The following is a 72,089-nucleotide window of genomic DNA, read 5'->3' as shown; positions in this document are numbered from 1 at the left end:
TTTATGAAATCTAATTTTAAGTTCCTTATAAAACTTAATTAGGTTTCATAAATTATAAAAGAGCACTTACGTACCATAGTATGTACAATCGAATAAAAAAGGTTTCCATTGAAGATTTTTATTTCTTTGCTGAAAAAATATAATAAATCATATTCAAATGTGTGTGTATGTGATTTATGATTATTTATCCAATTTTGATTTTTTTTTCTTGTACTTTCGATGCTGAAGAAACTTTCTAATGAGCAGGGACGAGGTCCTATACTTCAAAACTTCAAGTCTTCTTACAATGAGTTTCATCAGTGAATCCGCAAAAAATATATAATATTTTTAATAGTGATAAAAAAAAAGTAAATATTATAATTAATTTAATCTATTGTATTTGTTTAATCTATTACAAATACTTTCTGCTACGTAATGGTAAAATTTTAATAACTAGCATTCGTTTTATATTACATTAAATAATTATTATTATGTTTCATGAAAACGTGAATAAACTGCTCAAAAAGAAAAGAAAAGAACTGTTGAAAGAAACGTTCGTTAAAAAGTTAAATTAATCTGGAAAGAAAGTAAGTCTAGAATACATGATGGTTTAACGTCTGCAAGAAAAGTCTCACGTACAGTAAAGTCGACTATATCTCCGATACAATCTCAGCAAGAGTATTAAATTAGCGATCGATACTTCCTATCTTGCGGCTATCTAATATACCGGCGAGACATGGAAGATGCATGTAAAATAAATGTGACATCGTCGCGATGAGACTGCTTCCAGATCCGCTCGACGAACAAAAAAGCTATCACAGTACATCAATTTCTGCTAGGTGTCTACTCATGCGAGACAATACCGCGGCGACGGAAACGTTGTTTAAATATTGGGACACGCTAGCGTGGGTTATTGAAGTTTCCGTATAGATCTTTTTTTTCTCGGCCGGGAGAGGAAAAAAAGAGTTTTCTTGCCATATCACGCTTGCGGGCGTAGCTTTCGCGAACGACTTTTTGAACAAGACCTCCTGACCTGTTTAAAAGTTTCGTGGATTTTCCTTTTCCTTCTCGCTACCCTTCCTCTCCAATCCACTCCCTTTGGCCGTTTTTTCACATCCTTGTCACAAGTGTCTAACTTTCGCGAAATGTTTCCCCTTTTCTTCCACTCGGTTTTTCCAGGGAAATTATTATTAGAACGGACAATTTAAGGCGTTTCCGTTGCACATTGTAATCACGTCTAAGTTTGATCGTGTATAAAATCCTCGTAATTTTACAGGATGAATAATTTATTTATCAGCTTAACAAATATCGATGATATTTCTGTTTGTTTTGAACGTGACGAAATAGGTAGTAATTATATTAATAATTTATTAATCAGATAAGCGTGTTATTGACGAGCAAACAAATATCTCACACGCAAATAAACATTGAAAATATTCACATTATTATCACATATTATTATAGAAATACAAAAATATCTCTATATTCGCATTATTTGAATATGTAGTTATTTGTAATGTAATTAAGTATACATCACAATGAATATTAAAAAAAAAATTTTTAATATTTCTTAGTATTCTTAAAAATATATAATGAATTTAAAGAAAAAAATTTAAACTTATATAAAGAACAGAAATATCCGAATAATGAAATATTGAAGGAATAATATTTGAATTTTAAGTTGTATTTGAAGAATACATTTCAAACGTTCTGAAGTATATAAAAATACAGACAAAGTAAAAAAAAATGTATCGCTTTATTTAGAATTTTAGAGTTGTTTTACCACGAATTTCAAAACCATTGTCATTTCTTGATTCTAGAGCGCTGGAAAATAATAATTAAATTCATATATCTTTAACTCTTCAGTATAAAGTTTTGTTTTGCAAGAGAAATTTTTTTGCTTCGCCAAATCGTTTTCACGACACGCAGGAACTCGGAAACATCATTACCGCACCCGGGCCTCATTATCATAAGCACACGATTCGCGAAGCTGCGCACGGCGACTGTTAATCGTAACGTTCCCAATTCCATTCTCAATCGCATTTTCCTGCCGGCTATTAAATAATTAAGTGCTGGCACTTAATTCGGCCGGAGCGAGGCCTGGAACGCGGAAGAAGATCGATCCATCGTAACTACGGAATACTTCCAGGAAGACGCGGTGAGACTATGTTGTGCTCGATAATGAGAAGTACTCAGCGAGAGCGATGTGTAATTAGAGACGATGGCGTGCACCGAATGGTTGAACGTAGTCGACAGCTCTGTGAAACGCCGCGTACATTTTAGCGACGAAAAGAATAGTTCCGATAATGAGCGACACTTCGGTGGTGTATCCCTAGTTAGATGTTAACAAGTGATTTCCAGGATAATGAAGAGTTTCCCTGAGAGCTTTCTACTTTCAATAGAAATCATTAATTTACGAATTGAATATTAACAAATTTTTCAATAATATAAACTTGAGTGTGTTTCAAATGTTAAATTTTTTCATCAGAATCGAAGGAGATAGATGGATAAAGAAAGAGAAAGAGGGAAAAGAGGAGATTTATATTTAAAAAATTATTTTATATGATGAAAGTTTTATTTTATGGTAAAATTAATTTTTTTATAATATTATAAAAATTATATTATTTAACATATTGTTAATTTTTTAAAAACAATATTGTAGTTATATTGTATAGTTCTAACTTATAATATCTATTAGATATTAATGTAAAAGAATTTTTAGAATCGAATCAACCATCTCTCTAAGGTTTTTTCTCGTTTCGCTGAAATAATGTTAAAATAATGTTAATATGCTAGTAGTAGTATAATATAAATTACTTGTTTAATGAGAAACTTCGTAAAAACTTATAATTAATCAGATTTAACTTTTATTAACCACGTTAACTAACTCAACAGCCGTTATTACGATAGTTAGATTTTCATTTTTATAGAGTTAGCCACGAAACATTTAAACTTTGTGCAAATAATGTAGTAAATATATTATAGTAGATTGCAAGAAACGATGGTACATTGAATTCACTAAAGTGCACCGCATCCAGTTTCTGCTATTGTGTTTCGTTGCCGCAAGGATTACAAGTACGGTTCATTAAAAACGGTTGTTACAGCAGCGAGAAGCGTGCCATATGAACCTCACTAACAACAGCAGAAAAAGGAATGCTGAAGAATATACTTCTACCTCTAGAATGTAAGAATTTCCGATAAACGAGTTACACGTACGCCATTATTTCTCGTCCCGCGTAACAAACTTTACTTTTTTAACTATCGATTTGCAATCGGTAGTCAAATTGTGTGGCTACATGAGATTCGTTTGTTTCATTTACGTAATATTGCTCACCAGTGGAATGTAAAAATTACAACGAATACTTCTCCGTTCAGTTCGTCTTTTTTGGTCAAGTCGAAAGAGTGATAACGATAACAAATGATCGGTGATCTATTCGTTTGATCAAGCACACGATTGAATCAAGTGACTAGTAATTTTGCATATCGTGCAGTTCTGTGAATAGACGGATTAAAAAGCATTTAATTTTAACCCTTTCCGCAGGTTGGATTATTGAATCCGCAATGAAATTTCCACGAATTGTCCGGATCATGAATGCCATATCACGAACTTCTAATCGATTATTCGAGTCGCACGTAATTTTTGATGTAAAATTCTCGCTTATTGCGCGTGATCGCAAATCGTTATATATCATTTCAGAACATAAATGCGGATTGAGTTGTTAATCTTTTTATTGTGTATTGTTAAGTTTTACGCTAATGTATGCATCGATTTGTTTACAATTATTTTGCTACATAAATTTTAAAAACTTTTTTAAGATTTTTATAAAAAATAAAATCGTAATTATTCTTAATAAATTTTATGTGTATTGATCTTTATGTAAATAATATTAATGTAATCAGAATCTGTATAATTTCATCAAATCTTATTTTTTTAAACTTTTAAAAACTTGTTAGTTATTTGCAATTGGAACCAAAAGCTTGTAAATTAATAAATAATTTATAAAAAATTATAATTTTTTTAATTGTAAAAATTGTATAATAATTTTCTGTAATTCTTATTAATTGACGTAACGTTTTGCTAGTAACTGAGTAATATAATTTGTGAAAATTTGCTTTCTGGAACATAAAGTGAAAAAGTATATTATACATCGTTAAAAATAAAATGTTAATTTTAATTTAAAAACGTATAACGGACTTTCTGAGACATGCAAAAAAATCAATACTTTTTTATTTTTAACAGTATAAGTTTAATTTTTTCAAAAAAAATCAATTTTTTTGGAACCCAGCTTGGTGCAACATCATACGAGTACATCAAGAGTATTGCATACAACCCAATATTTATCATGCGCATTTTCGCGGACCAATTTTCAGCAGAACTCGATTGCTCCACATCATATATAGGAGCACGTACACGCGGTACAGGTTAAGGCATCGATGTAATATTCGGGCAAATCCTACGAGTGGTCTCTTTCTACATCAGATGCATGTATTTCGCGTGCTCCGAATTTAAAGATGCACTATGTGGAGTGAGTCTTCAAATTTACAAAATGTATATATTTCAATGTGCGGTCCTCAATATCAATAGTCTGGAAAAAGTATGTAAAATCTCTATTTAGAGAAATACTACTCAAAACGAAAAAACACTAACATCTTTATAAATGTCATATGACGTTTCTTCAAGAATTTTCCAGATTTGAAATTTGATTCTAATTTTACACACTGTCTCTTGTAACTTTTAATAAGTTATAAAAATAAAATTATAATATAATATTACACATTTTATTAATGAAAAATGACAAAAAAATTATTTCAATAAAATAAAAGTGCAATCACAGGATATATTATCGATATAATATTTCCTCCAGTAAAATTTTTATAATGTATGAATAAAAATATCCACAATAAATTTTGTATATGTATATGTGTGAGTATAATAATGATAACTACAATAGAGCGCCTGATATTATATGTGCATAAAATATTTAACTAAAAAATTTGAAGATATTATTCGAGATACTATACAGTATTTAAATAAAATCCACAAATAATTCTTTATTCGTATATTTTACAATCTTTTATCTGCAGTATAAATAAAAAAAATTTTGCGGAAGTAAATAGTTAACACAGGCTCAGTTTAAATCGAATTCAGCATCTATTTCTGGCGCTTCCCAGTTGTATGTACCATGGGTGGCTTGTTATTCTAGCGCGGAAGGGACGCCAACGCTGCTCTCTGCCAACTTTGCGCACGGAGTTATGTCCTCGCGGGCAAATACTGCGCATAACTTCGCCACGAGTATCTGGCCTTACTCGCAACTACTACTCGAATGCTGCGGCATATCCTGCGGTGCGGATAATATTGAGTTATACTTGACAATGCATACAGCTTCCTGTGTTATCAATAAGCGAAAATTGTTACGTTAACGCATTTGAAGGAACAATAGTTTGTTCCGTCTCTAAAATACAGCTACTGTTATTTTTATAACTATAATTTATGAAAGTTACGAATACTGTTAGTATATATCGATTATAATTCAACTTAGAAAACGTAGGAGGGATGCAAAAGAATAAAAGAAATATGTAAAAGTTATTAAATAAATATTATATATATATAATATAATACAAAAAGAGAGAATATCTTAATACGGACAAAATCAGAGATTATAATAGATATAAGAAAAATTAACGAGTTGCTTAGAGTTATCACATATAATTATTATTGCAGATAAATATTTATATATTAGGAATATATATATAAATATATAGTATATTCCTAGACATCTATCTTTTATAAATTTTCTATATAACACAAATGAGTGAAGAAGGCTATACTTGATCAATGCAGGATCTTGCTGTCTAATAATATAATTTTTTTACAATTTTAGTTCAAACAAACTAAATATTTGTGTTGAACATTTCTCGGTCTATTTTCATTTAATATTATTTTCTGTATAAATTTTAATGAAATCCTGTATCACGAAAAGTTTGCATCAACCAAGCTGTTGCTTCCATAAATAACTTTCTATACCAGTACAAAATAATGCTCTTCTTTTCTTCCAGGTAACTATCCTGGTAATAATAATACTAAAATTGAGTGCATAAATTCGTGCTGAGCAAATCCATGCAATAATATTTCACGTTTGAAAGCACCATATGCTTTTCCGATACCCAGCTGGTTTGTTTTCCTGTTTGCCTACACAAAGCTCAGCGCTATTTTCACATTTCAATCTATCCGACTGTAGAAAAGTCGTTACACGAGTGCAATCGACTGTTTTCGTAAGCAAAACATTTTTGTGTTTTCACGTTTTACCCGCGAAGAAGCATGTCCCTCATACTTCATGCTCGTGGCACTTGCGGAGTTAGACATTTCCCTATAGATCCCTAAAAAAAACTAAATTCGAAAATTTTGTGTATCAACGCAATATACGTCAATTCGTTTGTTTTAATTTTCAAATAATGTTCAACTAGTTGGGTGGTACGACTTTGAATAACTGAGATTGCCGAAAAAAATTAAACAAGTCTCGTTTTCAAATATTATTATATCGATTCTAAAAATATAAAGTTTTATTTTATTATTTAATAAAATAAAGTTTCTAGTTGGGCAAAATATTATTGTCTTTGCAGTATAAAATTATTCCAATTATATTACATGTACAATCATTGTTTGTTTTTCTTCATTAAAGCATAGCATCTGATAAATTTTAGACTAACTTTTCAAATATCGTGTGGATATTTTGTGTGTGTGTGTGTGTGTGTATGTATGTATGTATGTGATTAACTAATCTAGTAGATTTGCAAAGCGCCATTTAGCGCCAGCAACGATGCGAATAATACGATCGATCGACGAAAGTTTTTCTAAAAGATCGTATCACACTTGTTTTGCCCGGTTTCTACTGTATGCCGCAAATTTATCGGAAATCAAGTTCCCTTTAGACCTCAGGCGTTCAGCGAACTTTGGATCGCACGATTCGTGCGTCGAAGATGCGGTTTACCACCATCGATTCGAAACTCGCGTACAACTCAGGTACCGTATCAAAGTAGTTTTCGAGCCCGTCAATCCGTTACCCTTCCTACGACATAATGGTGTTAAATATCAAGCGAATGTTGTATCAGAGTTAACGTTCTGTATGCGAATTTCGCTATCATATCGCGGCGTGAGCACTTTTTTGTAGATTTCAAGTAAAAAAAGTATCTACGCTGTACCGACATTTTTAGACAGAATTTTATGGTTCCCGTATGAATATTGATTACAGAACTGTATCACTACGCAAATTGAATTCGATCGTTGCGGATAACAGATTTGAATTTTGATGTTTTTTTATGGAAAAAAAACTGTCCAAAGAAACACGTATGTAGTCGAAAACTCGTTTGACGTCGCACAAAAATACACAAAGAGATTTTATTTCACTGTATCTGAAAAGACTCAGTGAAATGTGTATGCGTTTGTGTGTATGCGTGTAAAAAGTGTACCCGCCATCGCACGTTATGGAAAACAGATCGACTTCCCGTCAATAAACCGCCATTCTAATCTACTTTCAATGCCAGTACTCACGCATAATGTGGATTTTAATTAACGTCAATTCCCAGTCAATCACATGTAAAAAGCAAATTATTATGCACATCAAGAGCAGTGTACGGCTAAAAATATTTTAATTAGTACACGTAGTACACTACGCCGAAACAGGTTCGATTATCGACTATTACTGCTGATTGTGAGAATGGAAAGAAAAAAAATCGCATAGAAACAATCGACCGATTCGAAACGGAATAAATTCGTGGCCGTAATTCGGTAATCGTTTGACTGGAAAGCGATTAAAGCTAACGCTATAGAGTTTATAACGATCGTCCGGTAACGTACGTATCTATACGTATAATGCAGTCCTGATTGTGAACAACTGCAGATACTTGTTAGCGATTAATTAACAGCGGCAAACGAGATCGGATCACCAAAAAAATTGCATAGTTATACATAGAACACGAAATATAAAAAAATATACGAGAAAGAAACAGAAAAACAGAGAAGAAAGATAAGGGGAGATAAATATCAAAAAAGAAAGGGACAAAGAGAAAGGAAGCTTTTATGATCACGCCTTTGTACCATATCGCGCGTGACAGCACGCAGTAAAACGTAGTGAGATTAGTTTAAACCGGAGCTTATATAGTAAAATGCAGCCAAAAGAAGAAAACGGCATCTACGAATCCACCACTAACCGCATGACTTCATTGAACTGTGAAGTAGGATTATTAGATAATTATTGTGGAAACTTCTTATTGTGGAAGCTTCTATGAATATTTATTAGTGACTACGTTGCGGGAGATATAATAAAATTGTTGTACGAATATAAATTATAATTTTTTAAATAATTATTATTTAATTTATTTAATACTTATTTTTCTTTGTATATTTTTAAGAATAAATGAATAAAGTAAATGTAGTATATTTGTATCTTACTACATAATCATAAAAAATATTGTTGATGGATATAAATGAATATATATTTTTAGTAATAATTAAAATTTATTTTGAATAAAACATCACTTATTTTGGTTAAATATATGTATTTTATTAATCATTCTAAAGAATATTATCAATATTAAACTTTTACTGAAAAGAATGGCTAAACGTATAACACACTGCGGTTTTACTATATAAATACTTGCATGCTGGAATAACACACCGAAATTACGAAAAGAACGAATGACAGTCAGCGAAAAAGTTTTGATCTGTTGATTTACGCAGATTCTGGTGAAGCTATCGAAAGCAAAACGCGACTTCGAACTCCAGAGTGGAGAAATAGCAACGCGCGAAATATTTCCAATCTCGAAGTTTCATGCTAGAAGTTCTCACATTGAGTTATCTTATCCCCAATGTCTGATCCTTTCCTATGTCCACCATCCTTTACACTCACGTACAAATTGCACCTTTTGCAGCCACGCTGTGCTCGTACGTATGAATCCTCTGCCAGAGAAATAACAAACTTCCTCGAGACTGAAAAGTTTGTGACATTTTTTATTATTTTTTTTTTGTCCCCGGTTCTTTGTTTCTTGGTCACGTTTCTCATTCCTCTGACCACTTCATTCCTTGCTCATCGCGTAATTCTATAAGCTACTACAAAAAAATATCTTTTGTAAGAAACTTGATATCTGTATAACTACCCTTCAATAATACAGAACTTCAATAATATTAAATATAGAACAGATATGAACAATGGAATATTCAATTAGACAACAGTAAAACTCACAAAAGCTTTACATCAGTTTGTGATATATCGTGATCAGGTATCAAAATTCACAATTAAATGTATTTGTATAAGAAACTTTTTAATCAAGATACAATACAATATAGAAATTTCAGCAATAAAAATAAAACCTTTATTTACTATTAACATTTATTTACTATTAAATTATTAAAATTTATTGGATTGTTTACGCAACATGTGATCGCTTATTTCCTTAAATATTTGTGCTTAGATGTATTATTAATTATAAATTATCTCAAAAAACTATGAAACAATTTATAATTGATAATAATAATACTTGTTATTATTTTTATACTGCCGAAAAATATAATATGTTTTCTCTTTATTATATATGATAATATAAACATTATAAAAGAAATGAGAAAACGTGATAATAACTTTAAAAGAAATATCAAAAAAGTCTCTCATAACAATTCATAACTCTGTTTCTGGGTCATATCCAGAGTACCTCAAATCTCTTTGCCCGCATGCCAGATTCCTATCTCCAGCATGTGAAAGTCTCATACATAATTTACTCCATATCATACGAGTGATCTGCAAAATTAACTTAAACACGAGCTCACTGCACCAACTCGGAAATGTGAGAGAAATATTTACGGATCCGGGGCGAGAGAGTGTCCGCCGAAACGACCGTATCGATTACGAACGCCGCAATCTAGGGAGCTGCAATTCGGCGCACATACCCGAGAATCAAAACACGTCATGGTAAAAGGAAGGGGAAAAAAAAAGGAAGCGGAGCAGAATAAAAGATTCCGTGCGGATTCCTCCATCCTTTTGTCTCGATGTTTTCTCGCAGGACTATCGCGCTTCACGGGAGTTTCCGCGGCCGATGCTTTTCCGGATTGCGCCTGAACACCATCCATTTACGCCGGTCGTTGATTTTCCTCGGCGACAGGAATAGCGCGAAAATAGCATCCGCTTTTTTTCCCAGGGAGCTAAAGATCGCTCCTACGAAAATACATGCCGTTAGTCGCCGTTAATCCACTCACCGATTTCGCCGTATTATCACGGGCGCTGCGTCGAGTAATTTATTCGCGGGTTTGCACGCCCGCTGACATTTTTCTATCATATCGGAATCGTAAAACATCCGTGTGACGGATCAACGTGACGTATTCTCGTGACAAGTGTCGCAGTTTTGACGGGAATATTGCCACTGACGCGCTTTGCTTACATGTGTAATGCCTGACCGTCGCAAATCACGCTAGCTGCGTTCGCTTGGACGCGTCGAAAAATTGCAATTGTGACAAGAACCCATTGCGCTCTAAAATATGCACCGGCAACATTTTTGACAGCGAAAGAGAACGTATATATACAGAAATCGTAGTATAACTTTTCCTCATTTAAATTGTCATATGAATATTGTAACTAGATCTAAAATTTTTATAATTAAGTAATAATACAATTAGAATTTAGGACGTAGAAGTTGACGAAGATTCGATAATTTATGCATAATAGTATAAATACATTAAATATACGTGATGCAGAAAATAATATATATTACGTGTACGTAAGCTTATTTATAAAGTCTTTTTTTTCCAGCTATAAGTTTAAGCATTATTTATAAGTGACCATACGCCCGTATTAAATTAAGCTTTTTCTCATAATGGATAATGACAGCGCTTAAAGAATATTTCCACTACTTTGCATACTTCAACAAGGTTTTACACCTAATCGCTGAATGCTCTCTGGCGAGATTCAACGTTCCAAGAGCATACGAATCATTTCTCTGACCATTGGCCGCCATCTTCACCTCGCTCTTCTATCCCTAGAGAAATTTCCATGAAATATTGCGCTCAGTCACGTAATATGAATTGCGACCGTGGAATTTCCGATTCACTTGCCTTATGTTCGCGCATTTGCCCCTGAATTTCCACTTACATGCACTCGCTCTATCTGAAAGATCGTGATTGAAAAATCTGAAAAAATCAAATATTATTTTAAAAAGAAAGATTTCTGCAAGTATTGCGAAGATGCAATATTTAATATATGTCTTATGTATACTGTGTACGCATCGCGCATATCAAATATATATTTTTTTAAGTACTTTCACTAAACGGACTCTAGTCTCGCATAAACGTAATACATAATTCTATAAGGGAGACACATGGCAGAAATTTTGCAAATTTCCGTTTCTTCCGTGCCGTATAAATTCTCAACGCGTTAAAATGCATGCCGCCGTTCGGGCGGAACGACGTCTTTGGAAGAACATCTCGAAGTAATTTTTCTTTCCACCGGCGAGTCCCAGCGAAATGGCTCCAGCGAAGCTGGTTGTGGGAAGATCGAGAGTCTCCGATTGTTTTTTTAGAATTTTTTGAGCTCACCCGCAGTGGCAGACAGAAAGAGAGAGAGAGAGAGAGAGAGAGAGAGAGAGGGAAAGAAGTAGAATTGTGCGCCGCCGCCGTACAATTTCAAACGTTACGGTGTCCCCCGGGAAGTGAAGCTACAAAGTAATTTTTCCCTCGCTTCTCTCTCGCTTCCTCGCTCACAGGATATTCCTGGTGAAACTTAAAAGTGCCGCGAAACCCAGTTTGCTTCGCATGACCCCTTTTGAAGCTCGCCTATGTAGTTCAAGCACTTGAATAACGAATGTAACGACGTTCCTCGTTCATAACGTACAACGTTCTACGACGTTGTGCATAGATACTACTCGTGTAACCTAAACCACGCTCTCAATATCATATCATACGTTACGCTCGCAATTGTTCTGAGAAATTCATGTGCAAATATCGGTGCACATTGGGAAGCTAAATCCTTCTTTAGCAAGGCCATTAGAATTCGGGTTGCAACTTATATCAGCTGCGGCACGTTGCTTTTTTATGGGCAAACGATCGATCGCCAAATTGACGCGTTAATTATGAAACGAGCAATATCGCGGCTCCGAATACGAGCATGGAATATCGAATCGACCACCCAATTTAACCCTTTGCAGCCTCTCATTCGGCGAGTTAGATACGATCGAATTATCAATTCATATACGAGATAGGAACATGAGCGACATAGTGAACTATCAAAATTATTTTTGTCACCATAATATATTAATCGAGTAGCGATAATTACAATAATAATAATACTTAATTAATTGTAATCATCAACAGAGTGTACTTATCTATTATTGATACACGTAAAAGTAACAAAATTCGCCAATAAAATAACAAAATACTATATTTTAATAAAATTCAGTTGTGCCGTCATGTAGCAATAAACAAAATTGACTGACCTAGTAAATAACTCTATAGATTAAATCCTCGAAAATATCGATGCATGCATCCGCAGTGAGCACATTCAATGGCCCACCTCGACCATACTCTTTTAATACGGTCTTTTATTACAGTTGACATTTGGATGCAAGCCAGTTTGAGACTTTCTCTGCTACTCTTGTCTCTTTTCTCAAGTTTCTTCTACACTTCCGCTTCTGTACTCAAGAATATTAACGGTTGACTATAACCTCACATGCAGAATGTATCTATACATATATTTTACAATCTTTTAATGAAAATGCAGTTGCGATAAGTGTGCTGCTTAATGCAAAATTTGGATAATGGTTTTCTGATATTGGTGATAGCTATTCAAATTCCTCTCGAACAACTGTCAATGATAAATATTCCATTAAGCTATACTGTTTTGTATTTACGAGTATACTATTAATCGTATATTATCATCTCATCAAATGTCTCCCACATTATTATGAACAAAAATACATTTCTAGGAAAAAAGTAAAATAATTTAAAATTCTTTAAATAATTTCAATAATCTTAAAACCCTTTATATTGCTATATTTTAATCTTTTCATCTACATACTTTAAAGTATAATATTAATTGAAATAAACTATTTAATCTAAATAGTAGAAATTGGATGAAATTATTTTTTTACTAATTATTCGTTATAGAAGAAGACGGATTGAGTACGAGATTATTAAAATTTATTTCAAAAGCGGAAAGCAATATCGACTCATAGTTAATGGTGAAAGCTAAGCGTGACACATGCAACGAATGTAACGCTACTATTCAGCGCAACTGAATAGATTCGGTTCAATATCAATCGACTATAGAAGCGAACGATCGTATAATCGTCGTTCGAACCGATGGGTGTAGGGTTTCAACAATATCGTTCACATGGCACTAAATCACTTCCTATTCATTAATCATCAAACGGTACGTTACGTCATAGTGAATTTATGTCTCATTTCGGTATATTTTGTCTGCTCTATTAAATTCGTATAGTATGAAAATAAAAGTGCGTCATTCTAATAATGACATTATATTACTTTACATGAACAATCAATTGATATTTAAATGGAATTTTTATAGCGAAATTGGAATTCTAAAATTATCTTTTTGTAAAAAGAGACCGTTTTAGTAATGACAAAAATTTTTTAATAAATAAACCTTAATTTGCATATAAATTTTCGATCTATGAAAAATTACATTATTTTTCTACAAAAAAAAAACAAAAATTTTATTTCAATTTATTTTCTTGCAAAAATTCTTGATTTGAAAATAATTATCGCTTTGGAAAATAATATTGTTTACATAATACGTTTCACTTTGATGAAATTATTCAGCTATCCAATAACGTCGCAAAATATTTTAAAAATACGACGTGATGAGCCGCAAATTCCGTAATGATTATTGCCAACTAAAGTTAGCTTCGTGCAAATATTTCCGTAAGACCATCGGAAGTTCAAACAACGCCGAGGCTTTCAGAACCCCAGCCGGTGCAGAAAGCGACGTGTATGGCCAGCCGAGTATGAACGAACCACATTCCCGCGGTCAACGAGTAGTGCGGGTCGTCGTTTGGTCGGGCAATGGATATAGTTAAACGACATTGCTCAGCACTCAAGTAATTCTCGTTCTTTTGTACACGGCTAGCACCGAGCTGAGCTAATCCCTCTTGTACACGAATCTCTTGGTTCTTGGCAGCGGATATTTTCCGGCACGATTGAACCCTTTATGTATGTACTTTTGATTTGAGCTATTCGATCCCGTCGCGTAAAATTCAAAAATATAAGAGCAGATGTGAACGAAAGAGCTTATAATGCGTTTATCTTCCTTAAAAATTGACAAATTCCATTCAGCCATATGATTATTTTATCAAAAATTAATGTTGCGTGGCAGATTATACATATAAATTCTCGATGTAAATAATGCATGATAAATAACTTGTTTCCACAATCAATCATCAGTTGAGAAAGAAAAAACCATCAATCATTTTTCCAAGAAATTTACGTCGGAGGCGAACGTGTTTCCTCTTTTGCTCAACAATCCCGTAAACACAATAATGCACGGAACAAAGAATATGCTTCATCTACATGACTCATATAATCATACAATGTGGCAAAGTACCACGGTTCGTTCTAGTAGAGATTATTTGCGGCGAAGATTAAACTCCGGCCATCGTGTACGATTTTCCTCCATATTCGCAAGTTACCTTGCTGGCAAAGGCAAAAGCCTTAGAAAGTGAGCAGCGAGAGCTTTGATACCTTGCTTGAGAAATAATTTACCGTTTCGTTCTCGTAAATTTCAAATCTCGACGACAGGCAAACATCCACCGGCATCGCTTGGATGAGCAAGGCTTAATAATTTATAATCTCTGTCAAAGCCGCACATCTCTTTCTCGAAAATACCACTCGTTTCTGAGGTCATCGACCTCAAAGAGTACAAGGTACGGAAACAACGGACGAGCTGTGTACACTATTATTACTATCTTCTTCTCGTGTTGCTTCCCTTTCGGTCTATCTTCATTACGTGAGGTAATCTCGCGGGAACAATTCTCTTGGTATGCTGTACTAAATACGTGTATAAAAAAAACATCTACAGCTTAGTACTAAATCGTTTCGTGTCATCATTGAAATCATTTGTTTTTCTGCTGAACAATTCATCTGACAAATTACCCAAAAAGGTCTCTTTGACTCTGATAACAATACGTGACTATGTATAGTTTTATACTCGAAAAGCTTATTTTTGCGCAACGTTTAAAGCTGATGTTACATAGTAGTTTTGAGAATAATAAAAATGCAATATTTATAATACACTTTAATACAATTTTAAAAAAAGTTAATAATTGGCATCATGTCATATTTTCTAATTAACAATTGCACTTTTAATTAATTATATTCTAATTAAAGTTTAAAATTTACATACACTTTGTCGAGGAAGAAAGCTTATACGTATACCTTGCATTTAATCTTTCTACAAATATGTGTGATTATTATCTATCCTTTTATCTTCTAAATACAACTAGAATAAGGAAGATTATCTATTACAGAGTGGCGGCCAGAGTGGTGTATGGATAGTAAGCGTGATTACACTGTCGATTGGCACCTGGGTAGGCAGAGTCGGGCCACGTCCAGCAGATGGAGAGCTCGCGCTTCTGACATCGCCGCGTGAGCGATTGGAAACCGTTCGACAGGTTCTTTCTGAGGTGCCTTTGATCGACGGCCACAATGACCTACCGTGGAACATCCGCAATTTCCTTCATAACCAGTTGGCGGAGTTCGATTTCGACAGGGATCTGCGTCAAGTCGCGCCTTGGAGCAAAAGCGCTTGGAGTCAGACCGATCTGGTCAGACTGCGGCAAGGCATGGTCGGCGGTCAGGTAATTGCAAAAGGATATCAAAATAATAAATAACAATCGAATTTAGTCTTGATAATATATTCTTCGATGAAAATTTTAGATTTAACGTTTTTTAGACAAAACTTTAAATAAAACCTTTATTCGTAATTATTATAACCAGAATTTACTCTCAAGTTTCTTACATGTTCAGTAAAATATGTATAGTCGAGTGTTGTTAATTTAGCATCTGAGACATTATCGTGTCTCCTGATATATAATCTTTCTTGATATTAAATCTAATATTAACCTGCACAAGAAACGCGTTCAAAAATCAAATAGCGTTATTATGCGTTGTAATAAGCAATCTAGATTCGAATATTTCGCCATACTAGAGATGACTAGGCGAGTTTCAGGTGTCGGCGATATTATGAGCGTGACGGATTGAATGCATCGATTATCGTCGCATGCAAGCACTCAGGAGCTCGTTAGGTCTGAATGATGCGAGCATTAAACGCGTATCATGCTTGTACACACACATACAATATATTGTAGAAATGATCTAAAAGGAAATAGATATTGTGTGCTAAGAATAATGTATAAGACTTATAATAATCTCGTTGAATCTATTTCTCGCTTGTCATGCTAATAAAATTTAAAATGAAATTGCATATGAAACATTGTATTTGTTCTAGCATACTGCTCAAGAATGATAACGAAAAAATGTCGTTTTAATAAAATGTAACAATTACGCGAAAAGTTGTACGAAATGGGAATTCGTAAGATAAAACAATGTTTTTAAACGCAAACAACATTGCGAATTCCAGCATTCTTTCCTTATAAAATGAAGAGAAGAATAGCATAACTGCAGCCGGAAATTACATTCTTTTGCATATTTTTGACGTTATTATGTATATATATGCATAATAGAGATATTTTTTCACCTTAATTAATCTATGATTTTTTTGTAAATGTACAATAAATTGAAATATACCATATATGTATATATGTATATATTAATTAAAAATATATTTTCTCATAAGAAAATAAAACGGATAAAAAAGTATGCTACATTTTTCACACTTTTCTTAGGATTTTTTCGCATTTTTCTTTAAATATATGAGAGAAATGTAGTCGTTCTCAACTGTCTGCGCAATCTTTTCCGACAATTATATATAACGATTTTTTTTTTCTAGTTTTGGGCTGCTTACGTACCGTGTGAATCTCAACATCTTAACGCGGTTCAGCTGACTCTGGAGCAGGTGGACCTCATTAAGAGGCTCATAGAAAAATACTCGCAGCACTTGCAGTTCGCTGCATCGTCGAGGGGTAAGTACAGCTAACCGTAGTGTGAGATATGAAATGCTCGGAAATAATAATATACCGCGATCAACAGAATGACAGCTGTATTCAACTATATTTCTAACTTCTAGAGATTTTGGAGGCTCACGGGAGAGGCAGAATAGCTTCTCTGATTGGAGTGGAGGGTGGGCATAGTCTAGGAAGTAGTTTAGCCGTTTTAAGAACACTTTACCAGCTGGGTGTACGGTACCTTACACTGACACACACTTGCAACACTCCATGGGCGAAAAGTTCGTCGGTGGAAGACGACGATGAAGATGGTAAATTAGATGCAAGTTTGGAATAAACATCTTCTTCAAAATGAACAGAGCTGAAACTTGCCAACTTAATCTCATAAAGATTCATGAATCCACAAGTATAGTTAAGAAAATTAGATTGCAATAAAAATTTAAAATAAATAAAATATCTCATGTATATTATATATCACCATACAATAATCTTTTAAAAGATTTATGTCGTAACCTTTTTAAAGTGAATTCCATAAAAACAAACAATAAAAACATAAACAATATTAATTTCAATGGTTTTTAGCAGGAGGCCTGACAGCATTCGGCGAGACTGTAGTTAAAGAAATGAATAGGCTTGGAATGTTGATAGACCTCAGCCACACTGCGAGGGCAACTATGAGGGATGCTCTAAGAGTTAGTAAAGCGCCGCTCATTTTTTCACACTCTTCTGCGTTCGCAATTTGTAATTCCTCCAGAAATGTACCCGACGATATTCTTAAGCAACTGGTAAGTATACAGAAGTTTCTATAGTCTGTAAAATATATCTAATATTATTTCTCTTTTTCATTAATTGTGTCTATTAGAAGGTAAAAAAGAGAACATTTTTCAATTACAATATATATCAGTTATACACATATATAATATATTTTTTCAAGAAATTTAAACAAAATTTTTACGCGTTTGTTTTTGCACAAACTATTTTAATAACTGCAACATTGACAATTGTATTAGAATATTGTTGCGAGTTAAGCAACTTTCTTGCGATAAAATTCGTGCTTTGTAAACACGAAAAGGAACAATTGGCGATACAAAAGAGCAACACGAAGATGTGTCGACGATACAAACCTTTTTCTTTTTCTCTGTCTACCTTCTCGGATGTTCTTTCAGCGAGCAAATAATTATCTGAGAACGGCGCTAAGAGTTCCAATAGCAGCTCGAAACATTTACTAGCGGCAATTCCTTCCTATTGAGTTTTGTGCTCCATTAAGAAACGCCCAGTTCACTCTAGCTCGTTAAGAGCCGAATTATCAAGGTCGAAAATTAACGGCACCGAGTCTACGGTGAATGTGGTACCGCGATAACGAGGTCTCCCTTTCCGGCGCTCGTCGATTCTATCGATCCCTCTGTCGCTCCGGGGGTTGTACGTTTCGTTTTCGAAAGGCGCGGCTAGGGTATAGTTTTCCCCGTGCACCAGTGGAAAATTACGCGTTACACCTCTCATTGAGCTGGCTTGAAATTCCCGGCGCGACGGTGCGAGGCACGTTCAAATAGCGCAACTATAGAATTACGCGCTCCATTCTCACGTGCTTGTTTCCAGGCTGATAACGGCGGACTAGTGATGGTCACGTTTTACAATTATTTTGTGAAATGTGGACCTCAAGCCAGCGTTTCGGACGTGGCCGAACACATCTACTATATTCGAAATCTGATTGGCGTGGACTATATCGGAGTCGGCGGAGATTTCGACGGCATCAACAAGTACGTTGAAGATGAGATAAGTCAGTGTGAAATTAATTAATAATATCGTTGAAAATGTATATCGCAGGAATTATGCCTTGATTCTCAAATAATTTGCATACGCGATGTTCCATCAGTGATAACTTAATTAAACCGAAATTCAATTATCACAATGTCTACAATATTATAACTATCGCAGAAGAATTGACCTCTTATCTGGACAAATTAATTCTTAAACTATATATTGTATAATTTTTTATAGTAAACATAACATGAAAATTGCGTTTCTAATTATGTGTGAAATCTCTTTTTCTCTCCGTAGAACTCCTCGTGGTCTGGAAGATGTTTCGAAGTATCCTGAACTATTCGCCGAACTTCTCCGAAGTGGCAAGTGGGACGTGCTTGAGCTAAAGAAAGTCGCCGGCTTGAATTTACTGCGAGTCCTCACACAGGTTAGAGTCGATTAAGGTCTAAGATGTAGTTGTACGTATATATATACCTTATACGGCACTCTGGCGGGCCTTAACATCGTCATATTTCTACTGTAGCAATGCGTATTGCTAGACTCGCTACGTTACACGACTACGCAACTATAGCTTTCCTTAATCGTACATATAAATCATCATTCTTATTTAACAAGCGTGAAAAACGATATATTTTTATTATATATGATTATTATTATTATTATTATTATTATTTGCTAGCAATTCACAAGCTTATAATAATCCATAAAAATGGCACCAAAAATATCATTGAAACATTTTCTTAAAATCATAAATACAAAGGACTAATATTAATAATTTTGCATCAGGTAGAGCGTGTGAGGGATGATCTGAGGACAGCTGGAATTACACCGCTTGAGGAATATCTTCCGGACTCACCGGACACGATTGGTAACTGTGCCCTGGATATTAACTCCGTGCAAAGGGTCACGGAAGTCTGATCGATCGACTGTATGCATTGCCCGACGACACGCAAATTAATCTTATGCCAGCACGACCGTTCTACGCAGATGAGCATGGCCGGAAGACAACCAGTCATGTCGAGAGCATGGATTCAAGGCGAAAATTCGATTATCTCGTTTCCTACGATCTGTACGCTCGCGAAAGTTCTTCGAACCTCGTGCGAAAGCTCAATTGAACGTCGACATTTGCAAAGGCTCAAAATAAACCTACCTCGATACCTGTTTCACAAAGGCGACGGGCAGCGGATATCGATTATGCTTTATTTAAAAGAAGCTGTATTCGCACGTCATATTAAAAAGTAATTATAAATTATGTGTTATCAGTAAGTAATCATAAAAATATCATCAAGTAAACTGTAACAATCTTTTGTACTAGAAAAATCAAACGTTAGTAATAACGAAAAATCTATTTGAAAATAATTTTTTGTAGTATGAGCTTGAACGATACTTCTTTTATAACGATTTTATTTACAAAAATTACAGATTTATATAAATTATAATTCTATTTGTTCGTCGCCGTTAATTACCCATAATGCACAAACAGACTTTTCTACTACTTCATAAAATTAGCGAATCATAACAGGCTGGCCATTACTTTAAGATCTGTATTATCTTATTGCAAATATCTTCACGATCATGTAAATATCTAAATGATAAGCGATGCGCCATCCAATATTTGCGTGAAGATAAAGCGTCATTTCGCCGATGCACGAGACTGTTTCTAAACTTCGATGTCTTCCTCTCTTGGAAACGATCGTAATATGTGTGTGAAACTGTGAACCCCGGCTGTATACCTTTGAACGTCTTCCTTTCCCTCATTGCACCGACGAAAACACGTGCTGTACAAAGCGAATGTCTGTAGAAGGAAGAATCGATATCGTGTTCCTACGAGCAATATATACGACGCTCATAATTCGCAAAATTCTAAAATCTCTTTCTTGCATTTATAGACATTTTTTATTTATTTTAGTTTGAGTCCGAAGCCTGATTCAGTCCAGTTATTATATTATGATATAATATTTTGAATTCATATTTTTACATAGAAAGAATTTTTAGTGGTATCATCGTTTCGAAATATTTTGTTGTGGTTTACATAATTTTTGTTCATGGACCATGTACATATGATTTCCTAATTAGACTTTAGAATATATAAAAATTATCTTTTAATAATATATAATATATATATATAAAATATTTCTTACAGAGAGCTGCTTTTATTATATATACTATTTAAAGAATGTGATTTAAAGTATTGTATAATCAGTGAATATAACATAAGATATCAATATATTAACATAACTTTTTTAACATTTACTGAAAATTATGACATTACTAAAAATTCTTAAATTGTAATAATTCTAAATGTTTAAAGATACTAATAAAAGGCATTATATATCTCCGGACTTCTCAATGTCAAACTTACACATATCAAAGTAAAATACACTATTAAAATTACTCATATTTTATACAGCGAAAATCATTCTAGTTTTGCACAAATTTCCCACAATAAAGCTCAGAGTTATAGAGTTCATCGGAATATCAGATCGAGAGTCACGTACAATTCGAATATGTTGCTCGCAGTGACAGGTGTCGATGTTGCAGAACATAGTTGATAACGGACGTACGTGTTTTTCGACGCATGCCGGATTGCAATCTATCGTTACAACGCACCCGGCAGTCTCTTTGATCAAAGCATCATCTAAAGTCTAAAGACGGGACATTTGAAATTGCCTGGAATAATCAATCGATTATGGACAGGATCACTTTCACGTCAGTTTTATTCCTGGTAATTTTCACATATCGCCGTCCACCTATCTGTGTCTCGTGTGCACTTATTATATAATTCGCGCAGGATGAAATTCTCGATCAAAAAGTGAGACTATGTGTGAGTTGAATCGACTCGAACAAAAAATTAATCAGTTTGCGCGAATTATACCTCACTCCATCGCGTTGGGAGTAGGTAATAAATTCTAGGATATCAAAAGTTTCGTTGTATCTCTCAAACGAATTCTATAAATAAATGTTTCTATTGTAACTTTGCTATGTTCTTTTCTCTCTAATATATACATGCACATATTTAGTTTTTATTTAAAAACATGTATACCTAAGCATTTATTTAAAGCGTTTATTTTTGATAATTTAATAATCTTCAATTCTAAATAATCTGATTCTTAATCTTAACATTTTATGCAATTTAACGGAAAAAATTACATTATTTATATTTATTCGAAAAAAAACTCATAGTTTATTAAACTTGATTCGATATATGTATATCAAAATCTAATGAAAGGTAAGCAAGAACTATGCAAAATAAACTTAACTTTTATTATCCAGTGCGATATTCTTATACAAACGACGTATTATACATAGCTTAATCGTAACATGTAATAATTACATAACGGAATGATGATCAGTGATAATATAAAAGACAATGATGTTATTTTACAAAGTGTAAATAGATGAGCACTAATCGTTAATATGGCTAAAACTTATATCTAATGTCATGAAATGGGGAAAATGTTATTTACAGACAATTCACAAGGTACATAATTTACGCTGACTGACATTTTTAACACATCAGAGACGATCTCAGCCACTGTAAAAAGAATTCGCAAATTAGTACAATTTCTAATGACTTACAACTCATAATCATAAAAATAAACAAATAGAATAATTTATTAACAAGATTTTTATATACCTCCGATAAGCTTAACTTTATCGTCCCATTTTGCAAAGGGTCCTTACTCTCGAATATTCCTGAATGAAACACTCAATTAATACAAAATATTTAGGAGTTTATAAATCAAATTATATAAACTAATTGAGCATCTCTTAAACATACCAAATGCGTCGCTCAAGTGTAGGATCGCCGAAACAAAGTCGCCGAATCGAAGAGTACCGTCTTTCCTCATGTATCGAAGGATCAAAATGGATAATACATCCGTATTTAATTGAAAACCTGAGATAAAAGATTTCATTACATGTCGACGAAATAGAATATTCATTTCAAGCACTGTATTATATTTTCTTTTTACGCACCAACTTCCAATAGAGCATCTCGCAATCTCTCCGCCTTGAGTATACCCGTCTTTTCCTTTGTGTGATTTTTAAAAGCAGCTTGCCAGTATTTTAAACTGCACATAAGATCTTTGAAATCATTAAACTTCAACCGGCCACTCCCAGAACTCTATTTAGAGACGCAAGAAATGTAAGGAAACTAATTGTTTATCATATATCTCATAAATTATCCAAATACTTGAAGTATAAAATCAGCTAAGTAAATTAAATACGAAGCTAGAGTTCTGACATTGTAAACAATTATCAAATAAAAGCTGTGGTTTGTGGTTAAATTGCAGTTATAGCGGTGAAAAAAATACTAAAAAATCAATATATTCGAAAAAACATGTTTTTGTTGTAAAAGGATACATCCATAGTGAGCACTACTTGTCGACAGACTTCCATGCAGGCGCAGCTTTTGATATAATCTAGAAAAATGCATTTATTTAAATTAACATTGCGTAAGGCGTTCTACTTTTAGCACGATATTCTATGTATTTTACGACGGAGAGAAAAGCGTCGTACCATTCGGTAAACAGGCTTCTAAAAGCTCCTGCAGCTCGAAAGCGTTTACGGTTCTGTGTTCGTCGGCAAGCTGCAGAAATACAGCCTCGTATTGAGAGAAGCCTTTTCCTTCGAGGGGAGGCGCTTTAACAATTGCCGATTTCATTAACGATGGCGGAGTGTCTAACAATCTGAAACATTAACAAATGATATATAATATACAGAGAATAGAATTTTACTACTCACTCTTTTATAATATTACAGATACAAAATATATATTTATGTGCAATAATCCAAACAGTGTAACATTTTGCGTACTTAAAATTTTAAACAAAGCAATTAGTAATAAAATAATATATTACACACTGATAAGTTACATACACGCGTAAAAAGAAGAAAAGATAATGATAAGAAATATCAATGATAAACAAAGGCAGCAGATTATTTAAGTGGAAAAAAATATTCAATATATTGCATTTTCTTGACAAAAGAATGTATGCTCAGGAGAGGCAATTACTTAATGCAGTCTTTGAAATATGGCCAAGAGAGGATTTTAAAACTGTAATTGAAGGCGGACGTATACATATCCCCACGTAAGTTAATGCATGCGGCACATTAAATGCACCGACACGGCCATTCGACGCTTTGTACCGCCTCATGTAAGCGTATATGACATCAGCAAATGCATATACCTACTTGAGTTTTAGAGGCTTACTGCTGTAGACCCGTAATGTGAAACTCGTTTCTTGAGTCGGCTCGAAGGTCGTAGGTACCAGCAGGTAACCACCCTGTTCGAGCTGACACCTGTGGCTCACCTGCCGACTATTCGTATATTGGGAATTAACTAAGGACTTATTTTTTTTAAAAAACTGTTTGTTTATCGATTCGGTACTGTTTTTCGGCAGTGTATATGCTGTGAATCCAATCACCTGAAGACAGCGAAAGTTTGAGTTAATTTAATAAAAGACACGTACGATTTAATAAAAGAATGTACGATATTTTGGAAACATTTCTTACTTTCGGCTCCATAATTGAATGCTGATTTAATGAAACAATGACTTCTTCCATTTCACTTAAAATCAGATGTAACTGTGGATTTATGTGAAAGGTTTCTATATAAGAAAAGAAAACATATTCATTAGATAATTGCTTATAATTACTTATATAACTTGATTGAATAATATAATAAGCACTAATTTTTAAATCAACTGTTTACGATCGCTTTAATATAATTGTAATCTCAATAATAATGTTTAAAATATATGTATATTGTATATATACATATAAAACATGTAAATTCATGAGCGATGGAATAATCAAACCTTGATTATTTCGACATCCTCCTGCGGTAACGCCTCTCCTCCAGCTGCCTTGATACAATTTCATTTGCCAAGTATGTTTACTATGTAACGACGGTTCATCTCTCGAAGTTTCGGCATCCAGATGCACAACTTCCAGGTGAGTAAACGTCTTAACGAAATCTGAGTATGATATCCTGCTCGTAACAATACGTAGTTGAAACATTTCGTAACTTTACCATAGTTTGGAAATCTACCTTACTACTAATTGTAGAAACTACTCAACAACATTTAATCCCAAATTGTCTTAATTTATATTTAATGAATAAATAACACAATTTTTTATCTTAGCTACAATTTAATACAATACATTTTCCGACGTTATTTTTATTTGTGATACATTATAAATTATACGCTACCGTTATATGTACCTACCAAAATTCTCCTTCGGCCATATTTCTCACAGCCAATCGTTCCCTTTCCATTGCTGGCACTTCCTCCCATTCAAGCCCACCTCTCGCCCAGGCACCGACGTACTCCCCGCCAGGCCCCAGAGGATTCCTTAATTTTACTAATTGCACTGCTTCCCCTCCAAAAGTTTCCACCTACAACGCAGAAATCGATATCGTTCTTTCAATATCTTTTATTATTCTCGCTGTTCTTATAAATACTAGCGACTAATATACTAACCCTTTCAATCGCATACAATCTGTAATTGATTCCCATTTGTATCCCATTAGCAAGTTTTTCTGTGCTGGCACGTATCTAAAGTAGAAAACACACATGTGAACAAAGTGTTTGAAAAATCAAATGCTATCTCTGATTATCTCTGTAAAATATCCTGTACCTGTTGCTGTTGATTATTATTTACTGTACAAGTAATAAGAGACGTCATGTCCAAAAGTTTTGATAGCGCTCGTCCACAAGCTGTGGGATCCTGACGAATTGCAATGCTTTCGGTAATGCCACCCGTGAGATCAGACAAGCCATCCAATAATGTACCATATTTAAGTGCCTCGTAAGAACCGTGAAGTCTGAAAATAACGACATTAAAATTATTTCATATTTATATAGACACGAAGCAAGGTTTTTCTCACTCGTTAAAGCAGTTACAATATTATCTCTTCAATAATCAGTAATGTTAACAATCCAAAAAGCATCAAGCATTTTGAATAAAGTGTAAATAATGCAGTACATAAATATTACTTAATAAGCTTAATATATATGTAAAAATGTAATAATAAATGACTCGACATGATATTTAATGACAATAATCTGATATCATTTCACCAGCCTTAATTCATATTTAATATTCTCCATCTTTTCATGCATGCCAATTTTATTAGACCACTTAAGATGTAGAAATAATAAAATAAATAAATGATTGAATACAGAAATAAATACGTAGAAAAAATAATTCTCGATCTTGAAGTAACAAATGACGTAAATTAATTATAAGAAAATTACCATCACTCATTACGATACAAGTTTATCGTGACAGCAAAGATCGATCAGTGATTTCTCATACTATGACATTGATACCTTGATAGACACAGAGAAAACGTGGTACGGACTTTCTTAATCGCTGGGTACTTGGCCGGATAAGGGAAAGCGGATGAGAGTCGGATTTTTTCCCCTTACGACCTCTTAGCGCTGACACTACATTACACTATACGCCATTACAAACGACACAAGACCTGCTTTTCATCGAAACAATTTACGAAGAATCTATCGCAATTGTAGACACGATCAGAAACATTACAAGATTGCTAATTGAATGTTGTTTCGTTTTACGCCGCGCGTATAAGAAAATTCTCAATATTTTTATGTCATTATATTATAAGCACTTTTGTTCATGTAAGTATAATTTGATTAATCTCTGTCTCATATAACTATACCTCGCAATTAATAACATTCGTGTTCAAAAAACGTAATACTTATTCAAATATTAGTAGTATACAAATTAATGTTTAAAGAATTCTTATTTATTATTACTTTTTATTTATTTATAATAAACTTGAAATAAAATTTAATAACTAGACATCAAATTCTTATGCAATTATATATTTTTTTTAGAAAATAGATTGGAAAGTAATATCAGAATAGAAATTTGTATTATATTACAAAAGCATTCTAAAAATTCATCTACAAAAAGTATCTGCATAAGAAAATCTCTCTCTCTCTCTTTCTTTCTCTCTGTCTATTTAATTATAAGCTATATATTTCATGATTTCACACGTATCTGGTCCAATATCTACATACTAAAAGGAGTATATTTCTTTTAGTAAATAGCCGAGAAAGCTCGTAGACTTTATCTCTAAAAATAAATATCGATATGTAGATATATAATAATGAAACCAAGGAGAGAGAGCGTAAAAACTTTCAGGCTAATCTTGCACATAGGACCCAACCAAAGAGGAAACATAATTTCATTAACGTTCCATGATAACTGGTATTGCAACAATTTCTAATAACGCTTTCGATATTCGCATCCGACGGAAAATGTAATTGGTATTTTATGCGGAACCATTCCTGACCTACGATGCTATGCGACGCATAAGTAAAAGGAAAGGATGATGGTAGAGGGAAGTATAGAAGAAGAAGGTCACGAAGATGCTCGACGAACCTGTCGGAACTCGAGAGTAAGATCAAGGGAGTATATACGTGTATGTGTAAACGATATTATCTTCCTTGCATGTGCCGTTCCTGCGGGAATTAACATTCCGGAGATAACGGAGCTCGCACAGTTCGCTTCGTTTCAAACGCCTTTTCTTTGTTATCGCGCGTGCGGTTTGCGCGTGTTCGGATCAATCTGAAAACCGTAACCATTCACACGCACGATCGCGGGTGTTACTTGGGTATTTTCTCAAGGAAAACATACGTAATATCCAGAGAGAAAGATTCCGAGCGTACAAATAGATCGTTGTTGCACTCAACTTGCGTTTCTTTTTATTCCCCTTCCTTCTCGCCTTTTCTCGTAAGACCATATAAGAGCAGTATGTGAAGTTTTTGTTATCCACATAATTAACACCTATGTACTAATAATTCAGAGAAAACAATTATTGTGTAATCTGAGTTACATAGAACAGAGAGAAAGATAATCATTAATCTTTCATAGAAATAATAATTGAAAAAAAACAAATTGAAAGATGAAACATAATAAAAAGATACAACCATTATTACATAATTTTCCTGTAAATATTATGAGCAACAAATTGTTAATAAAATTTTTGTGAAATACATTCAACAAATAATATAAATTAATAATGAACTTTATTTCTGATAAATGTTAATAAAACATATGGAGAAACACATGAGTTCAAGTAACGAGGTCACCGCACTTTCGACCGAAGGTGCAACCACTGTGGCTGTGTCTATCTTTGTCACTTTGTGACTCAACGGTTAACAGCACGTTTGCCTGTTGATGCACTTCCGTTTCGCGTTTGTCTAACGGAGCGATGCAGTCGCACGCATATATGCAACGTCATTGTCACGTTACCTCGCTCTATTACCAATCATCTACGTCATCATTGTCAATCGCTTTTCGCTATTACTATACGTATTCGTTACATCCTACTCAGCAGCATCCTTGAGATTATTGCATGACTAAATGTGATATAATCACAAAATTACACTTCTTTCGTTCATAAAACATATATGTACGTAAAGAGTCTAGAGGATAATCTCCTAGCCTCAATTTATTCTATTTGTCCAATTTAGTGTTTATATTTTTTCACTTTTATTTATTCCTTTTTAACGCGTTTTGTGATAATTTTCAAACAAAAACAGTTTCATTTACACAAAAGTAATATTATTCTAATCAAAATGACGCTATAAAAAAATTTAGAAGATCATCGCGTTATAGAAAAATAATACAAAACAGATTAAAAGAAGTTTTTCGTAATAATTGTATTACCATTTGAATGTAAAAAATAATATTACAAAACCTATCAGCAAAAGATTAAAAATATTAAAAACGTAACAACTAAATATTAATGTATTTATATGTATATATATATATATATATATATATATATGCATAAATAAGAAACAGAGGAATTAGAAATTCAAGGCTCTACTTATTAAAAATAATAGCAAAAATATTCAACCAATCGTGAACGGTTATTTCCGGCTTGCTGAATCGTTAATAAGTTCTGTTACACGCTTTGCGACATCGACAGCATTTTTTTATCCGCGTTTCGTTTCTCGATCAACAACTTTTCATACACGCGCACACGTCACGCGATTTGGTCTGTCAGATCTCGCTTCATTTTTTCTTGCGCATACGACTGGCATATATCTTTCTCGCGTATATAGAAAGCGGCGATCGAGAAGTAATTCGACCGCTTAGCGAATCTAGCGTGCGTGATGACTCGCATGATCTTTTACGAACATGCGAACAGCGAGATCTTAATGATACCGAAGAGCCGAACGGGGCAAGATCGACTTGTAGCTGTCCGCATCGGCGAGCATCCACCTTCAAGGGATTATCGGCATGCTTTCGCGGCCGTTTTGCGCTGGCGGATACGAGCGTGGACTGTGGTCACCAGTGCACTGACCTCCGATCCATTGCTGGCAAGCAGCGATACCGACTACTTGCCGAGTGAAAGTATCGGGGGCCCTGTGTACCCTCACCAAGCACACTCTCGTGTCAAGCGTGTGCGTGCACGCGAATCACGCACGTTCACGTACGATCGGGCAGACGAAATATCTCGGACCTGCCTGATTTCTTTTCGAGTCGAGTGTCTTCGTTCCGAAGGTAAAAAAAATGGAGAAAACACGTGCTGAGAACTGTCACGGAGAACCGCTGTTACATGTATCGCGTTTGCAAGCATATTAATACTGAGCATAAATTACTTCTTACATAAAAACATTTCTCAGTAATATACCTTCACGAGAAAGTCATTCTGTATTAAAAAGATAAACTCGGAATTTGCATAAGAAGTTCGTTCTCAACGGAATTTAATAACCGTTCATTTTTACGCAAGAAATGTCTACATTTGGTATACTAAATCGGACTTCAATTCTTATTTTAATTACTGAATAAATATAGCATTCCGCTTAAAATTATGAAGCTACAATAAAATTACATAATTATTACATGCTTTTAAATTAAAATTAGAAATGCATTTCTTATAAATTTATATAGATCAATTAATCTGGCAATAAAAATTCAATACAAATGAGATATTCAGTATTCAAAAGATTGGTTACTGCAGTAATTTATAATAGATAATACAATATGAGATAGCATTTTTAATTGGCTATTGCGATCAATTAAAAATGCTATGCCATATCCAGGCAATCTTTTTCTCTCAATGTACTTTATAATTTTATTATATATTATATGTAATTTATAAAAAGAAATACTTTTTTATTTTGAAATTTTAATTTCGTACATCGTCCATAATTACTTTCCATTCCACGGGCATGTTCGCGCAATTTGTGATATTTTCCAATATGACTTTCTACAAAACGAATGAAATATACGAACAACGATAGGGGTCTGTTCGTCCGAGCAAGATCCGAGGGGAGCCAAGCGATGTTTTCTAATGGAAATCGACAGAGAAGCATGTTGTGCATACATTCTTCTTGCACATATTGGCACGCGAAAGAGCGCAAGAACTTTCTAACCGATTCTCAATGCCGCTACTGGTTTAATAAAGCTGGCCAATCGTTCCGGATCGGCCAGATTTACAGGGTCGCGATGAAAGAGGAAAGGTCGACGAACACGTCTGTTTCTCTCTCCTTCTTTCTCTCTTACTCATTCTTTGCGATTCTCCGACCGATATCGGCATGGATGTGTGTCATCGTTGAGATATTTACCGGCTCACGTATACAACGTGACACTGTTGCAGGATTAATTCATCGCCACGATTCCACCGAAAAATATATGGCACTGATGCGAAAGTGGGTCGATCATACGTCTAAAAATTGAACAAGCTTTCGTGCTATAATATTAATCCATATTTGTTTTGCGCTGACAGTTTGCTGTGCAGCATAATCACACTTGATATCACTATACCGATCTTGTAACGTTTGCGCGAATGATTTTGTTTGGCAGTTAATAAATCTTTTCTAATGATTTAACATATATTATTACAAGACACAAAGTAGAGACTACATTATGACTGAATTATTCAACTAATCGTTTGCACGATGCATCGCGCAATTATTTCTGTAATAACTAAAATTACGTTGTACAACTTTTTACCGTGAAAACTACCTGGCGTACGTGTGATACGGTATTTCCTGACACACACGGAACCATAAACATTATCGCGCTAAACTTATTACGCGTGCATAACTTGCAACATGCAAGTATTACATTATTTGTGCAGGGTCACTTATAATATTTTCACCATCACGCAATTATTATTGCAATCGTAATTACGATCGACATTTGCAGTGGAAAATTACTTTTCCGCGAGTCGTGTTAGCAGTTTCGAACTGCGTTTTAAATCGAAGCGGCATCAATTAACAGCACTGCATATTTCAACGCTGACGAGCGGAAGTGGCTGAGAATCTGCAACGTGTGATCAATTATTAACGACCCATGACCTCGATGTGATGTTTCAAAGCAGACGCAACATAATAAAAGTACAAATAGAAGAAAAATATGTATCAATCGTTTATTTTGTGTTATATATAATTCAAAAATTAAGCTATTACTATAATAATATAATAAAATTAACTACTACTATAATAATATATGACGTCAAAATTTATGGAATTCTTATTTTTATTTTATAAAATTGAATAGACTGTACTATTATCATTAATTATAAATGTAGACGTAAAGTACCTATAAGGGATATAAATTTGATATAAAGTAATACATCGTACTTGCTGTGCATAATTTTAAATAAAAATGTTTATACAGTTGCAACATATATTATTGCGCACACACCTCTTGAAGAGATAACGCAATTTTTCCCGCTCGAAACCCGTCATCATCCTGTTCTGCTTTCACCGCGAGAGCCAAGGCGCAGCCACGCTCTCTCATTACGCACGTGTATGCAGTATTGTGACGTAAAAGTGGTGCGTTTGATGATGAAATTATAGCAAAGTACGTTCACGGTTGTTAACTGAGAACATATCACTATTTGCCAGCACGGTGTTCTGTTAGACACCGAGATTTATGCGGATTAATATTATTTAGGCAAATGACGCATTCTTAGCACAAGAAGAACTAAGTTTCTTTTTATTTTAAGCATCCGTACACGTGATCTCCTCAAGCGTAACGAATGTACATATTCATGAAACTCATCATTATTTAAATAGATATAGTTAAACAGTGTGAAAATCCTACTATTACTGGACTGAGCCTCATTTAGAACTTCTTAACAATTTCTTCAAGAACTTGTTAAAATTTAGCAACAATATGTATAAGCTTTTAAAAAAATATGTATTATATGAAAATATAATACATATTTTTTTAAACGTACAGATTTCCTATTCTTTCTCTTTCTCTATACCGAATGTCATATACTTTGATTTAATATTGTTTCCTATAACTTTAAATAAGTATTATAATCAATATTTTGTATCAATACAAAATTACTCAAAATTTAATTAAACATTAAATAGAAAATTTATCAATGAAGAAAATATTTGTATAATTATATACGTATGTGTATATATATATAAATGATAAAGTAAGAATGTCAGTTTTGTAAAATAAATTATATAATACTCTGAAGATGGTTGATTCCCACTGTGAGGATGGGAAAACTATCACTCTTTATTTCAAAGTAAGTAATCGTTTCTCTATTGTCTGAAGATAATAGATAAGTAAAGACATAATAGAGGAATAAACGCGAAACAAAATTTCACGCAAGGATCGTTAAATAATTGTTTCTCGATCGTCGTTTACTTTCTCAGATCTCTTTTGTCTGGCGAGGGACGAGATCATCTTTCTTTTTGATACCATCACCTTGCAAGCGGTTTCGAGAGCAACGCCCAGACGAGGGTTTACACTCACGATGGGGCAAGAAATCGAGAAGAAGAGAGAAAGAAAGGAAGAGAAAGAGAGATGTGTAAGACGGGGATAACGAGGAAAAGGAAATGGTAGAGAGGATGGTACGTACGGTCATCAGAGGAAGATTAAGAAGAGGAGCAAGGACCTCCGACAGAACCGGTCATCGTCGTCCATTCGTCCGCGTAAACTCATCTTCTATCTCGTGGCGAGAGATCGCGCGCCTCGATTACTCGCGTCACGGATCTCAACGGATCGCGAGATGATGTTGCGGGATGAAGTTCTATCCGTCGCCCCACAAACGGTTCAATATCATCGCCTCTCTTCGCTCTGTTTATCAAAATATATGAGGAGAAAAATTGCAATATGTTTGTTTCTTATAATAATATACATTAATTATTATATTGTGCGTTAATTATACATTTGATGCATACAAGATTCCATTTCTCTATACAGTCATGTAAAATCATGTCGATCATCTGTACAAACTCGCTATGATAGGGGTTTCAATCTCCACTCATTTGATTTTGTTCCGAGCTATATTTTTTTAAGATTATTTTTTAATTTCTTTAATTCTACACGATTAATAATAATAATGTTACAGAAACGGTAATTGTGACGTAACGGTATCTCGTTATTAAAAAGAAATATTATTCGTCATTAATTCGTTTCTTTATATGGTCCCATTTAACGCGTTTGGCCAAATTTAGAATAAATTTCAGAGCCCGGTCGAGGCACTCGCATACTATATCTACAGCGATGGTGATCGAGGTTCATCGATCGAACGCACTGAGGTCGATCTTCGCACGAGTTCACCTTGAACAGCCACCTGGTGAACGCCTACGCCGCCCACGGCAGTTCGCCGTTTGTCTCAAACTGGCTCGAAAACTACCTCTGTAGTAAGAAACATAATGTCTCGTCTTTCTACTTCTATGGTCTTATGCGAAGATTAAAGATTACGAAAATACATCGATGTGAAAATGCTTGTTAAATTAGATAGATAAAAAGTTCCTCATGTATTATATTAATTAATCTACATCCTCTTTCGTCATCAAGATTCTTTGCCATTTAAAAACATCGTTCTACAAATATATTGTAATTCGTTTGCTATATTTTATAGTTATTATTCATTTAAAAAATTTGCTAGTATGGTAATATAAAATATGGTAACCCAATAAGCAAAAAATATTTTGAAATATTTCAACGATATTGTAGCAATATTACAACGTTGCAATAATGTTGTTGCAATGTTTCAAAATGTTTCTTGCTTACTAGAAATAGAATAGTTTCATCAAGAAGATTGAAGTCAGAGCCACATAATCGCTTAACTCATCAATAAACAACTTTCTCAATTACTTGTATTATCTGGGTCAATGAAATACTATACTTCTTGTAGATAAAATCTTTCTGATTTATCTATCTACGGATTCATTTGCCCGTGAAGATTTGACGTAAAAAAAATACCGAAGAAAACTTACTTGGCATACGCTTTCTCCAGCAACGCCGGCCAGAACTGATCGCTATGGCGACTTTGCACGAAAGCTAGTCTTCCGTGAACCGCTGGTAATCTGTCGTCCACCAGAACCTCCACCCACGCACCACACCACCACAATCGAAACCTAAACACCCCGGCGTATTCTGCGGTCGGTGAGCTCGGTGGTTCTCCACCGCTGCCGAAACCCTGATCGGCTGGTACCACCCTGTAGAATAGACCCTTACTAAGGTGCAGCACTCCCAGACATGACACCAGCCATTTGTCACCTGTCAATGAAAATAACAGTTTACAAAATGACCTGTTTGTATAATTTAAATGTTTCATAAAAAATAAGAACTAAAATATTTTAAAAACATTTTATTTTATATAAATCAAATAATTCTTAGTAGAAAAATTATCTGAACATAATTTCAATAAAGTTTTTGCAACTACTTTTTTATTAATTCGTCTTTGTTCAATAATTTTAACAAAAAACATCTTATCAAAGGTAAAAATAATTTACGTAAAAATTTACAAATTAAATACGGTAAGTAAAAAAAGTTTAAAAAGATTTTAAAAAATAATCGATCTAATATAATCATTTCTGCTACAACTATTTTTAGTTGTACTTTAAAATCATCATATTATCTAAATTTTTAATGGATTGCAATAAATTAAAGGATGAAATTTCAATCTATCGTAATATTCAACATTGTTCAAAACATTAACAAATTGCGTGAGTATAATAAAATGAATTTTTTTAAGATCATTAAAGATGATGAAAAATGGAACGGTTAAGTAATGTTCATCAAACGTGTCTTAATGTCGTGAGAGAATTGTCTATTTAGGATCTAAGAACGACACTGCACTTTATCTTACTGCATTCACTCACTTTACTTTCGTTTTCGAAGGTCTAATCACTGATCGAACGTTTTACTAGGTTTTACTAGGTTTTTGTCATTTGACGAAGGAAAAGAGAGGAAAACGAGAACAAATTGCTCACGGATTTACATTGCCCACTTTCGATAATAACCTCTGTGTTTGATCAATTCTAGAGAAGCATTAAGATGAATGTGAATAATAATAATTTAATTGTATACAGTTTTAAATAAAATAATCCAAAATATAATCTGTTATATTATTTTCTTTTATTTTTATCTTATAACTATTTGATTTATAATATATATGACATAATAGATTTTTTCACAATATTAAACAAAATGAAATTTTATTTTGACATAACTTCTTATAATCTTTTATTCTCCTTATTCCACATTTAAGTTCGAAATATATTCGAAATACCTCTCCTTTTCGATCAAGATTTATTATAATCGATCGAAAGATGTATCGACACATCGGATCGCAAGAGTTAATCGCCAAATTTTGCTGTACTGTTATGTAGGTCGGTACAAATTATTATATGTCGTCATCTTGCTCGGCTGTGCGTGCTGTTGCGTACATGTTAACGGGACACGCGCTCTGCAGTGAACGCAGTTATATCTTCAGGAATGCGCCCGCATGGCTTACTCGAGGGCGCTCGACTTCCGGCGGCTCAGTGCAACACTCGTGAATTATATCCGAGCCGCGGAAGAGATTACGTCGCAGAACGTTCCATGGTGCATTAGCTCGCGTCCGAGGTAAAGTCGTATTCCGTTTTAATTTCCTGAATAGGTTGTAGTCATGAGCATTCGCAAGCAGTGCGAAATCCGACGAAAGCAAGATTATTATTACAGCGCATTATAATAAGCAACAGGAATTGTGCACCTCACTATATAATAAAACTCAAAATTAAGCTGATGAAAAATTGAACTTTTCAGTATAGAACATATATAACTATATAATTAAATAAATAAAATAAATGAGTTGTATAATAAATTATATATTGTATATGTATTTTTATATTTGTGATTAAATATAATTTAAAATAGAAAGCGTAAATCATAATTATAATTTAATGCACTTAATAGCACTTTGGACTAATTTACACCTTCATTATATAGATATATAATGAAGAAGAAATTAAAAATAATATTTTCTTCTCAAGAATGTGAAATTTAATTATAATAGTCTGACGTAAAATAAAAAGTGATATATCGTGATCTGTCAATCTGTTTTAGTAGCAAACTGGAAACTGGTTTAGTTTCCTTTGATTAAGTCGATTTCCCGTTCTTGACAGAAATCGAGAATTTCAAGCGCAATGATTTATCTGGTTAATCGATATTAACAAAATTATTTACATTTTATTTAGTGATGTTTTCGTAGCGTTTATATATGTAACGAGAAAATAATTATGTTTGATATGATACGTAACATTTAACAAGTGTTACCATCTTTATGATTTAGTAATTAACGGAATAAGTTCTTCAATTGCACATTTAAATACTTCGGCACAAATGCATAACTTTCTAATTTATTTAATATATATAACGTGCTTTAAATATATTTATATATATGTACATATATCAAATGTTACATCCGTGTCTAAGAATTAAAAGATGATTAGCATAAATTTTTACTACAATTTTACTCTGTTAATGTTTATACTTTGTAATACTTTATAAAATAACATTTTCCCATTTAGAAACATAAGTAACATCAATATTATGTACTTCTCTTTTTTAATTGCTTATTACCTACAAGAATTACAATTATAACATACATCTACTGCGTAACAGGATTGCCAATGTTTTCATGTCACTGCAATTGAAATTCAGCTCTTGCTTTTCTAATTACAAAAACTACACTTATAACATCTAGAAGAAGAGTGTTCAAGTTTTTTTGCAACATATATTGCAACACATATTACGTATACGGAAAAAATATAGGTTTCAAGTTATTACGCGTGTATATAGTGGAAAAAAACAAAATATCTCCGGTTTTTAAATAAATATTTAAAAACTACATATCTCTTGAATAACTTCTTTCTTGATCAATTAATACAAAAGTTCTTTATATAAATAATCATAAGGTGATACTCTGTCAAGTTGTAAGTAATTAACAGCTGTAAAGGTTTAATATTCAATTATCCACTTGTAGTGAACTCGCATAACCTTACGTCGCGTAAGAAGAAAAAAATTAGATAGAAGCCAAGGTTTTCAAACACGTGTAAGAACACAATTACACAACATATCATTACATCTATCGAGGGAATTCCGTACTGCCAGGATAAAGAAGAAAAGCAAGAGCGGAACGACCAGTTTTATCATATGCGGATGTGTCTTTCTTACCATACGTTTATTTATGCACATTTTACTTCGTTAATTATTTTAAAACCTTTTCCACTATATTCTATTCTTTTGCGTTTTCTCTAAAATTCTCCGTACTAGTTCATTTATAGAGTTCAATTATAGCTTATAAATAACATCCGACACTTACCCATCTTACCAGGAATAACATCGAACTGAGCCGGTGCATCGCTGACGAAGATAGGACGATTGCACAATTCCTGTAACAAAAGAAATCACCTTTATTTTTCTTTTACCTAATCGACGTTAATAATTATTAAAATTTGAAGTAATTAATAAATACAAATATTTAAATAATATAAAAAAAAATTAAAAGTATGTGTAACATCATCAAAAATAAAATGTTAAAATAATAAATGTAACAACAAAAGTTGATAATACCTATAAGCACGTATGTATTTATATATTTATTAATATCTATAAAATACTTTTGTAATTTAAAAATATACATTAGACCTCAATGTAATTTAATGTTAATTATATTATTGTATTACATTATGCATTGTATTGCATAATGTATGTTGTATGCACTAGGTACTTATTGGGACGCAACACATTACTTGTCATTGCATGAAAATTCTGTTGCACATTTCCATTTTCTCGGCATAATAAAACAGCGCAATGTGAAATAAGTTCTATACATATTAAATGAGTTATGAAGAATAGTGATTTTCTCGTTGCATATTTTTTCTATTGATTCATGTTCATGATTCACAAGTTGTGCTATTAATTCAAGAGAAACATTTCCGGTAAAATTTCTTCAAACTACTGAGTTACTTTAGTTACAATTCATATTATTTACATTTTAATTAATTAATTAACCTACTCTAAATATCACTGTGTTTATTATACATCCATTGTCGTAACCATTACTTTATCTTTTATCATGTGTGTGCTAGTTCTCGTTAAAAAATTGCATTTTATTAAAAAAAAAAACTGTATTTATATGAGGCAACTTCATTCATTTAATAATAATTCAGATAATACTATTTTAAAAGTAATAAATAATTAAATATTTATAAAATTATAAAATTAAAAAATATTGAATCGTAATACTTATTGTAATTACTAATACTGTTACTATTATAATATATAGTAAATAAAAGTTCTTAAAAATATTGTAAAGATTTAGCACATTAATAATATACTATAATTTAATATACTATATCAATAAACATATATATCTAAGATAGAAAAATACAGTGTAAACTAAATCCAGAGTAAAAAGAAATCTCATCTGCAAAGTAGCTCTTAGATATCAATCCCTAATTTCAATTTTTTATTTTTGTCACAATTAGTAAGACATTGCAAGGTCGTCCACGTTATAATTTGCCAATATAATTTTTATACGCAAAAAACTTTTACGTTCTATTTAGCTTTTGCTAAAATGTATCCTAATTATATAGCCTAAAGAAATATTTATCCATTAAAATAATCACGTACACGCGACACGATTATGTTACCTTGTGCCAAATGGAGAAGTGCTAGGTACTATAACGATGCGAAGCACTGTGTAGCAATAATCGGGCCATATTAAATAACTGTTCTCCAACTGTTGCATTCCGCATGCTGGCGTAATATCGTCCTCTTTTGGCTCGTATTTCCGGCCGGTGGCATGATCGTGACGAGAATTACAATTCACGGGGACGATCTTTCAGTAACTGTGTTAAAAGCGAGACGCACACCACGCACGTATTCTCCACGCAATTGTTGACCTTGTCGAATGTTGTGGCTGTCAGTGACTTTTATTACGATCATTATACCCGACGCGACGGTGCACAGCCATGCAATGTCTTGCTCGATAAGTAGAAAAGACCCCGGCTATACGCGTCGACGACTTCACCTACCGCCCGCTCGTTTCCCGTCTCATCATGCAGATTACGTAACTAACACCGAGGATCATTGATCCCACCAACTGATCCTTGCTTTAATATTCTGAAATGACGATTGTTTTGACTAAATTTCGAAAGATCTCAAGGGAAATAAAATTTGAGGAGGTCAAAATAAATTTAAAATGCAGAATTTATTCTAACGATTAATGCAGATCAAGTCAAAAGGTCCAACCATTTTTATTAATTTATTATTAACGAACTTATATGAAGTTACAAATAGTTAGAAAAAGATTAACCGAGAGAACAGTTATATATAATATTTCAGATATTTTTAAATATATTTGTAAAAACATAATATTGCTTTTACAAAAAAAAGTGCAGTAAGTTAGTAAGATAATTGTAACAATATCAAGATTTTGTCTGAAAGGTTCCGTTAGTTTGCTCTAACTAAAAGGTATGTTGTTCCACGATTATAAGCAAGCAGGCGACAGAGCTACGTGTCAAGGTTGCGAACTGTTTTCGTTACGGTTCCTAAGTTCCATGTTGCACGTCCGTTCTTTAGGAACTGGAGCGAACCAAAGAAGCTAATTTAACTCCAAGTTGCTCCCGAAAGAACAATTTCGTTGCATCAACTAACAAAAGATTAAATATTTTGATGTTCATATAATTGCAAAATAATATTGCAATATTATATTGTCATATTTTTAATTAATTAAAAAACTTTGAATACATACAAAGTTAATTTATATCTAAACTTTAATTTCTATAAAGTGGATAGCGAGATAAAATTAAATTGTATGCAACAAATAATAATATAATTGTATATACGTATTTAAATAATTAAAAACTACCGTTAAGAGTAACACAAACTAATTATATATTAATAAAAAGAAAAAAATAGAATCTTACCTTCGGCCTTTTCCATTGAAATTGGAATGGCGGTGTCTGGTGATAAAAAACTGATGCTTGGGTCGCTGGAAATTCTGGATCCTCCCAGAGCTCACCTCGTTTCAAGCACGAACGCTTGATTCGTTCGTACTCGCTCATTACGTCCTGAAAAACATCATAAATAGATAATTTTAATAAAATTAGAAGTTAACATCTCTAAGTAATTTAAATGACTAAATATTTTTTATATTATTGGAGTTAAAATCTTTTTGGAGTTAAATTTTTTTTGTAATTAATGATGTACATAAAATACGATTTAATGTTTAAACTTATACAAGTAAAAACATTATAACAAATTAAGGTAATAATAAATTTATATTATAATAATTAAATTATAAGATAATATATATAAGATAACAATAAATTTAATAATAAATTAAGGTTTATTATAATTACAATTATAATATACTGTAATTTATTATTAATTTATTTATTATTAATCAAAATAAAACGTATACTCATATACATATACGTATAAGATAGCTGTTCCTTAATTACAACTGTTTCATGTAAAATTAATTTTATTTATTTATAAAGACAAAAACATAATATACTTTCGATAGAAAACTTCCTAGTTAAGTTAAATTAAAAGATTACGCGATCTAATTAATATTAATGGCTCGTTACTAATAGAGGGTGAGAATTTAACAGTACCTCTAACCGCATCGTATCCTCATTCTTCTCTCCATCTTATCTCGTAATTAAGGTACATCTTTACACATAAAGTATAGGGTGAAAGAATCTCAAAAACTTCTCTGAAATGCTGCATACGGTTTTTGCAGCGATTAATAACACGCATTAGTGAATGTCGACGTTTAAATTGCGCGAACATGTGATCAACTTTCTAAACATTCTCACGCAAAATAATATAACATATTTAATATTATACTCGCTAGAGATTAAAAAGTGTAAATCTATGAATATCATAACACGATATCTCGCAAATACATATTTATTCTGAAATGTTTCAAGAGTGTTAATAATTATATCCTGTATCCTTATGATTCTCTCAACGACAGAATCTTAGAAAATATTAATCATAGCGTTTTTAAGAAAGTTTTCGCCCCAGGTACTAGTTTGACACTTTTCGAAGGAACGTTTAAAATTCTTTTGCATATCCTTTCCCACGCCATAAGCGTATCTCGTTGACCTCCATAGATTCCTCGATAGCGATCTCAACGAGCAATCTGCAAAATTTGCCTCTTGTAAAGTAGACGCGTCATTACTCCTAAAAATCTCATAATAACACCTTGTCAATCGAGCAAAATCAACAAATCACTTTCGCAGCTATCCATTCGCGCATTTGCTAATCGACGTGCGGCGCGTTTGTGACCTCAATGCGCGCCGATAAAGGTTTCAGCTCATCGAACATTGTATCCAGGTCGACACTCTCTCTCTTCGTTGAGTTTTCACCACTGCACTGTGATGAATCGCCAAACGATTCCTTTTCTTTTTCTTTACGCGGTATTTGGCAGGAAATAGAAGTCATTGACACCTCTACACGAGTGAATGCTTTCGAAATGAATTACAGCGATTAGCCTTGCCTGCCGTGTCCGTAACACGTGACTTTATGCAAACTTTTTTCAGCCGATGTAACCGGCAGCTCGTATCGATGGTTTACACCAAGCTTAGCGATGATGCTCGCTCATCTAATAGACTTTAATGATATGGCGTTAACACAAACGCGAAATTAAGAAATATCCTGCCGACGCAGCGACGCCGGATATTCGCGCAGAATATTCGCCTGCAAAACACGTGCGCTATATATCGTAACTTGAAAATTCATTAATATTAATGCTCTCGTGATTATTAACTCGCTCCATATTAACACATACCTACTTATTCTACTAATACCTCGTGCTTATGTGATAAATCAGCACAAGAACGAGGAAGTTTCTATCTTACAAGAAAAGAAACGTTTTATTTATGGACGTAGAGTATATTTGTTCCTTTACTTTTAACTTCTTTTAAGTTACTATAAACTGACATCAGTCGTATTTTTAAATATTACATACAAATATTTTAATATAGTTTGTGAAATATTCTTTTATTTTGTTATTAACAAGATTTTCGAAACGTTATGCCTATTTTTCAAATAATCAGGTAAAACAGAGTTTTTATAATTATTAAATTATTGATAAAAACTTAATAATATTATTGACACTATTCAAATACTATAAAGAATTTATTATTTAAAAAGTAATTTGTAATATTATGTAGCTACTTCTGTCTCTTTCTCTCTCTCTCTCTCTCTCTCTCTCAGCTTTAGTTTAGAACTATTTCAAAACCAATAAGTAATTGGTGCACAGTTTGCTTGAACTAGAAATTGTAAATTCATGAAAAAAAGTCATTATTATTATAGACACTAAGCCTTATAAGTTTAATTACATAAAATGTCAAAAATTAATTTCATTGTGTAAATTCTTTCTAAATTTCATTTTAGAAAATTTTCTGCTTGCAAATTTTTTACTCAACTGTCTCTTAAAAAAATCAAATGCACATTTATTAAAAGAATTTTGTTTTACAAAGGCATCAATATTAACATTATATTAATACCTTACAATTCGAAATATCAATCTGTCCTTAACACAGACATCCACGCTCATTCTATCCTCGCCTCTTCTTGCGAGATAAATGTCGCCATCACACAGTGATTGGTCATTGAATCATTTCTGTGACGGGGGAGATCCGGAGATGTCCTCCACGCCTCAGTGAGCCGTAACACCGTCATTATATGTATTTTGCAACGACCGTTGATAACATATTTTCACCGCGTAGGCGATAATGCGAGAGAAGGTGTGCGCGCGCGGTCGTGAAAGCGTCACGATTGCGAAATACTCAATTACACTCATCGAGGCGCCGCGTTCCGGTTTCGAGCATTGTTCCGAGGCCAGATAATTCCACCGCGCGGCATGGTGCACCAATATCGTAATAAAACGGCAACGGATAATTAGTACAAGCCAGAGGTCCTTCTGTCATGCTCATTCTACACAGAGCCACCGCGTTTCCGTATTTTTTTCTCGGTGTCTCCCTCCCTCTTCTACGATACTATGAGTAATTCTGTTTTGTCACATGGAACTGCCTTGACATATATCAGGTTAAGGCGTGCCATTTTGCATTGTCGTCGCTTAACAAAGAGCTATACGTCTAAACTATTTCTTTCGCAACAGATCGATTATGACATGATTTAATGTTTTTTCGTTGCACCTGCACTGCAATAAACTATTTGCGGAAGTCAACAAGAGGAGTGTCTCGCTCTTAAACGTTTCACAATATTTTACACTTACTTCTTGTCATTAAATCCAAACCGATTCATTTTACCGGAACTATAAAACCGGTATAAGATTAATATTAGAAAGTTTTAATGAGCCTCTCGCGATAGTGTCAAGATCAGATCTATATATCGCGGAAATAAAAAACATACCAAAGTTAGCACAAAGTCAACATTTTTGCACGAGTCTCCAATAAGGAAATGTTCACTGCAAGTGGTCTGTTTTACGCGTTCCTGTTTTGTAAATCTCGAAGATGGCCCTTAATCTACGTTTCCGAGCTCGGAGCCACTTTATCTGTCTAAGAACAGCACGAAAGGTACGGTTATAATGACTGAAATTGCGGAAGGCCAAGGAGTACCATCGTGGATCCGCAGTCCACGTCGGGTGAGGTAAGCCATAAAGGCTTTCTCGACGACCACCGACACACCGTGTAGTGGTCCGTGCGCCTCAAGGCCGCGAGAGAACCAAGCATGAAACTAGTTCGACCGGTACGAGAGTATATGGTAGCTATTATATACCTAACGTGTATAGTAGATCGTTCAAGTGTTCGCTTTAGCGGAAGGTGGTTGCTCGGGAATTCACCGCATAAAACGCACCGACTTCGGAAACATCTTCTAGATGCCATTCGAGAAATGTGAGACTAGATATCAAAACATTTTTCCATTCATTTTTATATTACTATAGTCGTTAGTCATTCAATTCTTCGGCTATCAAAACATTTTAGAAAAATTTCTTTACAGATTCAATCAATTTTAAATGTCTTATGGATCATCCTTATGCATAAAAATTTTGTATTAGACAGTAATAATTAATCATATTATTTTAAGTATTTAAAAGCATTAAACGGCAATACTTAAGAAAAAAATATAAGTAATTTCCAGTATTAAATTAAATTTCCATATAAGAACAGCGAGCATAATCTTTTCAAAACAACTTGTTTAGCCGTACATATTATATATTTACTAATTACTAAGTTTAGAAGAGAGAAAGTTTCTTGTATATATGTTTGTATTTGTATGCAAACACACAAATGCATTTATAAAAATAAATTTTTTGTAAAAACAAATAGATATATTTGTGCAAGTGATCGTTGATGACTAATCGTATGTACTTTCTACTGGTCAGTGAATTTTTACGCCAGGCTTGCATATATGGCCTTGAGACTCAGGCGCATCCAAGCGGAGTGCTCGCAGGGCGAAAAGCATGCTCCTTCGTCATGACTCTGCAAAGTGGCGAATGATCGTGCGGAAATACGAGAGCTTTTGCGTTCTTCCTGTCGCGATTCTTGACACGTCACTCTTTGTAAGAACGTTTCAGACGTACGAGTCTCTCGGACGGAAGAATTTTACGTCGGTCACGTGTTCCGAGGTGTACTATTGCATTCACTTTATGCCACAAAATGAGCAAAGCCAACCGTTTGATCGACGTAAACGTTTGATTATTAACAGGTGACCGAGCTGATCGTGCAAAAATAAATTCTTTTACAAAATACAATTTATAAGAAAATTGAATTCTTAAATGTTTTGATAGCCGAAGAATTGAATGACTAACGACTATAGTATATAAATGAATGGAAAAATGTTTTGATATCTAGTCTCACATTTCTCGAATGGCATCTAGAAGATGTTTCCGAAGTCGGTGCGTTTTATGCCGAAGTGGATATATATTTTTAGAAAAAATTTTATAATCAATAGTAGTTATATCAAGAAAGAATTTTGTATTATAAGCATAACAATGACATAATTTTTATAGTAATAAAAATATTTATTAGCTTTATTAACGTTATTTTCAAGTTGTAATGAATAAGCCGAGATGCATGTCTAACGGTACTCAGCACTCTCCGTAACCTCATGAACTGCGACCCTAATTTCCTCTACTCTATTATAACTCGCTCCATTTTTTTCCCTTCATGATTATGCCGCCTCCGTAGATTCCGTTGCCTAGCTCATCAAAACATCAAAGTTCCTCTACTATTACGTAGTACAGTCATGAAGCAATTAATAATCCGCCGTTACAAGAATATGACTTTTAATTTCTCATTAATTATAATGACATCTACTATTGTTTTAAAGCATGAGAATAGCTGTTCTTGGTAAATATTTAAAAAATAAATACAATATATACAAAATAAGTACAACAAATACAAATATTAAATAAATCATGTGGATTATATTTCAAACTTATACATATTTTAAACTTTTTCACATTATCTGTTTTAACATTAAAAAACTTATTTTTAAAAGTTATTTATACATATAACATTCACGTAGAAAGAAAAAGATAAAAAACAAAGAGAAAGTACAAAATAAAAAATTAATAATTTCATACTTAGTGTATGATAAATTATCTTGAACTTCCAAGTATTTTTCGTTAAACTTTTATTGTTGCTTGTGAGGTAGTATTTAAGGTGCGTTTACGACCGCGAACAAAACCAAGCACTCGTGATGGTTCCGTACCACCAATACAAAGCGAAATGGGAAAATGAGGATAATTTTGATTACGCATAATTTGTTGGATCCTGTCGGTTATACTGTCTCTCGGCAAAAGCACTTTCTCTCCTCCAAACATTTCTTGCTCTTATGAGAACTGTTCACTGCAATTCGAAACGGTATTTCGCGCGATGCGGTGGCATTTTTTAACGTCTCAATTTACCTGGAAGTCGAGCGTAATAGTGTCTCGCTTTAACGTTACCGCGGATAACCATTTCAATCAATTTTCTTTTCTATAAGATGTGATCTTACGAATGGTTTTGCATAATCGACAATTCACATATGCGATTTCCCTACCGGAAATCCGAGGCATGACACTTCCGCGGCGCTAGATTCAGCGTTTTCACTCGGTGCGAAACTAGAAACTTAGAAAGTTGCCACCTAACGTATTCAAATGCCTAGTAATATAGAAAATCGGGTGAATGCGAGAGCGTTTATTAATCTTTTTGAGGCGAAAAAACATTTTAGACGAGAAACTTGTTATACAGAAATTAATCATTAAATTAGAAATTTACTGATAAGGAACAGGATTAGAAAAGTTACTTTGTAAAAGTAACTAGTTACAGTTTTTTTTCTTAAAAAATAAATAGTTAGGTACTAGTTATCGATTCTGAAAAGTAAGACGATACAAATTACCGATTCTGAGCAAACATACAGTTATATAGTTACTTAAAAAGTAACATGTCATTACTTTTTAGTTACTTTTTTGTTAATTTCTTTGCAATGCCATTTCAAGTACAGGAATCTTATACATCTCAAATAATATTTTACTTATTTTACAAAACACTTAGTCACATACTATATTATTTATAGATAAAATATATACTTGGAATCAAAATTATAGAATTAATATTACAATCATTTACATACATATTACAAAGCTTCTAATTTAATTTTTAATACAGATATTTCCAGAACGTCATAATTTTATCAGGGATAAAGATACTTATGTTTCTCATATATATCATACAAAAAATAATCATTAATTATTCACTGGGAAACTTCATTTTAGTCAACCAATATGTTGAAGAATAAATTTGAAATATAATATGTGTGTATAAAGTGTCATAATATAATACATAAAGATTGTTAAAATTAGATACTAATTCCTAAAAATATAAATAAGTTAAATTATAGTTATAGATGGAAAGAAAGAAATAAAATTATTAAGTTACAGTTACACAAAAAAAGTAACGCTAACTGTAACTTCGTTACAAGTAATGAGTTATTATCTGATAAGCTCCTAGCAAACGAAAGCTTCTAAATAACATATTGATGGTAAATGGATCGATTCAGAGAAAAATATGAAAAGATCTCTCTTGTAATAATATAATGATTTTTATTACATGTATCTTTCTATTTGAAGTAGACTGCCATTACTATTCAAAATTAATATATAATAAAAAGTATCAAAATTCATAAAATTTGCAAAACTGCTAAATAATCCTTTTTCATTTCCAATGATTTGTAAGCATACATATATGTATATTTATAATTTTGAATTATATCAATTTAAAAACTAATAAAAAAAAAAAATCTAAAATACATATCAAACTGTTAGATTTTTACTATTTTATTATTGTGTCACATTATCTTAATTATTATAACTAGCATTAATGTTTATATAACATTTTTAATATCAGCATGTTTCTAAATTGCAGAATTGACATCAAAAGTAAATTCTCTCGTAAATTTTTCCAAGCAATGTGACGTGACAAGCAAAGCACGTAATGCACAGAATGCCTTAAATCTGCTTAGACTTTCATCCATACTTTCATGTACGATTTCTTTGATTAACGAAGTAATTTAGTTTTAAAAGACACATTGACGTGGTCATAATATTGTTATACTATAAAATACACAATTAAATAAAAACGATTCTGCAAACTATTTTCTGTTTTACATATTGCCTTTAGTGTACTTTTTAACAACGTGAGTTCAAGCTTCCCTTCCCTTGCTTGAAGTAAATAGTTCATCCCGTAATTCTTTGCACGAGGTTTTTTATTTGCGATTCCTTCGCACGATAATCAAACAACCCGTAAGCAACCGCTCGTGCTCCCACTCCCTTGACAAATGCCGGAAATTTGTGCAAGCGTCTTTATGTTATCACCTAGTTGATCGAGGAACGCGACTCTTGATTTTCCACGCGCGTCTACTACCTTGTCACGGTCTGCAGATCTTTGTATCTGCACTTCCATTCCAAGTCTGATCGGACGAGGCTTTCCTCGACTTATCTCTCTTTGATAAGCTCCATGTATCATCACAGCCTTCGGTAAGTTCAAGTGTTTCTTAGCTTCAGGAAGTAATAAATGGAATGTCGCGTGCAAATTATTATTCAATGTTATGTATACTTACTACGCAATAAACACTATTAATTTATCCAATCTAACTAATCTTTCAATTTTAACAATTTTAATACCAAAAATAAATGTATAACAAATGCTTGCAAAATTACAACTCATTATAATTTCGAATACACATTCTAATTAGAGATATATCAATATAATTCAGTTTCGTAATTAAATAAATGTGTAAAATATAATAATTCACATTTATCATATATGAATTTCATTAAAATTTTATTAAAATTTTATTTTCATATTAAATAAAATCAGACTCGGATATTAAAGATTTTCCTTTGTTATTATCACTTTGATTTACCTGGAAAAAATATTTAAAATATCTTTTTCGATAAAATTTGTTGATACTAATAAAATATTATGAAATATAAATGAATAGTGTTCTTGCTTCAGCATCGTGATTTCATTTAAACTGTTTGACATTTCCGCAAATGTACATCGATCTTACAGCTAAACTAGTTGCATTCAGGTTTCCTTTTTCAGCACGCTTCCAACTTCCTCTTGAAATGGTTGGATGAATCAAATGCGGACGATGAAGCAGTTATTTATGAGAAACAAATTACATTGGTAATGCAAACGCCATCGTGGTATTTGTAAGAAATCATAAATCGTTGTTTTCTTCGAAACGCGTGCTGCTTAATTCCATTTCGCCAGCACTCGTGAACGAATCCACGTACTCCGGCATCACACAGTATCCTTTAGCTGACACTAATTTCATCCTGAACGGATCCTGATTTACGGGGACTCGCCCAACGAGTCGAGTTTCCTCTCGGCAAGGGATCACTTATTGTTAGTCGTTTTTCTGATGTTCTTGGCGGGGTTGCCGCTCCCTTCACGATCGTGTTCGAACTCTTCACCGCGGTTCCTGAATCGTAGAGCTTCGCTGGAGTCTACAATTGACTCCTTCGACCCTGAACGATCCTCATGTTCTGAGAAACACTTTCCTCGAACAGCCCGAGATTGATGACTAATAATTTCCGCAAGTTAACGGATTTATCGATATATCTAAATTGATTCATCGTGTTTCAATTATAAATTTAAGATTCAATCGTTTCTCTATGAGTCTTATCTATAATGCTTCGTATAAATCTTACGTTATATTTTTTGCAAATCACATGTAATAAAATGCATCAAATTATTACGCAAAATTGCTCAACATAATTCATCACGCCCGCTGTTTTCTATTCGAACTTGGAAATCTAAAAAGATTCTGTTTATATATTACAGACATGTATTAACAGACATGTATATTTAGTAGAAATTAAAATTAACTGTTCTTTCATTTTTTTAGAAACAAAAGTAATACTAAATAATTCTGATGCAATAATACCGCAAAATTTAATGTAACAAATTTTTATCTCAAAAACTAACCCTTCTTGTACTTTTCATCAAATCAATAGAAGAAAAGAACGAGAGTCAGGATCCTTCGATGTCCTTGAAATTGCCTCGAGTTCATCTCGCATCCCTTTTTACTTTATTCTCCGTCTTGCAATTCCTTCTTCTCCTGTTCCTTGCACATCGAGCAATCCTCACACTGAATTGTTTTCACACATTGCTTATAAGATAAGTTTCGCAGTAACTATAAACCTAGGATCTCTAAAGATCCAACGCATCCCTACAGTCCAAATGTAATTTTGTCCACGTTTATTGTGAATAATGAAGGATAATATGAATTTCTCCTCTGAATCTAGCAATTACAACGAATTTTTATAATGTAGGTACGGAGATAATTACTGCAAATAATATGACGGTATACGACCGACTAAGAAAACCGCATCGCCTACACAATAAACTCGAGTCCCGTAACGCGGCATGTGCAAGGGGGCCGCATGCATTCCATTCAGCAAACACGGTTAATATATTAAATCTCGAGGCGATGCGAGGACGTTCTCTCATATATAATAATATATTTTGCACTTTAGTTTAATTCACAGAGAACGGAGAAGGATCGCATCTGAGAGCGATAAATTCTGGATATCAACGACACACTGCAACTTTTTAACTAAAGATATTTGGAATACAACTTCTCTTCAACAATTTCATAGCTTCATCGGCTAAACTACGTCGTGCATGAGTACGTGACATGTGTACACGTATAAGCGCGTTAATATACGTTAGTATTGGGCCTCGGTCTCTCCCATCGATGCTCCCATATGTGCAACGTCTACGCCGTTCGTAATTTGTGTGTTTCGAGGTCGCGGAGAGAAGAAGACCCGGTTTCGCAGGAGCAGAGAATCTCGTAGCAACGGAGAGGTAGAAATGCGCCGGTCGACTTCGAGGTTCCTCGACCATGTCGGGAACGCGAAGGAACAGGTGAACAGGTCGTCTTCCGTCTCCCTCTCTCTTTTCTCTCCCTTTTTTTTTCTTCTATCTCTTCGTTTCTTCGTGTGGCAATCGTATTACTTTTTGACATGGATTTTATTGCCGCAAAAGTGCAACGAGCTGTTAGTGCAGATTTGTGACGTCAATGCTGATTGCTGGGGCAGTGTGTAATTGATTCAGCCAGTTGTTATAATTATACAGATGAAAATTCATCGAGTGAAACGTGAAATGTTACAAGCAAAGAACGTAAACATTATTCTAAGAATATAACTATTACGTGTTTCTTTATACTGCTTTTATAAAGATTTAATACTCGATAGAAATCTAAAAGAAAAATAATCTTGATATTTATATAACAAAAGAAACAGATGTAATGGCTTAATCATCTTCTCTTTTCTATATAGCATAATATTTTTGGACGGTAGGTAGTAATACGGCCCACAGATTATTACACTACACGGCTGTTCGCTTATAAGGTAGGGATGACTGACCTAAGTTAATGGACTTCGAAACGGAATTTGAAGACGTAGGTAGGGATTTGCGGTTTATGGGTGACGCATTCGAAAGTAAAAATGCTTCAGGGCCGTATGGATTCTTTCACAATAGTGATGTCCTTCGTTTACTGGCAACATTACAGTAATTTATATATAAAGTGCTAAACAAAATTACTGAGTTACATGCACAATTGTTGGAGACAGGAAAAAGCTCTTAAGTATCGTTCACACGGTAGTTTGTTTCTTTAATAGTTACCTATTGATATAAAAAAAACATATTCTCTCAACTTTAAGCAAATAAATTAAATAATTAAATAAAATTAGATAATCAATTATTATCAATATGATGATCCATAAACATAAAATAAATAGACGACAAAAAAAATAAACGTACAGATAAATATATTTTTAAAACTAAATTTTTTGTATTTACCACTTAAAACATTATTTAATTACGAATTTTACGCGCAATACAAATTTATTAATTTTAGAAAGTCCAATACATTAAATATATCTTTTATAGATAACATAATGTAATAGTTATGCATAAAATGAGAATTATTATTGGATTTTGAACGCAAAAATCGTGTATCTTTCAAGTACACACGCGTATAATTTGATAGAAATTATAATAGATAAAGCAAACAGTGTGCGTGTTTAATTTAAGACATGCACGCCGCTACAAAGCGTAACGAGTCCATGAAAGCATTTCAATAGAAAATTTTCTATTACTCTTGTATTATAGTTTGAATACACAAAAAATCATACATTTTAATTTTCCTCCTATTATAATATTGCAAATAATTTGCCATGGAAATGATTGATGACATCAATCTATCTTTCTAAAGAAAATACGATATAATCTGATTTTAAAGTCATCACAGTGGAGAATAATTTTGTTTTGATTAATAGTCTTACACGAAGTATTTTCTTATGTAAATACCTAGACAGTAATACAATTAAAATTAATTAGAAAATCAATTAGAAATTCGTATTCGTAATTTGATACCAAGATTTCGTATTTGAAAGTAAAGTGAAAATTACTAGCGCATCACTGTGTTAATATTTGTCTTCGCACTCGAATTCGTATTCACATGCCACGCAGATCCAATAATTTCCATTTCACTGGTCGAATTCGGTGCAAACAGAGCGGGATGACTTTCTCGTAAAGAAATCATTCTGGTCACATAATATGCCGCACCTTGTTAGAAATTCCATAGTAAACTATCGTTGGAATGGAGATGTGGGCAGATGAAAGCTTTCGTAAGAAAAGTTGTAACTATCTTTATATATAAACGAAAAAGAAAATGTAGGCCAGCGTTTTTTAAATGGATCCTAAATAAGTAATCACTAAACATGTATGCAAGGTACATCGTCTCTGAGCCATGAATATTTTACAATTTAAAAATTGTTAGTTGTATTTCATCTTTATGTGTGATATTGTATCAATTTGTACATAATATCAATTTGTAATATATCTCACAATTAATTTTTTATAAAAAATAATTGAAACAAAATCCACCAAATCGTTCCATGTAAATAACGTTTTACAGAAATAATTATTTTCGATAAAATATTAAAAATTACATAAAATACATACTTATTTTTTACAATTGAAACATTAGTACAATCATGTATATATTTACTTTTTAAGTATATATTTTTAGTTTTCATTTCTTATGTTAGTAACTAAACTAAACAAGAGTATAACAAAAATGTATATACTTATATGTACTTATCTACTGTATACCTTAATTCAACAAGAGTTAATTTAAGAATAGATGAGCAAATGAAACGATTAGAAGTTTAGATAAGTATCAATATAAGCCTGCTGCATTCTCGCACGTACTTTCGCACTTAACACGATACTCACGTTAACCATCCGTAGTCAGGTTTGTGCAGCTTCTTCTAGAATATCGCTTCGCGCCAACAAGGACCTGTTCGAGTACCTCTCTCAAACACTTTATCACTTATATATCAGAAAAGAACGTCTTCATCTAGCACTCGATATCGAGACACTCCGCGCACTTACTGTTAAGTTCGCGCGCTACCAGCCACTCCGAGGATACCCTAAGTCGAACGGACGATCGCGTATCTCGTCGCCGAACGCGAACCAAGCGATACCGCACCGTCGAGATTTCCGGCAGACAGATGTGGTAAACGGTCAAGTCTGTTTTCTGAGCGAACCGAGGCGCGAGAGAGCGCGGCCCCGCGCGAACGGAGCTGCTCTTCTGGTACCGACTGACTACAACTGACTGGTTGAATTGGTGACTGCGCCGGCTACCCGCACCATGAACTGCCACTCGTGGATCCGAAGGCGATCACCACCATCCTGGCCAGCTTTCCTCCTCCTTCTCTGACCGTTGAGCTACCGCCGGCGATCCTCTCTCTTTTTCTCTCCCTCTCTTACTCACGAGCGGCCGCGTCGCTGTCTCCTTCCTCGGCGAGGAAAGAAGGCTGAATATCATTTAAATGGCTCAAGCATGATATATTTATAGAGCGGATAATTATTTTCTCTGTGCAATCAGCTGATAGGGATTTTGATGCAGCAACCCATTACACAATCTCGTATAAAAAAGTTGTACGTTTCTTCTTAAGCATAAAACATTGAAACAAGTGTCTACATAAAAACTAAGAGAATTAACAAATTACTTCAGGTACTTCAAATTGTAAATATTAATCATAACAAGAAATATAATTAAAAATGCAAAAAAGCATTGCTGGTAAAATATTTTTTAATAAAAACTTTAATTTTATTTTATTTGATATAATTCAGAAGTTATATTTTAATCTATATACAGACATATATATATTCTAATCTTTAAAAAATTTATAAATTTTTTTGTCTCTCTTTTATGTCTGTGATTTATTTGTATGCTAAAAAGTTAAATATCAAAGTTACTCCTAGATTTTTCTAGAAACGTTGATCAATATATTGCTTTTACTTTCCTCAACGTCTTATTTCGCGTTTCACGAATATGTAATTTAAAATGCTTTATAAACAAATCTACATAGGAGGTCAAGGCGGAGATGAGAGTACGAATCATAATTACGGAAGCGTCGGAAGCTAAATGACAGGATTCTCAAAGGAGCTCTATGTGATCCAGGAAACAATAACACATGCGATCAATGATGATATCAAATCGTTCGCGATGACAACGTGATTTCCATCTATCGATGCCGTGGAAGCGGGTCGGTTTCGTCTCGGTCGCGAAGTGGAAAGTGTGCGAGAGAGGAGGGTGTTGTTAAAGAAGAGCGGGAGGAGAACGGTTAAAGAACACAAGAACCGATCTCGAAGAGAGCGACGGAGAGACCCGATCATAGCTTGGAGGCATAGCTTGTTCTGGTGAAAGCTTGTACACGTTGACTTTACTCGAAAGGTTCACTTGGGCGTCACGCCAGAAACTGTTCTCTTCATCAAACGTAGCAGCTGATTTCTTTAAAATTCCCTTCATGAAATCTGCACTGGACGTCCTCATGTTTTCTCCATTTCACGTTGAACCTAGAATTTAGAAATATCTCTTCGTTTCTTTACCATGCAGTACTTATTTATCTCTTCATGTATGAATAAGTCTATCTTCTATGAATAAGTATATCTTTGTCTTTATTTGATATTTCTTTCAATGTTATGTATACACATGAATAATCTGTCTTCTCTTTTCTGTAACATTTATTTCTATATTTTTAATGTTGAACATATCGGAAGAGTTTTTACAATTTAAAAAAGCTATTGATTTTTATTGAAAATTTATCATGCATATATTATAGTATTTAACTTAATTAGGCAAGATCTATTTTTTTTTTACAAAACTCATATATTATAAAATCGCATTATTGTAATAACAATGTTGAAAATAAATATATGTATATACTGAAAGCAATAATAAATTTTTTGCTGCATTTTACTATATATATATAAAATAAGTTGAAAATATCGGAAACTATAGTTTCAGAATATGATAAGTTGGAGAACTTTAAGTGAGAAGAATGGTGTTATAGCTTCAATAAGAAGGATGCAGTTTTTGTCGACATCTAACGGATATGTGTGAACTATAAAGACTGAGATCGAGATAAAGATGCTTTTACTCTGAAATATTACCGATAAAACAATATCAAATAATTACTGTTGATATTCTTATATTTAGCAAGCAATAAAATAAATTTTTTAATTAGCATTTTATAACTTTATATCCAGAAATATCTTTTATTATTTTAAAAAATGCATTATTTAATTGGATTTCATCCATGTTCAGATTGATTATTAATGTTCTTACTACAATGACATCCCGTATTTTTATATAGCAGCTTTTATAATTATTTTAACTTCAATATAGCATAATTTAAATATATATTTAACACATCTAGATATTCTAAATCTACGTTAATATATTTATCTAATTTTAATAATAAGAAGAAGTTTAATCACACACGCAACAATTAATTCCGTTAACATCTTCCAATTTTTGGAAGTCTACCAAAAACTAATCAGACATGAAAGTATATCCACGGTTGAAAAGTACGGCTACAAGCATTATACTGGTAAACGAGGACCAGGTTTCGAGCTCAACTGAAAGATGGCAACTCCGTGTCAATTTGAACAGATCCATATTATAATTCCTAAAAAAAATTAATATTCTACGAAATAATTTTATTATTACGAGGATTTTTTCTCGTTTCCGATTACTTAAAAATTACATTTTTGCTATAAACATTTAATCATAGAAAGTTCATAAAATCACACCACATAAACGATCGTGTTGGCGCTTCTGATGAATAGCCGTCAGTTCGAAAGCCGTCCAATTGTAATTTAAAGCGACGGATGCTAACTCGACTAACGGTTTGAGAAACGGCGCTTTTGGCAATGCTCACACCGAGGAATTTCACGGCTATCCCACGCGAGATTCCTCGCGATCGTAACGCGCTAACGTGCCATCCAGCCCGAACCTTTACGATCGGTAACGCGTTGCCTCTCATTAACGTGTAATTTATTCGAAAGAAATACAGAGAAACGACCGACGGTGTTGCCACCCGCGGGCATTGATAGCACGCGGCTTCTTGTTCACTCGCACCGAGAGCTTGCGCTCGTGGGAGAGACTCGTGGAGAAAAAATTCATAAGATTCTGGAGATCGTCGGCGAGATAACAGGCCGCACTGACAGAAATCCATGGAATACGATAATCCGACTTGACGTTCGTTATCTCACCGCTCCTCACGACTGTTTGGGTTCCCCGTTACAACTCCCACTGAGCGGTTCTTGGTATGCACATATCTAATTAATAATCTTCTAATTCCTAGGCGGCCTACCGAAGGCCGAACCTACTATGCTTCTGTCACCTGGAATTTTATTCAGTAAATTGTCATGTTAGCGCTCTACAGAGTGTGTGAAATGTATTAATAAAATTTACTTATTGAGAAAAAAAGTTACAAGTTAATTATAAACGTACTAATTTTCATAGATTCTTTGTTAATTACATACACAGAAATACAATTTTTATATTATGATGGCTGTATTCCAAAATTTGCGGCTAGAATTGAAAATTTATTGCTTACATTACGTGCACTATAAATTTTCAGCACTAAAGTGAGTTTTGGCACACAGCCATAATACGTATAATATTGTACTTTAATATGAGATATTTTAAAGTTAATTTATTCTATATATAATTTAAATACCATTTCACTTTAAAGTTATAAGACAGTAAATACTTCCATTTTAGTAAGTATTATCTTATATTCTAAGATCTCAATGCTCGACCCAACTTCTTATCCTTCCCCAAACTATCTCTCATAACTTTTATCAATATATTTTACGAAATATAACATTTAACAATCCATTTAAAGTGGCCGTTATTACAAATGCAAATCTATAATCCACTGATTACTGAATCGATGTGACATCCTTATACGGTACCGCCTTTCCTCGATAATTGATAAATAATTTGCATAGATTATGACGTCACAAAGCGAAGTTTTTTTTATGCTCATAAAATCGCACTCCGCTGTAACGACTTCAGAAGCGCAACTCACACGCAAAAAGAATTTAACGCGTGCTCTTGCACGACGCGCACACCACGGGCGCGTCCCCATTATCTCCGGGCGTGCCGAAGACGCCTCCGGCGGTTCTCACCGGGCGACGAGAAAGACAAGACAACGGTAAGCGGGGTATATGACGGTGTGTACACACTTCGGGAACAGTTATATTCGCGCACGTACCAACGACCCTTATTTATGTCGTCGCCGCAGCCATCGTCGACAGCGGACTTACACCGGTCGTCCTCCTCGCCCTTTTCTCGCCCTTCTGCCTCCGCCTGTTCTCTCTCTCTCTCTCTCTCTCTTGGCGTATTATCGGGCGGCAGTGTGCTTTTACGGTCGGCGTATATCAATGGTCGGCCTAAAGGAAGATCCATGGAACGGCGATGCTGGCAGGTAGGGCTCTGTGCAAGATGGTAGTATGGGGCCCGTGACAATGCCCGGGATATAAAAACTTGCGTAAAGCTGTCCCACTTACGTAGGACCCCGCGGGACCCACACCGCCTGTGCTGAATGGGACGCAATAACCTTTTATTTATCGACGGCTTAAACAGCGACCTTTCGCGTCGAAATTGAAGCCGCGCTGAAGATCGAGAATGTCTTGCGCCGTACGGGACTGCAGACCGAGTGGAAATCGTCTCTTGGTCGATTCAATTAAACGTTTTAATAGCGTGCTTGATCGCTTTGTGCGATTTCTTCTGTGCCACCATTATCGCGTCTTTTTTAATTACATGCTCAATTACGCTAGGTATTCGCTCGAATTCCAAGTGATTCCACAGCGTCGCTCATGTCGAGGAACGTTGTGGAACGCGAGACGAATGATAGCTCCACCTGGCATGACGATCACGCTTGAAACCATTTATTCTGATGTGTTCAAACATCTAATGTACATTATTACACGGAAAGAACGATTTTGTTGAAGTATCTAAAAGTTTAGCTAGATACAGATCTGAAAGTAATTTTGTTATGGACCATGAAAATAATTATGTAGAATGTTTAAGCAATTAATGATAATTAATGCTGCAAAAAGTTTTAACATTCTAGCAACCAGAGCGTCCTACATTTTGATAATTGAAACAAAATTATTTTCAGATCTGTATCTAATTAAACTTTTAAAAACTTCAGCAAAACCGTTCATCTCGTGTATTTTTCTTTATTATACCAAAACAGTAGAATAATATCGAGAAATGCAACAGCTTTATTAACGTTCTATAGATTTTTGTAGAAAAAACCAAACTTTAAATTTTATAACTCTTTTCTTCTTCACTATTTTTCTTCTTCATAGTTAAAAAAATAATAATTTTAATAATTATATCATTAAAAATTTTTCGCAGACTATACACATTTTTATGTTTTACCTTCAAATTACTAATCTTCATAAGTCTTTAAAAAAAAATTATATATTTTTTTTTCATAAAAACCTCAATACAGCAGTTGGAAGACATCTTCTTTCAGACACATTCTTTACACTTCTATGACAAAGTACGTAGTTACTCCGATCTCTTGTCCTAATCACAATAATGATTGACACGCCGTAAGCCAGCCGACACACTACTAAATCACGCGTTATTATAACGCGTAATCCCGCGTAATATTTATGATACGCGCGACATGATCCGTATAATGTTGCATTACACGATGTAGACCACTGCGTGGATTGACTCGCCGACATAGATCCAGTTGATGAGCGGCTTCGAACCCTCGCTTTAAAAGCGGATCCTGGGCTAAAGGGTGGGTGTGTACGTCATGGACGATCTTGGAGAGTACCGCGCCTATCTTGGAGGGCCCACCTTTTCCAGGAGGACCGCAGCCCTGGGCCCCAAATTCCTGCTCGACTATTACATGCTGAAGAAAAAGCAAAGAGAGAGAGAGAGAGAGAGAGAGAGAGGGTCGAACAGGCTCCGCCACACGAGTGCGTTCTCTCCATTAGAATTACAAATATACGTGCCACACGGCACGCGCCCTGGGCGCTGAACTTCGTCATAGCTTAATGTCAGGCATTTCGCGAGAAATTCATCACAGGCCCCGCGGCCTCGAGGCAAGCGAGTCTTCTCTTTACGGCCGTTTCATGGCTCCGAGGAGGCAACCGAGAGTGGTTGCGCTCTCAGGGACGCGAGCCAAGTCGCAGACGCCAGATGGTGGAGCCCGTTTTCGCGCTTTTTTGTAAATTACAGAGCGTTCTGTCGGGTCGCGGTGCGCCGCTGCACGGATGCGCCGAATGCATCGAGAAAACGTGGCTGATTCCCGATGCGCACGCTAGACTCCCGTACACGGCAGTTGAGAACTGGCCACAAGGACTACCGTTCGTATACATATAAATGCACGTGATTGCTTCTATTAAAGATCTGAGATGATTGCGCGATTAATTCCGGTGAAATTACAGGGTTTGACAAGGATGGGTGTGTGCGAACTAAAATCGACGATTCATATATGCGGCAACCCGATAATTACGATAGCGAGGCACGCAGCGTCTATTAGCGGAGTTTTAGAAAATATATAACGGTATCCCGTACACACAGAACATTCTCTACCTAATCCTACTTTTAAAATGCATTGAAACGTGTTAAGAACAGAAGATCTAATCGCTGAAAAAGTTAATCAATGAATTTTGAGACATCCCATTGGATTAAGATTTCTCTATAGATAGGAACCTTTACGTTATTTTGTTTCTATCTTTAATTAGTGAATGATCACCTGTTTTTATACTCTAGCAGCGAGAAAATGTGAATTGTTATAACGTTTTGTATGCGGATATTGTTTAATATATTTTCTTTCTTTTTTAACAACTATCCTTTATAATCTTTATATATTAATTAAATTTTTATTTTTTTAAATACTGTCATAGTAATAATGTGATTACTTAACATTTGTTTATTTTCTAATTACTTTTTCCAGAAAATTGTGATTAATTACATATCCATATAATGTTCTCAAACACTAATAAATCGGGAAACAATCCATAATATACAAAACGATGTTACACGGTAAAAAAATGTATTAAAATAACTAAAAAAGTTTCACTGATTCAATAAATCTACAGCCGTAATACACAACCAGTTTTCTGTATTAAAAAAATACAGCTAAATAAAATTAGCGGTTATAGATAATTACATTTGTTGTAATTGCACAGTAAATTTGTTAATACAGTAAAGATAACTTTCTACGAAAATCAATCCAATGTATAAATAAAAATTTTTAACAAAATGTGACAGCATGTACTTTTATTGATGTAATAAAGAAAACTTGTTACATTAACGATTTATTATTGTAACAAAAAATTAGTTGAATCAACATACTGATAATTGCTTACGGACATAATTTCTTTGTTGGACCATCAAATCTTATAGATACTGAATTCGCTCAGCAAGCTGAACCACTTAATCTATATTTTTCCGTGATAATAATAGTGATTTTAATTGGGGTGTAAAAACAGGCGATCGTTAACGCGAAAAAGAATCAGGTGATAACCCGGATGAAAGTTCTAAGATAATATTATTGCAAAGATGAAATATATCGAGTAATTCACGGAAATGGGATGTCGATCGCATCGATGAAAAGCACGTATACATGCGTAATCGCGCCAGTATATCCAGCCGCATTATACTTTCGAATTTGTGTACTTTCCCATGAAGGGGGTAGGAGCACGCGGTGAAAGGAACAGGACAACGCTCTTCATGCATGAACTCCTCTCTGTTCGAAGTATCGCGCGCCGAAATCAGCAAATAACGACGGTATCGGCGGAAAAAAAACGGTAACAACGACGTCGCGTTGTCGATTTACGATGCGATAGATCTCCGCCGCCGGTTACGAAAGCTTCACCGTGGGCATACTGCATCGTTCTTATAATCTAACGGAGAGGGGGAACACAAAATTCCAACACGACCCGCAGACCGCTCGACTAGATGTTTCGCGCGATTCCCTTCGGGAACTGCCAGCAGCAAAAAATCGTTATCATTCTTACGACGACGCGATAAGACCCCTATTTGCGGTTCCCACGCCCGCTCATGCACGGCCCCCGTGTACACACATGGATTTTTCGACGCGCTTTCGCGCTATCGCCCGCGCCGCACACTTATCGCGATAGCCGACGCCGCCGCACATACGAGACGCCAGACTGCGTCGACGAGAACGATCGCTAATTCCCCCTTCATCGTCTTACTTGGCTGACGCAGTGGTTCTCAGTGACGAGTAGAAAAAAAATAAGCCACTCTCGCTTACCGAGGACTCTTCCATGAAAGACTCACCACATTAGACAAAATAAGATAATATATAGAGCTCTTCATTGAAATTTCTTAATCAGAAATAGAAGTCTGCTATTATGAATTTAATTGCGCGCGAAGACACCATTCGCGATCGATAAGCACGAGAGCGATTGCTAGTTTCTTACCTTGTTACAGTATTATTAGAATCGCGATGACAAAAGTGACATTTCTCTAATAAATCAATACGTTCGTTTGACGCGCTCAATTATGACGCTTATTATTACTAGAATGATAACTTATGTTCCTTATAATACACTTGTCTCATCTCTTCTATAATTGCAGAATTTTCTCTGCAATCATGGGCAATCAATAATAAGGCGTCGAGTTTTCCTTAAAATATTTCAGCAAGTCCTAAAAGAAAAGGGGCCAGGGATTCATGCCGAGAATTAACGTAAAAGAAGGGACTGCACGATGGTGCAAATTAAGACGAGACACGTGCGGTGCCTCAATAAAACCGCAGTAAGATTTACGACTTTTTAATAATGTTTTGCGAACCTGGCAAACGCGCCCTGGCATCGCCCCGTGTGAATCAACCTTGAAGATGGTAGCGTCCCGAGCCGGTTGCCTCACGGAACGATCGTCAACGAGCAAAAGAAGCACGCGAATACGACTAAGACTTAATTAGCCGTGCAGAGGCCGGTCCAGGATATCCCACGTCGTTACGACAAAATCATTTGTGGACGTTGCTCTTCGGCTCTCTCGTCTCTCAAGCGCGTACGATTGGGCTCGATGCGACGATTTAATTACCGGTGTCTTTACGTCTTCTATCCCTCCACATCGGCACGTTCACTCTCGATAATTAATCGGCCGCTTAATTGATTAATCGATTAATGGCCGGGCATTATCGAGCATACCTAGATACCACAGATAAATCGTGCGAGCAATCGGGCTGTCGTGGCTTGGATTTTTTTTTTTCGAATAATGATGCGACACAAATACGAACTCGCTGATAACTTTCGTCGTAAAATACCTATAGGCGAACTATTAAAAGTTTATTTATGTTGCGGCAAAAGAAACGGATATTTTTATAGTTGAATCTAAGTTCTAGATGAATCGATAAAACTGACAGTATAAAATATTGGTTAAATAAATTAAATAACACAATATTGTATTTATATTGGTTTAAAGCATAAAAGAATCTTCTAAAATAAGACATTATGGAGAGAGAGAATTAAAAAAAAATTTATATAAAAAAAATTAATAAATATCATATTCCGAAGATTTGTTTTGCACTAAACATGATGTCATCGTTTAGACGACGATTAGAATTGGCGTAGCAACATCAAAAATTTTTGTAAATTATGGTGTAATAGCAAATTGAGATGGTATTGAAAAAATAATGATAAACTGACTATATAAAATATAAATACATTATTTAAAAAATTACACATGTCAAGAAAAGTTAGCTTATAAAAATTTGATAATAAAAAATATTATAAGTAGTTTTATAGATTTCTCGTAATCGTTAACAAATAAAAGGGTCTATATTGTTTAATAAATTAATATTATTTCGTGTTAATCAAGTCGATAAAATTCTAGGAAAAATATAATTTTACTTATGAAAAATATATCCTCACAGTACATTTCATTTTCAGATACATTAGCGGAAAAATTATATTAGAGTATAATATCAACTTTATATCTCATGACGACTACCGGGCTGAGTAAGACGCGGCATTACATCAGGAATTTTTCACAGTGGCGTCCCGTGTAATTACAACAGCAAACTTTCGGACACCAGTAATTATCGGATTGTTCGGAGACTGTCATCTACACGCCTCTCTACCCGGAGACGAGACGTGCATTTCCCGCTAGTTCGACCGGGAGAGATCCGATCTCGTGGTTTATGCAGATTTCCCGATTCAAGAGTTTGATTACACCACGGACCCTTCGGCTCTCGCGGCCGGAACTAGTTTAGCAGTTGGTTTACGTCCATCGGAGGATGCGCCAAGTCGGTTACATCCGCGTCGCGCCGAACCAGTTCCGAGGAGACGAAATACACGCACGAGAAGAGCGATAACACGAGTCGTAACATCGTGCCTCCAAGTTATCGCGCGATTTATAGTCCATAGCTCGAGAGCAAAAAATTAGGTTCATTGTTAATCGTAACAGTAATTAAACGACGCGATACTGCGCGACGCTTTACGGCGACGGAGGCATTCGCTACATATGTTTTGCATGCGCAAGAATGCAAACGTGAGTATCGCGAGAATAAACGATCTCATCCAGTGATGGTATTCAGCCTGTATTTACTACTTGCATGTGACATTCGTTAACTAGAGTAATATTCCATTATATTTATATAATATATATATCACTATTTAATTGCGCGCGTACCAAGATATTGCTGTATCATTATACTATATTCTCCATAATTCTTATCTAGTTAAATATAATGCAGTATTCAACTTGCATTATATTTAATTTCAATAATTAATAAATTTGGATTTAATTTTTTGCAATATCTTACTCATAATACATAGTATATTTAATTAAAAATTGTTTGTGTGTTATAATAATTTTAAAATTTTTAAATTACTCATAAGCAATTTTACGAGAAGTGCAAATTTTGTTGGTGCAAAGTTACAATAACGAATTCATAGTAATTTAAACTCTACCGTTGCGCTGTGGTGTGTCCGACTTTCCAATGGAAAAAATAATCGGAAATCTCCCCCATGTCAGGGCGAAATCCCCAAGTGAATTCCACGAATGTCACAGTAACGAGGTGGAGGATGTAACAAACATCTGAACTAATCTCATTTCCGAGAAGGTTCTGGGTACGACGGTATTGACCATGATGGTACTCCTTGTTTCACGTGTAGGAATTAGTTTCCCAAACAATTCGGAAGCGAGGCACGTGCTGACCGCTGCCTCAATAGCAAGTTCGCAATTCCGTGATTTTATATCCGGCAGTTGTGATAAAAAAAATAGTTTTACTAGTTATATTTCCTAATTAATGTCATAAAAGTATATAATATAATTATATTTTATACATAATATTATGTTAAAATGAAGATATATTTTGATAAGAGCTTCGTGTGTATACAAAAAATTTCACAAAAATACATATTCTCTATTATCACTTAATTAAAATGTTGCTACGACCGAATAAGTCACAGTTGCTCTTGTATGTGCTTGGTTTACTTAAAATGTTACAGTGGTCTGAGATGTTATCAGTCAGAGGTCAACTCCGAACCTTTAATCTAAATGAACCACGCGTGAGATTTAGTTTCTGGATATTTCTAGTTTCTGCCTTTCCTAAATTCCTAGACTCTAACTGGTACGTTCAATCTAGATCATTCTAGATCGTGAACATGACATAACGAGAATATCAGATAAAACTGACCTCTTTTAATATATGTATACTGTGAAAAATAAACTGTGCATTACTTTATGCAATTTTTTTAAAAATTAGTTTTGTATATAAAAAGTAAAAATTCAAATACATTTGTATGTAAGTGTATGTACTTATATTACAATGTATATACATATGTATATTATAACTAAAAAAAATAAGTGAAGGGTTGCAATAATTATCCTGCATATCTTAAAAAAATATTTAAAAAATTTCCATCTCTAATGAAAAACGTTAAACTTTTAGTAAACGTATGAATAAAATAATGAATATTAAAATCTATTTCCCCACTGAGATAAATCGAATTATTTTTGTTCGAAAATTACGTATGATCTTGGTATAATTCACTTCGATCTTGGAAAAATTTAATCATAACAAATCATCGTACGCGAACGTTGCATTAGGTGATCGATAATTCGCTTCTTAATCAACATACGACCGTACGTCATAAAAATATAATTTACCGAGACAAGAAAAGGAAAGATATAAAAATAAGAAAAGTAAAAATTAAGGCAGAAAACATACATAGGCGTGAGTGAGATAAGAATGCTTTATAAGATTCGCGCTGAGCTCGCGATGGAAAGACAAGGAACAAACCAACAACAAGCGGCGCAACGATGGATGTATAGAATTTATTACGACAGTTTAAGAATATAGGTAATTATTTACGTTTATTGTTTGATCGTGATGTTTATGGTTTATGTAAATTATGCGCCGTAATGGGGTGTCTACTCGCCGCCTCTTCGTGTACCTTCTCATCGCGAAAGCTCATCTTTTCGCTCGCCGGAGAACTTAAGATCATTTTGCGATATCGTCACGGATCCAATTCGTGCGTAACCAGTAACGATCGATAGTATATCGTTCATTAATCACGCAGGAACGACTTTCAATTCGCGAGTAACCTCAACGTTATGAAAGCGAACTCTCGTCTTAATAGTATAAATTCTTAATAGTACTCGTGGTGATTAGAACAGCAATTAACCCTTTGTAATTTCTAAGTTTTATATAATTGCTAAGAATACATCATATATATATATATATATATATTATAGTTATTATTATTACAAATTATTTTATAAATTCGAAAATAAGTAAAAAAATATTTGAAATTCACATAAAGACGTATACTAATTTTAATGTTTATCATAATTTAAAATTATTTTGTTTATTAATACATTCTCGAAAGTAGTATTCAAAAAAATTATGAATTACGGTTTCATAACTCAAAATAATACATCAAAATTAATTATCGATCTAATTTAATATTAAAACGAAGAATTTAGATACGTATCGATAATTAAATTTCCAATTTTGAGACACCAAATTAATTTTCAAACATGTGCGCGCGGTTCAATATTATTTTCGTGATGTACGTTACGACATGGTCACTCGACTGGTCTACCGTAATCTCTCGTTGTGACTGGTATCCGAGATCAGCAATCGAAGAGGACGACAACGACGACGACAACGATGGCGGTGGTGGTACCGGTGGTTGCCGACATCCAGAGAGCTTTTAACGTCGCGTTTGCAAATTGGAACATAAAATCACGGTTGTAACGGGCATCGCTGATTGTTCGTTACCACTGCTGCCTACGCACACGAGTGTGTACGTGTGCGCGCCACGACGATGCAAGTTGCGAGGAACACGCGTGTGAGTGCGCGTGCAGCCAACCGACTGGCGGAGGTTAACTACCACGGGACGTTGCATATAAAAGGCCGTTCCGATATTTCATCGAGCGGTATGCGGTAGATCCATCGGAGCAGTGTATCGAGGACGAATCGATTTCTCGAGAGCGAGCCGATCGTTTGGCAAACGCGCCCCGCTCGCGCTTGCTTCGTCTCAATCTCCATTCTAGATCTTCATTCGCAATTTCGACTCGAGGTATTCCGGCTATTTATTATCTTACCGTCCGCATCTGCCGGCGGACCGCGAGAATCCGCCGCCTATTACATTTTTAATTAATCCATAGACACGTACGGTATCAAGCGTGGACGATCTCGCGCCGTGTTCTTCAATGACTGCGATGTCGTCGAGAATTCAAGGTATTCAATTTTGTCGATTCTCTTTTTCCTTTGTAAGCTGTTAGAACATTATTATATTAATCGCGGGATAAGTAATAGTTGTAAAAAGTCCAATATTGAAATTTATTAGTAAACTATCGATTTGTATAAATGGATCGATACACACAAATCAGATTTATAGAGTACTTTTACAATTAAAGCAGTGATTATACTGATGTAATGTATTGTAATACACAACATGGCGTTTGATCTTTTAAAAATGATAAATTAGGAAACTAGACATTTATTAGATAAAGATTCACTCACGTGTTACACGTGTATGCATAAAGCTATTGTATAATAAATTGTGTAATAATACAGTTTCAATAAGAAATTGAAGAAAGCAAAATTATTCCTAAGCACAATATTCCTTATTATGAGATCTCGGCTCTATCAATCTAACATATTGCACGATTCTAAAGCTACGAGTACATAAGCCTAAACATCAAGTCACTCTCTTAGCACCATTACGCGATTATTTCGCACATGCGTGTGTGTGTGAATGCAGAGATATTAAGAAGGAATCTCGTTGTTGCGTGAACGACACTGTACTGCAAGCAAAGTCAGCGTCTACTTGGGTAATTACGCGAAATAGATTTGGTATCTCGATGTCTCTCGACGAGGTCTCAACCGATCGGTTGTTTCTCCTCTTAACAAATGTCCATTACGATCGTCCTCGTCGTCTCCTTCGACTCCTCGTGCTCGTGCGTAGTCGGTTGACGTGCTTGGGGGCGGTGAGGGCCGGAAAGAACGCTGCCGCTCCTTGCAGTATTAGCTGCTGAAGGGCAGGAAGGGGAGCCGAGGGCCTGGAGGGCTTTCCGAGGCACAGAGGGCTCCCGCCGGGTTGCTAATTGCAATCACGATCAACAATCTGGTGAGGCAAGAGGCCAACGGATGCATCGGCGAAAAGAGCCTGCGTTGGAAAGTACTCTTCTGTCGTGCCAATCAAGAATTAAGCTGCATACACAATGATTGTTGAAACTGCGACACCTGCAAAATTGAAGTTTTTTTGAAACGCTTCAAATTTGCATCGTTAAATGTAAAGAAACAAATTTCTTCATATAAAATGCAGATTATTATGTACCAAATAAATAAAATTTTAATATTCATTTTGATATGTTTGTCCAGTGAACGCAAAAATAATTATTATTAGCGACGATCTCTTACACGGTATTTTTTTTTTTTCATATAATAACTCTCTTCTCTAAACGACTATAAAATATTTACATAAACACAGAGTTATCAGTTCGTTGGATCCCGATTATTTTATGTAATTTATACAAACAGATCGGAATCTACACGAACGGATGATCGCGTATTATAGATTAAGATAAAATTCAAGTGTTACATTATTCAGTGATGTAATAATGCAACGAAGCTTTTGCTGACGAATGCATGGCAGTGAAATGTGCCTGGAGCCCAGCAGCAGATTGGCCGATAGTTCGTTCGGGGCTAATGGGTACTCGCGATGGTTACTAATTGGGTAGATCGTCGTTCGTCGATATTGCAACCGGCAACCGGCAGCGGGATCCAAGCTGCGGCAGAAGGTCCAATGGAATCTCTCTATCGGCGGAACTGACGTCGGCTTTTGTGACCGCGGCTCCGCGTACCTTGGAAAAACATGCCGTCGAACGGCGGTTCCCTCTTTCGCGAAGTCCAAGGCAGCCCTTTGCTATCCCACCGATTCGCCGGGGTACAAATGGCTCTCCAGAAATTCCATTCTGGGGGAACATTCGGCTACCGCCGAAGCTCTTGATACGCGATTAATCCTGGCCCCCAACAATTACATATTCGCTTGGCGCTTTTTGGAACAATTTGCGGTATAATCTTTTTGAAAGGATTCTTGAAATTTTTCGACTACTTCATAAATAAGACAAAAAAGGTATAAAGCTAGATAATATTAAGATCTATATATTGTTTTATTATGCTTATCGTGACATGACATATTCATGATAATGGAAAAATGCATCTTTTATTACTATTTGAAGTTTAATTCTGTTTACTTTGATTAAACGTTAAAGATACTGACAAATCACTCAAAATATAAAACGTAAACGAGATCGATGAAATTCATATTCGATTCAACAATGACGTACGTAAACTAAAATGTAAGATACATAAGTATATACATTTAATTAGTAACAAGTAGTAACAAGTGTTGATCTAGAAAGCGTCCGTAATTTTCTGAATTTAAAGTTGTTTTGGAAAATCATTCAATATCCTCTTAAGTTTATCCCTTAAAATTTCTTTTCTCTTCAAATTTAAAAACAAACATGTAAAATATATTTAGTCCGTGGATATATTTTAAGGTACGCAACCGGACCAGCGGAAGAGTTGTCGGACCCTTTTAGATACACGAGTAAAATATTTACCGTAAAGCCGCGCCGAGCGATAACACTCTGATACCAATCTAGCATGATGCATGGTGTTCTTCCGAAGAGTTATGTTGCCTGTGAGTATTTATTGCCAACGGTACGCACGCGGCGGATCCGAGAAAGTGCTTCTAAAAGAGGAAACGATAGGACAAATACTTTCATTTAACCGAATTGTATTAATCTAGCAACTGGATTAAGAATGATAGAATTTTCAATTGCGCTTGGAGAGCGTATCAACAATCTGATCCATTGCGGAATGACGTTACACGAGAGAAGCCGATCCTTTATACAAACACTAGCACTAAGGTAACCGCTAATCATGGCGATACCAGATGGATACTCTGCCCCGCAAGAATATCCTCTTCGATGAGCGGCAACGTCCTTGCGAGTCTCGGCGAACGGCCTCGAGAGAACCTCTTGCCGAGTTTCCGGGCTGCGAGCGATGCACGGCGATGTGTGCCAGACACTCTCGCATGCCTAGGAATTCCTGACCCTGCCCACCTTGACTGCCTACCCACGAAGCACCCAGGCAGTTGCCTGGAAGCGCGAGCCTCCGCGCCAGGCTCCGCGCGCGGAAGATAATCGCGGGCGTGAGCAGCGCGCGCGTGCAACACGCCGTGCGCACATGCGAAAACTCGCGACCGGTCTTGCATGGGCACGGCTCTCCGGCTTCCTGGCATCCCTTTGTTGCACCTACTACCAGCCGACTATTTATAGTTCACGACCTATCGCACGCGCGCATACGAATGCCTGTAATACTGATTCTTCTCAGAAACGACTCGAAATTTGCGGCAGCGTCAAATCAATTTGAATGATCCAGGAAAATATAGAGAATAATATACTCTCGTATTTAGATAGTTGAAAAAAAAATTACGTGATATATTACCTCACGATTGTTATATATGTCAGTTTTGGCTGAAGTAACTTCAGTAATTCATAAAAATGAAACGATCATTTATTATGAAAGTAGTTATCATTATTATATAAGGCAATGACACACAAAGAGACTTAAGCAGTAAGATGTAAGCACTACAAACAAATCAACATTTTGAACTTTTGCTATTACTTTCGTTATTGCCTTAGTTTCTATTCTTAATTGGCTTATTGTTTATATCTTACTGTTTTACATTTTTTTGTGTGCCATAACTGATTCCTTTTACATAAATAATTTTAAATAATGTATTTTTTATGTAAAGAAATAATAGCACTTGGAAATGCAAATATCAGTAAATATATATGAAGCAAAAGATGTGGTTTAAAATAAAAATTAAATATTTAGCATATTTTTGAATTAGCCATTTACATACGTTATATTATAAAGATAACGATTGAGAATGAAGTATTAGCTAGGCACTCCTTCGACTAGCCTTGTTGCTATAGGCTGTGATTTCAATAGATTAATTATGAAAGAAAGCAAGTAATGCGTACCGTCCGCCATGTCAGCGTACTGTTCACAAGTACACTTTTTTGTGTCAGAATTATTGCAATCTTAACGTGTTGCAGTTACGTCGCCGTGTCATTATGTTAATACGGCGCTCCTGAATGATAGCGATGTCGCAATGTCACAGCGCGATACTCGAAGGAACGGTTATTGAACGCGATCGCAAGGGGTATAAAATTCGCCATTACGTTAGATAACTATAACCGGTGATATAGTGGAGTATAAAATAGCGAGCACATATTACGGTATTATTGCGATAACTATTATATATTGTTACGACGAGTGCGCAGACTTGAGCGCCGCTGTCGTGCAAAGCATCGAATGGTACGTTCGCTTCATCAGGAAGCGATTGTCGTCTTGGTGCGGCACGATACGTGGGACGAGAATCGTCGTAGGAGCGATCGTCTGGATAGACTTTCACTGGCATTTTCCTGGCGTAGCTACACCCACCCGCGTCGCGTAAACGCGCGCGTTCAATCGACGAGGAATTACAGCTCGACCTTTCTCATCGGCAATATAGCTGTTGCGATAAATAACGTGTAATGTAGATTTTGCATGGCCTAAATTCGTGTGAACTGTCATTGCTCCGACTTGTGCGGTCGGCAACTGAAACGCCAACCAATAATCCGTTGGCAGAGATCGTCGATTTAATCGTCAATTTTTCACCCCGGAGACTGCTGGCACTCGGACAATCCATGTCGCAAACGGTACGAATAGTACGCGGATGTCGCTTTGATGGCACGCAGCTGACATTAAATATAGGCTTCAAACTTACGTAATATAACAGTTCTATATGAAGAAACTGTTTCGAGTAGTGTAAATCAAGCATGAGAATTGGACGAGAATTACTAGTACAGAGAGTTTGATTTTTAATGACTACAGCCGTCTAACTACCAGAACTATTAAGAATATTTATGATTAGTGGCTATAGGATTGTGTCATTCAGTAACGTTATAAGTTATGTAAGTGAACAAAAACAGCTGGATAATTTTGTAAAATTTAAACAACTTAACTATATTGCGATATTTAAAAAATGATCTATTGAATCTAGATTTAATTAAATTATGATATTGAAAAATTTACATGTAAATGTTATTAAGCATCATAAGTCTCTTCGACTAAATACAAGATTCTTTTTCTTATTCGTATTAAATTAATATATTTCTGTTGTCTTAAAAGTTATTTGCAGAAAATCTCTAGAAAATCTTGATCAGACGAATCAATAGTTTTGTTATTACTACTTAATGATGACATTTACTAAGAGCGACAGTAGCCTTTATAAATTAAAAATATAATTTCTTTCTAATATGACTCAAAGCAAAAATTATTATTATGTTTCTGCCAACTAAATGGCATTTGACATAATCGTATTGAGATAATGACGTGATAGGTTTTATTTCGTCGCGTGAAAGCGTTGTTATGCATTAACGCGTTTTGTTATCGCAAAGGTTGCATGGTTTATGTTTATGATATTCCTTTAACGCAGTGGTATATC

General features: G+C 34.5%; 2 protein-coding genes across 2 annotated transcripts; one reads left to right on the top strand and one right to left on the bottom strand.

Annotated features, from left to right (window-relative positions):
* The first annotated feature begins 13,839 nt into the window (after positions 1-13,839).
* LOC108783134 (dipeptidase 1) lies at positions 13,840-20,029 on the top strand. Its single transcript, XM_018551629.1, has 8 exons — positions 13,840-14,013; positions 15,478-15,831; positions 16,983-17,115; positions 17,220-17,408; positions 17,680-17,882; positions 18,694-18,854; positions 19,156-19,285; positions 19,645-20,029. Exons 1-8 carry the CDS (start codon positions 13,840-13,842, stop codon positions 19,774-19,776), a joined length of 1,476 nt encoding a protein of 491 aa, XP_018407131.1. The 3' UTR covers positions 19,777-20,029.
* Positions 20,030-22,239: 2,210 nt separating this feature from the next.
* On the bottom strand, positions 22,240-53,105 carry CalpC (calpain C). The gene is made up of 16 exons (XM_018551824.1): positions 52,944-53,105; positions 40,095-40,238; positions 37,484-37,553; positions 34,113-34,395; positions 25,504-25,690; positions 25,347-25,421; positions 25,092-25,261; positions 24,681-24,853; positions 24,376-24,470; positions 24,055-24,287; positions 23,380-23,549; positions 23,224-23,282; positions 22,837-22,984; positions 22,640-22,756; positions 22,496-22,554; positions 22,240-22,393 (listed from the first exon to the last, which is right to left on the bottom strand). The coding sequence occupies exons 1-16, from the start codon at positions 52,950-52,952 to the stop codon at positions 22,367-22,369; spliced, it is 2,019 nt and encodes a 672-aa protein (XP_018407326.1). The 5' UTR covers positions 52,953-53,105; the 3' UTR covers positions 22,240-22,366.
* Between the last annotated feature and the right edge of the window lie 18,984 nt (positions 53,106-72,089).

The sequence above is a fragment of the Cyphomyrmex costatus genome, unplaced genomic scaffold (genome assembly GCF_001594065.2).
Source record: "Cyphomyrmex costatus isolate MS0001 unplaced genomic scaffold, Ccosl1.0 scaffold10, whole genome shotgun sequence".
Classification (NCBI taxonomy): Eukaryota; Metazoa; Arthropoda; class Insecta; order Hymenoptera; family Formicidae; genus Cyphomyrmex; species Cyphomyrmex costatus.
This window is presented reverse-complemented; position numbering and strand designations above follow the sequence as displayed.

Excerpts from the sequence above, each read along its gene's own strand:
- LOC108783134 (XM_018551629.1), top strand. The coding sequence starts at position 13,840 with ATGAGCCGCAAATTCCGTAATGATTATTGCCAACTAAAGTTAGCTTCG. Across the intron at positions 17,409-17,679 it reads GGAAGACGACGATGAAGATG|CAGGAGGCCTGACAGCATTC; the intron begins GTAAATTAGATG and ends AATGGTTTTTAG. Across the intron at positions 18,855-19,155 it reads GATTTCGACGGCATCAACAA|AACTCCTCGTGGTCTGGAAG; the intron begins GTACGTTGAAGA and ends TTCTCTCCGTAG.
- CalpC (XM_018551824.1), bottom strand. Across the intron at positions 24,854-25,091 it reads ATGGCCGAAGGAGAATTTTG|GATATCATACTCAGATTTCG; the intron begins GTAGGTACATAT and ends TGTTACGAGCAG. Across the intron at positions 23,550-24,054 it reads AGTAAGCCTCTAAAACTCAA|ATTGTTAGACACTCCGCCAT; the intron begins GTAGGTATATGC and ends TTAATGTTTCAG.